At 37.5% G+C, this 72,089-nt stretch overlaps 1 protein-coding gene and 1 pseudogene across 1 annotated transcript; both read left to right on the top strand.

The window, feature by feature from the left end:
• Window positions 1–40,678: 40,678 nt before the first annotated feature.
• Window positions 40,679–53,182, top strand: ZNF484 (zinc finger protein 484). Its single transcript, XM_069474038.1, has 4 exons — window positions 40,679–40,699; window positions 47,057–47,183; window positions 47,474–47,569; window positions 50,847–53,182. Exons 1-4 carry the CDS (start codon window positions 40,685–40,687, stop codon window positions 53,180–53,182), a joined length of 2,574 nt encoding a protein of 857 aa, XP_069330139.1. The 5' UTR covers window positions 40,679–40,684.
• LOC138387868 (large ribosomal subunit protein eL32-like) lies at window positions 47,590–49,435 on the top strand (annotated as a pseudogene).
• Window positions 53,183–72,089: the final 18,907 nt, after the last annotated feature.

Below are 72,089 nucleotides of genomic sequence, written 5' to 3'. Positions count from 1 at the left end.
CCGAGGAAGGATACAGAGCCCAGTTTTCTCAAAATGTCTCCCATTCAAGTCTATCTGGTTCCCACACCCCTAAGGTTTGAGATCCAGGGGAGAGAGTGTGCTTTGGGGATGTTGGGGTCATGGTGTTAGTAGACACGAGTTTGTTTCTTGGGAACCTGTCCAGCATTCCTCTCTACTGCCAGCTAAGCATTCCTCTCTACTGGTTCCTGGGCTTCCTGGCAGCCCACTACCTCTCATCTCATGCATGCATAGTAGATACCCTGACCAAGGCCTGAGAAAGCCCTGTACCTCCCAGTGTGGCACCCAGTAAAGACTACTGGGACCCTCTTCCTCTGTCTCCTGGACCAGCTCTGACATTTCTGATGTTTCATAAAGCCAGGAGCACAGCCTAGAGATTCAAAGAGACCAGATTCCAGTCCTAACCTTGTCACTTCCTGCCTGTAGACTTAGTCAAGGAAAATTAACCCATCTCTGCCTCACCTTTCTCCCCAAGAAACAGAGGTAAGCACTGTGCCCAACTCTGAGGACTGCTGTGCAGGTTGGGAAGATTTATTGGTGTTCAGAGCCCCTCTCTGGGCCTGGCACACACTAGATATTCGGGGAATGCCGGTTCCCTCCCTATTCCTTCTGGGCCACCAGGCCTGTTTCCTGCCATGACAGGCCCCCTCAGCTTCCAGGCAGCTTGGTATATAAGCCAAATAGTAACTGAAATTCAAGGTGCCAAGGCATGTTGGAATCAGATTGTTATGGATTTTCCTTCAATTCAGCGTGTGACACTTAGTAAAAATGGTGAGGAAATAAACCACAGCATAGCACAGTGCCCAGCAGATCCTGGGGAGAAGGGAAGCCTGTCGGGCGGATTGCTCTTATTCAGGCAGGACAGTGAGCTCATTTGTAAATCACAGACTGAAGTGAGAGGAGTATTGAAAGGATCTCAAGCCAGGCCTGCTGACACTGCTTGGGTTGGGCCTGTGGTCTTTAGCCTGCTGCTTCATTTCCGTGGGCACCTGGTACTGACAGTGAATGTTGTGTTAGATTCTTTGTTTCCATGTATCAGGTCTGATGAATGAACCTTGATGACATGTTTGTTTTCCAGAATTCTCACTTCTGAAGACCTGCAGACAGATCTCCTTCCCACACGTCAGAGATGGAGAAGCAGCCAAGCAAAGAGACACCATCATGGTGTCTGGGACAAAGCCTGGGAGCTCCAGGCTCAGGGCTGGCATCCAGGAGGCTGCCTGTGAGATGGTCCCTGGGCCACAGGGAGGTGCTGGGCTTCCTGGGTGGAATCAGGTTGACTGTCCTGCTCACACCCACAGACACATTCAGTAGCGGAAGTGAGATGCTCTGCAATGACTTTAAGGTGTGATTCCACATTTATGTTTGTTTGGTTTGATTTGTTTGAGCCAGGACTTGGAGACGTGGTTGAGGCAGCAGAGCACACCGTCTCTGGAGTCACAATGCATTTGCTCATTCTCAGTTTCAAGGGAAGTCCATGGGCAGCAGGATTCTCTGTAACTGACTTTTTTTCCCATAGGTGTCCTCCTGTCCCAGGATAGGAACACACCCAAGCACTTGGAACTCTGAAACAACCTGAGGGCTGCCCAGCAGCCTGGCTTCTGCAAGGCATACATTCTTGGCATAAAGAGGGTAGAAAAGGTTAAGTAGGTCAGGGTGGGGGAGGGGAAGGAGACCTGGCCCTCCACAAACACGACACTAAGCAACCAGTCTCAGGGCTCCCTCAGGGCAGAAGGGGAGATGGCATGAAAGACACCTCATGTCATCCCAGCCTCACCAGCACCTGCTTCCCCATCAACATTCCATTTCAGAGTGGAAGAACAGAGGAGAGGAGAGAGAAGATGGGTTTAGCCAAGGTCCTGGTTCCTGCCCAGTCCCTGTGGGTGAATGTCCGCCCTTCTCATGCTTCATTTTGAGCTGCAACCCTGAGATCTTTTTGTTTGCCTCATTCCTAGAGCATAGGCTGGAAGGTTATGATACTTCATCCACCATTTGATTTTGTAAAGTGGCATACAAGGAGACATCCTCTTCTAATTCACTCTCTTTAGTGGTTTAGCCAGTAGTTTAGGTGTCCTGGAGGGTTTGGAAACAGGAATTCAAGATGGTTTGCCCTGCGTGGTGCTCAGCTTTGATGGAGGCCAGCCCCACTGCTGAGCTGGGAAGTCAAACTCATTGTCCTGCTTGTGGTCGGCATGTCCTCCTGGCCTGCCATGCTGGAAAGCACCTGCCATATGGCCAGGCCCAGGTGCTCGGTGTTGTTTTCCTTTTTTAACATATCGAAGATATTATTTAACTTATTTTTAAGTAGGGAAACCTGTGAGATGTTACAACAGGCTCAAAGGAGAATCCAAAGAGCAGACACATGCACAGGCCATCAGAAGTGCTGAAATGGATTTGCAAATAGAAGTAAAACTGGCCAATAATTAGTTACACCTAGTAGAGAAAATGTATTTGCATTTCTGTGGACAAGAACCATTGCTTTGCCATTAGTTCTCTATAATTTACAGGGCTGTCAAACAGGCCTAAGACAATGAAGGGTATAGGCCCCTGTAGAATCTGATAATCCAGGGATGTGCACTAAACAGGACACCTAGTGGACTTTGTCCCATTGCAAAGTCTCACAAGTTTTCCTGAGGAGGAGATCCCAGGTGTGGAATGAGGAGTGGGCATCAGAGACACATATCTCTCTCCCTTTTACAAGTTGGCCTGGGGCTTCTCCATCTCCCTGGACTTCAGGGACTTTGTGGGAGAGAACTCGAGCTCCTGGTGGCTATAGCATTTGTAAAGATCACTCCTTCCTGGCTCCTCTCTTTTCTTTCTATTTAGTTATTATTTTAAATCAGGATATAATATACATAATATAAAGTGAGGTGCTTGGTATGTTTTAGTAATGACCTTGGAATGCATGCCTGCCAAACCCCTCAGAGTTACCCTGAGATTTCTAGGGTCTGAAGGTGTGGGGCTATCTTATTTCTCCACCCTTAATTTCCCTATTCCCATATGAACATATGGAAAAGTTTTTAAAAACTCTTTCTTTTGTCCACACTGTGATCTCTCTCCCTAAATTCCCTGACCCTACTTCACCTTTTCAACCCTCTTGTTCATGCCAAGGATGTAAGCCCTGCAGAAGCCAGGCTGCTGAATTTGGGGAGCACCCATCCTTCTGAATCCAGCTTACCTGCTGATGGTGGAGATAGCCCTTTGCTACACAGGGCAGGTGATCGGGCAAGGGCAAATTATACCAGTGACTCAGCTGGGTAATTATGGCAAATGCTGATTTTTTTAATGACAGTGAAATATATATAACATAAAATTTACCATCTTAACCATTTCTAAGATTTTTAACCATTTCTAAAACTGTGGGTTTGTCACTGATCTGCCATAGAAGTCAAGGAATTGGAGCAAATGAAAGAAACTCAAGACAGGTGCCCATGTGGAACCCACAGCACCCCATCACCCTCTGTGCCAGTGTCTTGATGTTTCCATGGCAACCAAAGACAGGTGCCTTTGGTACCCAATAAAGGTATGTGAAACCCCACCTGTGGGTGCATTCCTTTGGGTGTTTCCATGGGATCATGGTTTTTGTTTATTCTATTAATTTTAATAGTACACTCCAATGATAGAGAGAATTTTAAATCAGAGTCTTTATGATTTCTGTATTTCCCAAGATTTCCATCACAGCAATGTATTTTGATAATCAGGAAAAAAAAACCAACAAAACCCAACTAAAAAAAATAGAGAAAAGAAAATATAATAAAGAAATTCTAGAATACAGATGTGAGTTCCACTTAACATTTATGTTTCAAAAAATTATTTTTTGAAAGCAATATAAATACACTTAGAGAAAAATTTCAAATTTAAGGGAAAAATATCTCCAACCTTGACCTTCACATTCCCACATGGCATTAGCCAGCAGGGACTCATCTCAGAAGGGGCCTGAGTCCTGTGGTCAGCATAGGGCCCATCAGTCCTGCTGTGCCCCTCGAGTAATGACAGGTGTCCTGGCTGTGCACTGGCCCCTGCTCCCTAGCCCACTCAGGTGTGTCAGCTTCCTGGCCTCTCAGGTTTGGGACCTCTAATCTGGGAAGAAGGGGGACTGTCGTTTACCTCCCAGCAAACAAACAGGAGTGGGCAAGGGTACGTGCAGTGGGGGAGCTTGTGTCTGGTCATGGAAGCAGCATCCTGCAGCTGGCCCATGCCTAGGGGTTCTTCCCACTTCAACCTGAGGTCTGGGAGGTGCCACTGAGTTCTGGGACCACAGGCATAGGCATATAATTTTGTGTGTGTCAGTCACAAGGTCCCAGAATACGAGAACCAGAAACAAGATGGCGGAGAGGGCAAGGGCAGACAGAGTGCCCCATTGCAGACATGATCCCAGCACAAGTCTGGCTCTATGGGAAGCCTCATCCATGTGGCAGGACCCCTGAGAATTGCTTTTGCCCCAGAATTTTCCATGGAGTCACCCTGACCATTGGATTCTGAGCTTCCACTTCATCTTGAGCTTGCGCCAAAGATCATTGCCACCCCAAATGGAAATCAGGTCTTGGTGCTTTCTACCTCTTCCATAACCTGCAGGAGGAATTTTCCATGGAGTACTGATGATCTGTGACAGGTCCTAGCAGCTTCTTTCAGATGGTAGTTTCTGAAGGACGTTTACACATCCTTTGGGGGCATTTTCCAGCTGCTAATTAGCAGTATTATCATTTCTCTGACTCACAGAAACAAGAAGCCCACAATAGCTCTTCAATTAACTCATAGAAAATGTTTCTTTCTTTCCTAAAGATGCACATTCAGGATGCAGGAACGGTTCATGGGTGTGTCTCTGGAAGATGACTCTGGAGCTCACACAACAGGGCTCTTACGGAGATTTTTATGCTCACACAATGCACCCCGGGCTGTGCAGGGCTGTGATTAATTCTGCTCACACAGCCCCCAACACTCTTTGTAAGGAGGCTTTATTTCATTCTGGGCTGGCTTGTTCATAGGGTTGTTTACCTGATTTAAACTTGAGGTTTATTTCTTCTCAACAATTCTTTACATTTCAAAATAAGTCCTCCAAGCAGAACCTATGTAATTATAAGAGCAGGGGAAGGAGCCCACTGTGCACAGAGCACTGCACACTCCTCGTTAATGCATTCATCCAGATTTTAGGTTCCTCATGTAAGTGGTGTCATGTAATATTTGTCCTTCTGTGTCAAGCTATTTCATTTAACCCAATGTCCTCCAGGTCCATGAATGTTGTCACAAATGGCAGAATTTCTTTTTTTAAGGTTGAATAATATTCCATTGTATATATAAACCACATTTTATTTATCCAATTGCCAGTCAATGGACATTCAGGTTGCTTCCATGTCTTGGTTATTGTGAATAATAGCCAATAGCAATAATTATGGGAGTGCAGATAGCTCTTCAACATACTGACTTAAATTCCTTTGGACATATATATACCCAGAAGTGGGATTGCTGGATTAAGTGGTAGTTCTATTTCTATATTTTGATAAACTTCTATACTGTTTTCCATAGTGGCTGTACCAATCTACATTCCCACCAACAGTGTACAACGTTGTCTTTTCTCCACATACTTGCCAACACTTTTTGTCTTTTATTTATTTTTTTATATCAGTCTTTCTAACAGGTGTGAGATGATATCTCATTGTGGTTCTGATTTGCCTTTCACAGATGGTTAGTGATGTTGAGCACTTTCACATATACTTATTGGCCACTGCTATGGTTTGGAAGTGGTTGGGCCTTTCTAACACTCATGTTGAAATTTGCTCCCTGGTGTGACAGTGTTGAGAGATGGTGGCACCTTCAAGAGCTGTTTGGGTCAAGGGGGCTCTGCCCTCAGGAGAGAAGTAATGCCTGTCTCTTGGGACTAGGCTAGCTATCAGGGCAGTGCACAGGTGCCCTGTCTCGCCTTCCACTTCTCTGCCTGCCATGAGGTAGCACAAGGCCCTCACCGGATGCAGCCACTGGTCTCAAACTTCCCAGCCTCCAGAACTGTGAGCCAAAATAAACCTCTTTTCTTTATAAATTACCCAGTCTCAGGTATTCTGTTGTAGCAAAGGAAAACAAACTAAGATAGCCACTTCTATATCTTCTTTGAAGAAATGTCTACTCCATTTCTTTGCCCATTTTTAAATTGGGTTATTTGTTGGTTTGGTTTGGTTTTGTTGCTATTGAGTTGTAGAAGTTCCCTATATATTTTGGATATTAATCGTTTACCAGATATATGGTTTGCAAATATTTTCTCCCATTCTGCTGTTTGTCTTTTCATTGTGTTGGTTGTTTCCTATGCTGTGAAGGAACTTTATAGTTTGATATAGACCTACTTGTCTATTGCTTTTATAACCTGTGCTTTTGGTATGATAACCCCAGAATCACACCAACTAATGTTTCGAAGATTTTCCCCTATGTTTTCTTCTAGTAGTTTTATGCTCTCAGCTTACATTTAAGTCCTTAACCTATTTTGTGTCAATTTTTGTATATGGTGTAAGATAAACATACAATTTTACTTTTTAGCTTGTGGATATCCAGTTTTCTCAACACCATTTATTGAAGAGACTATCCTTTCCCTCTTGTGTATTTTTGGCATCCTTGTTGAAGATCAGTTGACCATATATGTGTGGGGTTTTTTTCTGGGCTCTTCATTTTGATCCATTGGTCTTTATGTCTGTTTATATGTCTATTGACTTTTCTAATCTCTATTTCATTTATTTCTGCTCTAATATTTATTTGATTTTTTTTTCTGCTAACTCCTCCATGTGTTTTACTGCAAAAATTAGATATGAATAATATTGTTTCATATAGTCAATATTTGTTTGGAATTACCACATGCTTGTTAATGTATCTGCTCATTGTTCTTTCTTGCTATCCATGAACTTTTAAATTAATGTTTTTCTTTCTTGAAATTTATCCACTGGAAGTTCATTTAGTAAGTTTCTGTTTGTCTGAATTATCTTCATTTTACTCTTTTTGATTTATATTTTAGCTGCATATACAATTCTAACTTAGCAAATATTTTCCTTCAGCAATATCAAAATATTTTTTCACTGTCTCCTTAATTCCAAAATTATTGTTTGGAATTGAGCTATAAGGGTAATTGTCTTTCTTCTGCAAAGTAATCTTCTTTTCTATCTCTTAGATTCTCTCCTTATTTATTTGATAATTGTATCTTGATTTGTTTAGGTGTGAATGTCTGTTATTTGTGGTATCTGTGATCCATTGGGCTTCCTAAATCTCAAGATTCATATATGTCATTGGGTCCAGAAAATTCTTGTTGCTGTATTTTCAAAATTATCTCTCCACAATTTTTTTTAATTTCTTGTGGATCTGCAATTAGGTGCATAATAGGCCATCTCATTCTGAACTGCTCATATTTTCTATCTTAACTGCTGTTCTTTTTATTTCTTTTTCTGTTTGTGAATTAGTTTGTATAAAGGACCACTTGAAATTATTTCCCTGGCCTGGGGTTTCCCAGAATGACCAGCAAGATTACAGTGTCTCCAAGTGAGGGAAGACCTGTGCATTCAAAAGCTCATGGGTCCTCAACCTGATCTTGTTCTGAAAAACATAAATTTTCATCCTCTTATGCTAAAAGGGGAATTATTTTATTCTAGGCCTCCCATTATCTAAATTTAAGATCCTAGGGTTTATCAGGCATCTCAGATTTATAAAAGTTACAACTAAGTTCAGTGATATATAACAGAAAAAAAAATGGCAGTAGCTCACACAAAAAATAGATTAATTTTCTCCCAGGTAAAAAAATTTGAAAGTAAGTAGTCCAGGACCAACATGATGATTCCTTAGTCATTATGAACCCAATTTCCTTCTGTATTGACTCTCTGCCAGCTTTAAGATAAGGCATTCATAGCTAAGTTACCTAATTGCAAGGGACTGGTACACCCATGTGTTCCCTGTTCCTGGCAAAGAGAGGGGAAAGCAAGGGAATGAGCTCCCAACAGTGACTCTTATAAAGAGACTTAGGATACCTCCCAATAACTACCACTGAACCACACTGGCCAGAGTCTGTTTCTATTGTTACTTCTCTCTGGAAGGACAGCTGGAAATTTAGTCTTTAGGTGGGCACATTGCCACCTGACTAAAACTGGGGTTCAGTAATTGCATTTAATGGGGAAAGTATATTGGGTAGGCAACAAGCATGCTCTGCCATGCTGAGCCAAACTCTTTCCTCCTGTTCCCTGCAGCCCTTAACAGATCAAGGGTACTTCCAAAGCAAACAAAGACAACACTCGGGGCCATAATAGCTTCAACTTTACTTTAAAACTAAGGATAAAAGTTTCCATTATATTTTTAAACCTTATTTACTTGTAAGTTCAGCTGTTTACTTAAAAGTTTGTTTGTAATATTTTGTCAAATACTTCAGACAACTGTGGTAACATTTGTACATTATAATATCTAGAACAGCCACTGAGAAAACTATTCAAAATGACAGACTAAAAAATACTATAAAATCAAGATGCAACCCTTAACAATGTTATAAATACACCACACCCGTAATTTAAAAAGAACAATTAACATATACAAGCACATGAATGAATCTGACAACTTTTATGTTGAGTAAAAATAAATGCCAGACACGAAAGAGTACCTAGTGTATGACTGCATTTATTTGAAGTTCAAGAACCAGCAAAATTAATTAATGGTGACAGAAATCAGAATAATGGCTACCTCTAGGGGCTTTATGCATTTATTGGGAAGGGCCATGAGATGACCTTCTGGGAAGATGGAAATGTTCTATGTCTTGAACTGGGAGGTTTTCACAGGTGCATATGTGTATATATTTATATATGTGTGTGTATATATGTATACATAAAAGGGAGACAGATGTAAAATATTTGAGTTATACAATTAAGATTTTATAACTCCAGTACGTAATTTGTAGCTCAATACAAAATATAATTTTTTAAAATACAAAAAGAACATGGTATAAATTCAAAATAATTGAATGTTTTGTATAATGAAGTCACCAATAGACCAAAGTAATGGAATATAAAATCCAGAATAAAAAAAAAAGACAGAGAGAGAACTCTCTCTCTCCACATATATATATGTTTATATAAAAATTGATATTTTACACAAATGGTGAAAGTATCAGATGAATATTTTAGCAAATCATGGTCAAAACATTGGTTATATATTTGAGCATTTAAGAAAGTTGAATTATGTACTCATTCTCTATTTTACGTCAATACTAATGTCTTCTGGTAAGAATGAGTTTGGAATGATCTAGGATTAGGCCAGTATGCCTAAACCAGAGCAAGTGAGGGGCAGAAGAATGAGTCAGTTTGGAAAGATAGAAACCGGACACGGTGCCTCACACCTGTAATCCCAGCTACTTGGGAGGCTGAGGCAGGAGGATCACTTTAACTAAGGAGTTCTAGGCAGTGGTGAGCTATGATCGTGCCACTGTACTCCAGCCTGGGCTACAAGTGAAACCCTGTTGAAAGAGAGAGAGAAAGAGAGAGAGAGAGAGAGAGAAAAGAAGGAAGAAAAGAAGAAAGGAAGGAAGGGAGGGAGGGAGGGAAGGGAAGGGAAAGAAAAAGAGTCTGATGATACGTTTTCTTGGAGACCAGAGGAAGGAGATTTTATCTGATTACAAGTGAACTGGTAAAGTCTTTGACAGATTCCCCTAGAAAGCGACAAAGTCTCTGAGTTGATGGTAGTGTGGTGCATCTAAGGAAAATCAACTTTTGCCATTGAGAGTCTTCAATAGTGGTATTTAAAGTGCAGAGCCACCACCAGAGCTGAAAGTATTGACTGAAATAGGAAAATACAAGTTTCACTGGGGACCAGGAAAGGATTATGAGTAACAGTTGAAGGGACCTCTCCGATGAATTGGCACTACGTAAGTATCTGAGGATTTTCACAACCCCAGGGGTAGAGACTTCCTTCTCTTTTGTCCCTGACTATTAATTGGGATGAAATTTTTCACCAATCCAGACAGGAAGTTTCATAGTCACAGTAAAATTTCTCTAATAAAGTTTGCTCTCTAATATGTTCAGGAGAAGTTATAGTTTTGTGAACTATTCAGCTGTTTTTCATGTTAGAGTGTGGATGTCATTGTTTACGACTTTCTGTATTCTATGTGGTAACAGAAGTATACTCTGTTAATTTCAATCAATACTGCGAATAGTTTTCCAAAATCATCACACAAATTTAAACTCCCACCAGCATTGTATAAGAAATCAAGTTTCTCCACTGTTAATTTATTCTTTGTGATTTCAGTCCTCTAAATATTAACTATTCTGGTGAAAATGAAGTGATTAATTGTGATTTTAATTTGCATTTCCTTAATGAGTATTGATGATTACCACCTTTTTAATGTGCTTCATAGTCACTTAGATATCTTTTTCTGTACTGCACCTTTGCAAGAAATTTATCCAGTTATTTTATGAATTGGTATCCAGAATAGCTTTGACCAGAAGGAGTCCTCATTGTTTCATCCCTTCCACCAGGGCTACTTAGCATGTGACCCCAGGATGGCTGAGAAAAGTGGATAATACATCCCCCAAAATGGGTCAGCTTTTCCTCTTGATTATGGAGAGCTTCCTCTTCAATGTTCCCTTTGGTGACCATTCAATTGTATACAAATACTACATGCATTGTCCCCATTCTTAGAAATCCATTGTATAATTCCTTCCTATGTGTCCTTATCCCCAGTACTCAAATCATGTTCTTTTTAAGTCTTTTTTATCTGGTAAATCCATGAGCCACTGCTCAAAAATTAATATACATCCATATCTTTGGCCATTTTTTCATCTAGGCAAAATAAAACCTTGACCCACTAGTAGGATTTCCTTCCATAAATTCCAAAAAGTAGAGATTTAAAAAAAAAAAGAAAATGCACCATTATTAGAGATTTTAACACACCTCTAAATATTTTATAGAAGAAGCAGACCACAAAAGTTCAGTAATGTACAGAGGATTTCAGCATCACAGTTATCCAAATGACCTAGTTGGTATTCAAAGAATATTACTTTCAAAAGCTGGATAATATTCATTCTTAACAGGTGAACATGGAACATTCACCAAAATAAACAATATCTTGCCATAAAGCAAATCCTCAAAAATTTCAATTGATTAAAATCATGCAATCTATCAAAAACTAACAGAATTAACTGTTATCTTCTTAACTATAAGCCAATAACAGAGCAATAACTAGCAAACCTCAATGTTTAGAAATTAAACAACATATTCCATAATAAATATGTTTAAATAATAAAATACAAAATGACTCAGAAAATAATTTGAACTTGATAATAATTAAAATGCACCTTATCAAAATTGTGCAATGCAGCTAAAGCAGTACTTAGAAATTTACAGTTTTGTATACACATAATAGAAAAAAATAAAAACAGTGGTATAAACTACCAGTTCAAAAAGTTAGAAAAAAGGAAAGAAAATAAACTCAAAATAAAAATAAAGAAATAATAGAGATAAAATCAGAAATCAGTTCTATAAAATGCACATGTAGGAACCAGGAGACATGAAAAGTGAATGAATGTGGTATTCTGGATGGGAGTCTGGAACAGAAAAAGAATATTAGGTAACCACCAAGAAAATCTGAATAAACTATAGATTTTAGTTAATAATAATGTATCACTGTTGGCTCATTAATTGTAACAAATTTTGCATTCTGCTCCATGATGCAGTTGCATTTATTTTAATATAAAACATTTTAAATTGCTTGCTGTAGTGTAAAATGAGCTCCCAGGCATTTATGCCACATTGTTCTGTAACTCTGTGTATTCCTAGGAACATAGCCATTCATCACACTGGTACTTTTTAATAATTTTATCATTGTGGCAAAGTAATAGCCCACTTTTTGCTCATGATAAAGAGCAAGGAAGCACAGTGTCCTCATGAATGCATTGCAGCTAAGATACCAACGTGCTATCATTTTTATGCATTGGTTTGGGTGTCACACATGTAACACATTTAATACTAAAGGGAGAAGTTTCCTCTAGCATAGTGCAGTAAAATCTATAGTCACTGTAATGATACTATCACAATTTATATTGCTGAGTAGATCATGCATTCTAAACAATTGCTGAAACTTAAAAATGTGTATTGAAGTTAAGATTCTGTTCCAGGGAATCAGCTCTCTGTCTGCAGTTGAGCCATGTCTTAATTATTACAGTTCCTCAAATGTGCTTCATTCATATGCTTCTTCCTTAACTTGATCTCCTCCCTCTGCTGGTGACGTTGACTCATATCCCTGAGCGAGGCCTTTCCTGCCCCTTTCCATTCACCCCCTTGATTGACACCCTGCATCACCCATGTGTAGTCTTTCGGTTTTCCCTCTCAGATGGTAAACTCTGTGGGGATGGAACTATTTCTGCTTTGTTACTACTGTGTCTTCATTATCTAGGACAGCACTTGTCACTTGTTTGGTGCTCAATAAATATTTTAAATGAATGATCATTAAACATTGAAGCACAATTTGAATCATGGTAATACCAAAAATAAGAGTATTGCAATAATACAATGAAAATAGAAATGAAAATTTAGAATTCTGCCTTGGATATCATCTTTTTTTTAGTTGAAATCTTAAAATGAAATGAGGGCTGTGTAACAGATCACCCATCAGTCATTCTATACTGTATGTGGACACATAAAAATGAGAGCCTCTATATTGTCCATAGCAGTTACAAGGAAATTTACAGAAATGTATTCAAATATATTTGAAAGCTGAATCACAAAATTTACAAAAATATATTCAAAAGCTGGATCACAAAGAGCAAGTAATTATGTAGATTTGGCTGCAATTTACAAACTATATTTATTTTGGTATGCTTTGCTCAAAATGAGACAATTAGTCTCTGATTTTTTTTCTTGTTTAACATGTCTCTGGTAGCCAATTATAGTGCACTATGTTAAGTAGAATTTTACCTATGCATACAGCATTGTTTGTTTCTGGCCTACTAAAAATTGTCCTCATTGTTTTGTTCTTCCTTCTGGTGATAAGATAGTGAAGTTTCAATGCTAGAATTCTTAGTTTAGTCATTCCAAACTATTTAGTGAATATTTACCATGTGCTAGGATATATTAATAACTTCTTCTTAGGAATTTAATGATGGCCCACTTCTCTTGCTATTTTATTTACACTGGGCTCCTATGTAATGCTGATATAATTGGTTGGAATGTGAATATAACGAAGTTGATGTTAAGCCTCACAGCAGATAGAGGCAAGACCTCAGGTCTGCTTCATAGCTGTTGGACATGGTCTGTAGCATAAATCTTTGCCAGAGTCACAGGAGGACATGCTGGCCCTCTTAAGTTCTTACTACAGTTAACCCTTGAACTGTAGTGTGCGTTTGAACTGCACAGGCCCACTTATACATGGATTTTTTTCCATAAATATATTGGAAATTTTTTTGAGATGTGACAATTTGAGAAAACTCACAAACCACACAGCCCCAAAATATTGAAAAAAAATTAAGGAAAAGGTATGTCATGAATGCAATGTAAACAAAAATTAATATAAAGATGCAATATTAAATCATAACTACCTAAAATTAAACGTAGTACATACTGTACTACTGTAATAATTTCATAGCCACCACCTGTTGCTATTGCCGTGAGCTCAAGTGTTGTGAGTTATCCACTTAACACTATGTGACACTAATCGTGTCTGCTTAAGCAGTTCATCTCCTCGGTAAGTTGCCTATCACAGTAAAAAGTGATCTCTTGGTCTTCTTGCGTATTTTTCACCATGTTGGGTGCAATGCCATAATCCCTAAATAACACCACGGGACCCACACGAAGTGCTACAGGGGGTCCTGGTAGTGCTCCCAAGAAGCAGAGAAAAATCATGACAGTACAAGAAAAAGTTGAATTACTTGATATGTACTGTGGATTGAGGTCTGCAACTACCATTGCCTGCCAGTTCACACAAAAGATTCATCTTGTGGACAGATGACTTAAACATATGCTATCAATAAATACACTACAGTACTGTAAATGTATTTTCTCTTCCTTATGATTTTCTTAATAAAATTTTTTCTCTAGTTTACTATGCAGTATATAATACAGAAACAAAATATGTGTTAATCAACTGTTTATGTTATCAGTGAGGCTTTCAGTCAAAGTAGGTTATTAGCAGTTAAGTTTTAGCAGACGCAAAAGTTTTTTGCAGATTTTCAGTGCCCCTACCCCTCGTGTTGTTCAAGGATCAACTGTTGTTTGATGATTTTTTTTCCCAGATGTTAGAATCAACACAGAATATTGCACTTAGTATAATAGTTTCAGTTTCTTATTAATAAGAGACATTATACGCAGAGAAAATATGCCAATTTTTTTATTGTGGTATAATTGATACATAATCAACTGTACACATTAAAATGTACAATTTGATAAGTTTGACACAATTTGATATGTAGACACCTCTGAAACCAACCATCATAACAATCGAGATAGTGACTATATCCACTGCCTCCAAAAGTTTTCAATGCCCTTCATAATCCCCACCTCCCAGCCCTCCCCTCACTGCCCTGCCCAGGCAATCACAGATCTGCTTTCTAGATCAGTTTGTTTTTTAAAGAATTTTATACAATGGAATTACACAGTATGTACTGTTTTTTGTCTTGCTGCTTTCATTCATCAATAGTATTTTGAGATTAATCTATGTTTTTCCATTTATTAATAGTTCATTTCTTTTTATTTTTATTAGTTACATTACATTGTACATATATAAAACACTTTATCCATTTACCTGTTAATGGACATTTGGGTTGTATATCTAGTTTGTATGTACACACATGTAGGAAATGCTTGTTTATTTTTTAATTGGGGGCAATCAGACACCCACAAGCGGGCATAAACAGGTAATGAAATTAAACCATCCCTTGCTGCAGCTGAGGGCGCTGGATGGGGAACCTGTGGCTCTTCCTCTTTCCAGGCCTAAAAGCCACAAGCTGGGTTCCTGGCTGTGGCCTCGATTCCCATAAGCGGGGCCTGGGTGCTGCACACACAGCGGTGCCAGCTGGCCAGGACTCGCCTGCGCCCTCTTCTGGACAGAGGCCGGCACGCGTGAGGAGGAAGTCGTCCTGGACAGAACCCCCACGGAGAAGCAGGGAACTTAGGCCCGGCGAGCTGGAGGGGCTTCTGTCCTGCCACCCCTCTGCAGGACCCCACCCGGCTGCTTAGGGAAATGGGAACGCTAGAAAGAACGCGTGGGGATAGTTTCCCAAATCCACCTGACTTAGAAACTGCAGAAACCACCACCAAGACAATACACAACAATGAGCGAATGGTGTGCGGAAGGAAGCGCAGCATTTATGACCCCGCTGAGCTATTACTGAGTCCTCAGTGATGATCTGATTCCAGCATCCTACAGTAGGACCATGAAATGTTGGAGAAATGGAAAGAATTTCAGAGAACCAAACATGACCTTTCCTTGGAGCTGTGGTGCTGTCTCTCCCTGCATGTCTGTTTATGATAAAACATTTCTTTCATCAAAAGCTACTTGTGTGACTTTTTAAAAATAACTCACATTCTAGAAGAAATTTTTAGAATACTTACAAGTACAAATAAGTAAAGTAAAAATCACTCAATCCTATTAATCAGCAATACACATTCCTAAAATATTGGTTTTATATATATGTGTGTGTGTGTGTGTGTGTGTGTGTATGTGTATATATGTACATATGGGCAGATATACATATGAGTTTTATTACTGAATATTTCAAACAAACTAAAAAGTTTTTAAAAAATAAGGAACACCAACTGACCTCCTACCTTGAACATTCAATCACAACCCCTTGAGTAGCCCTCTCGAATTTATCCTGTAATCTTCCCCAAAGGTGCTAACCTTTAGTCATCATTATTCCTGAATTTCCCTTCCAGCTTTATTACATATGTATGTATTCCTAAACAATGCAGAGATTTATTTTATATATTTTAAACAATTTACAAATGCTGTACATTGTGGATCCTTCCACAAGTCGCTTTTCCCACATTCAATAAAATTTGGGGTGAGATTTTTCCATGTTGATACAATGTCATTTATTCATTTTAACTACTGTATTCTATTGCATGAATATACCAACATGTTCTTATCTATTCTCATGTTGTTTCTGAGTTTTTGCTATTGCAAATAGCAAGTAGTGATGCTGTAAATACATTTTTCATGTCTCTTTGTGTACATGGGCACCAGGGTAGATGCCTTCTTGGGTCACAGTGTGAGCAATCTTGTCCAGTCACCTCCTCCCTTCCCAAGTGGTTGTAAGAAGTTTTTTAAATTTTTTTTTTTTTTGACAGGGTTTTTATCCCCCAAGGCTGGAGTGCAGTGGTGCAATCAACTAACTCACTGTACCCTCAAACTCCTGGGCCTAAGTGATCCTCCTGCCTCGGAGTCCTGAGTAGCTAGGACTACAAGCATGTACCACCATACCCAGCTAATTTTTTAAAATTTTTCATAGAGACAGGGTCTTGTTACATGGCTCAGGCTGGTCTCAAACTCCTGGCCTCAAATAATCCTCCCACTTTAGTTTCACAAAGCTTTGGGATTACAAGCATGAGCCACTGTGCCCAGGCTCGTTGTAAAAATTTACACTCCCACCAGTAGGGCATAAGATTCCTCGTTGCTCAGGTATTCACCTATAATTGCTGTGACAGTCTCAGTACCCTCCTCAGTCTTAAAAATATGAATTTCCCTAAACACTTAGAAATAAGCCAGTTCACTTCTAAATAGTGCATGGGTCAAGGAGAAAATCTCTTGGGAAATTGGAAAATGTATCGAGCTAAACAAAATATCAAAATTTATGGAATGCAGGTAAGGCAGTGCTTAAAGGGAAATGTATAGCACTAATGCCCACATTACAAAAAAGAGCTAGATCCCAAATCAATTACCTAAGCAGACACCTTAAGAAAATAGATAATGAAGACCAAAAAGTATACTCAAAGCAAGCAGAATTAAGGAAACAATAAAGATAAGAATTGATACCAATTTATCTTTTTGTAGATATAGACAAGCTGATTCTAAAATATATATGCAAAGTTGGAAAAACTAGAACAGTATAAGCAATTCTGAAAAAAGAATAAAGAAGATTCACAAACTGGGATTTTGGTTGGAACTGCAATTAATCTATAGATCAATTTAAGGATAACTGATATCTTTACTATGCCTAGTCTTCTAATCCAAAACTGTGGTATGTCTCTCCATTTATTTATATCTTTTAAAATTTCTTTCCTCACATTTTGTAGTTTTCAAAATACAGATCCAGTGCATATTTTATGTTAGATATTTTTTAACCTTAAAACTTACTCTGAAGTTACAATATCAAGCCAGCATAGTACTGGTGAAGGGACAAATGGATCAATGGAAGAGAAAGGAGAACCCAGAAGTAGACCCACACAAATATGTCAAACTGATTTTTGACAAATACACAAAAGCAACTCAATGGAGAAAGGATGACTTTTTTATCAAATGGTGCAGTAAGAGGTTAACTTAGCAGGTTTTTGGTGTTCAAACTGCACATTCCAAGGAAACAACTGACCCTTGACTGGGTTTTAGAGACAACAGTCCTCTAAACTCTTGGATTATCCTGCTTGACAAGAGTATCTGTGTATACCTGTGGCTATGGGCCATGCTGGAACTTTTATGCTACTATGTGATTTACCATGGTGGCCTTGAGCACACTGTAGCGGCTTGACCTCTGGAGGGGTTGGAGACTGAGTAACTGAGGAAAGCCACATAGTGACAGACCCCCATCAAAAATCCTGCACCCAAACCTTGGTTGAGCTCCTCTGTTTGGCAGTATTCTGTACAAGTTGTCACATGCTGTTGCTGGGAGGTTGCTTTCCATACAACCCACTAGGAGAGGACAATTGGACTCTGCTCTACGTGCCTTTTGCCTTTGCTGATTTTAATCTGTAGCCTTTCACTATTATAAACTATAACCATTAAACAGCTTTTCTGAGTTCTGTGAGTTCTTCCAGTGGATTACTCAACCTGAAGGCAGTCTTGGGAAAGCTGAACACAATTGGCATCAGAAGTGGGATTTGCTGGAATGATCCTGACTCACTGAAACATGGCAAAAGCATAGTTTGGAGAAGAGAAGAATGACAGGGTTGGGGGTTGATAAATCTTTAAATCCTGGATGACCACCAGGTCACCCATCATGTAAAGCAACAGCTGTGCTGCAATCAGTTAACAGAGGTAAAAGTTACCAACGGAATTTAGAAATGATAGAACCAACTCTTGAGGAGTTGGCTCACTAGTTACATAATAAAATGTAAAATATTTTATTACAAGAAGCAAGCTAAATATACAATCCCTTGGTTATTGTCTGTAATAGCTAAAACAAAATAAGGAGCATATTAGGTCAGATCCTGAGGCTGTGCCAAGCTCAGGTTTTAGACAATCTGAGCTAGAGCCACTGGCCCCACGGCTTCTACCAAAGGGGAAAAAATGATGCTGAAACAACAGAAAATTAGAGTGATTCACAAGAGATGGGGGAAAAACAAGGAATCAAGGGACTCATCCCAGAAAGGTGGAAATCTTTACACAGTTGATAAGAAATGGGGTGAATAAAGAACATATTGATGGGAATAAAACAAAGATCTTAATGCAACACTATTGGCGGTTGGGTGGACAGTCCCCCAAAATTCAAGGGCCCTAAATCAAGATGCTCTACTTACTCTAATTTGGAAGAATTTTAAAAGCTGGAAGGCAAAGATGACAGTGAGAAACTTAACTTCAAATTTCTCAGGACAATGGTCCAGCAAATTAATCAGAATAAGCATTAATGAAAGCGTGGGGTTTTTTTGACCCAAGCACCAGCATTGCACCCCAGGCCATTGGCACATGTGTGGCTAAAGAACTTTTCTAGGACTCCTTGACATGGGACTCCAGTGTAGTGTGATTCTAAAACCTGGTGGTGATGTCCTAACAGGGGCTATAGTTAGATTGGGGTATACAATGGTTGATGAGATCAAAATGAAAGCTTGGATAAGAATTGGGATGTTTGAACAGACTTTATGCAAAGTGGTTATGTCTCATTTACTTGAATGTATTAATGGGATGTTGTGACATTGTGATATAATTAAGAAATACATATTTGGTCCATGATCCTGGTTCCTGACACAGAGCTCCTATATCCCGTGGAATTTCCTGGGTTATAGAACATCTTTTGTTCTACTAAAGTTACCACTGATGGGCTCCTGGATAGCTTCAGGATGGGGCCTCAGGGACCAGGGTGCCCTCCAGTCAACAGAAATACCAAGTCACGATTAGAAGTTTGAAATTTTCAGCCGTAACCCCCATCCTCCAGGAAGGGGTGAGTTAATAATTTATCATACCTATATGATGAAGCCTTCACAAAAATCTCTGAAAGACAGAGTCTGGAGAACTTCCAGGAGCGGGGCACACCCCAACTTCATGAGGACAGAAGCTCCCATGCTCAGGATCCTTCCAGACCTCATCCTATGTGCCTCTCATCTGGCTGTTCATCTGTATCCTTTATAATAAACTGGTAAACATAAGTGTCCTCTGAGTTCTGTGAGCTGTCAAAGCAAGTTATTGAACCTGAGTAGGGAGTCGTGGGAACCCCCAACTTGTAGCCAAGTCAGACACAGTGAAGGGTAACCTAGGGACCCACTGCTTATGACTGGCATCTAAATAGTAGGAGGCAGTCTCATGGGACTGAGCCCTTACTTCCTCTGTGGAATCTACACTAACTCCAGGCAGTCTGTGTCCTCACTGAATTGTAACACCCAGTTGGTGTCCGCAGAGTTGGAGAACTGGTGTGGGAAAAAGCCCCCACACATTTGGTGTCAGAAGTGTTCTACATGTGAGTATTTAAAGGAAAACAGCTTGTTCTCCTTTGTAGCTTTTTTTAGATGAATACTGTGTCTAACTAAGGAAAACTTCTCCTACCTAGTATTACAAAACATAAGATATCTAAGTTCCTACCTTCTGACCAGTATTAGACGGACATGCAAAATGGGAAACAACAGCATTGGCCAAGCCCAGCCAGGTTGTTAATTTGAAACACTATAAAATACCTGGTGGTCAAAGAGAGTTTTACTTTAATTAACGACATGTGAGAAGCTGGAATCCTGGTACCAACAAGTTCTCTGTACAATAGCACTGTGTGGCCCATGAAAAAGACGAAAGGCTGATGGAGCACTTAACGCAGATCGGGCTTACGGTAAAAGCTCCTGAGTGCCACCCAGTGGTGACCACTGGGATTTTGGACCAGAAAATTTCCAGTAGCAGCGGTAACAATATATACTCTTTGGTAGACAATTACTAGATTGTCATTAAGCATTAATTGAAACTGCCCCAAAGACTGCATGATATAAAGTAATCTTGAAATCTGACACACCCATAATGACTTGGGTAATGTCATAGAAAAACTGCAATAAGGAAGGCAGCGCCCAGGAGAGTTCCATAATAAAATGGAAATGGTTTATACAGAAGCATGATCTGGAGGAATGCAAGGGGATACTCATTGTACTCACATGCAGGTAGCCTCCTCTCTCGTAGGGCCAGCTTTGGCACCCCTGAGGATCTGCCAGATCTATGGCCACATGGACAGTGCGCTATTAACAGCTTTCAATTGAACAACAAAGAGCTGCTTGGCTTACCTATGGCAACTCCAAGGTGGATGGACATCAGGTCCGAAGGCCACCACACTCTGACCAACGAATGGGAAAACTAATTGGAAAAGGTAAGAACAAATCAGCCCAGTGAGATGAACTGCATGCTGCATTCGTTGCTGTGATGGAAAAATTGAATAATGACAGGAGCCTCTATGCTTGGGTTTTTACTGACTCATGGGTGGTAGCCAATGGCCTGGCCATGTGATCAGGCAGAGGGGCAATGGCAAACTGAGCTATTAAAGGGTTGTCCATATGTGACACAGCCCTACAGGAACTTAAGGGGCACATTAAAGTATGACATGTCAATGCTGACCTGAAGAGCCCTTTCCAGGACCAGTGATTGGATCCGGTAGGTGGATATCCTGGTGCACCACTCGAGGTGGTGCGAGGTGTTCACTCACAAAGGAGTGAACAGAGGAGCTGCAGCCATGCAGGGATGGACTGCTCATGGACATATTCCTTTTGCACCCTCTGAGGCACAAAAGGCCAAGAAGAACTGTCCTGTCTGAGAGCAGAAAGAAACTTCAGGTGGCTATGGGGCAGATTCCCCCGAGGGAAGGTACCACCACAGCTGACAAGTGGACCACACCAGACTGACGCCAGTGTACCTGGGAAGCTATAAATGAGTCCTGACTAGGCTTTGCAAACTCCTATATGGAAATACTGAAAGTGCTATAAAAGAACTGGAACAGAAGATACTATACCAATTTGGACCACCAAGTTATATTTCTTCAGACCAAGGAACACACTTTCCAGCCCATAGTGTCCAATAATGCACACAGCATGCTGTATATTGTATTCATCTACTAGGCTGCCACAACAAAGTCCCACAAACTGAGTGGCTTATACAATAGAAATACATTGTCTCAAAGTTCTGCAAACTAGATGTCCACAATCAAGGTATTGGCAGGGTTGGTGCCTTTGAGAGCTATGAGAGAGAATCTAATCCATGCCTCTCTCCTAGCTTCTGGTGGTTTGTTGGAAATCTTTGGTAATCCTTGGCTTGGAGAACTCTGCCTCCATCACATGGTGTGTTCCCTGTGTTATATCTATGTACAAATTTCCCCTTTTATAAGGACACCAATCATACCGGATTAGGGGTTCACCCTAATCTAACATGACCTCATCTTAACCAATTACATTTACAATGACCCTATTTCCAAATAAGGTCACAGTCACATTCTGAAGTACTAGGGGTTAGGACTTCAACATACGAATTTTTTTTAATTTAGAGTAAACACATATCCTTTTTCCTCTCAATTTTTATTCTGTTAAAATACACATACAATTTAGCATCTTAACCATTTTAAACAGAGTTCAGTGATATTAAATATTTTCATAATGTGCAACCATCCTGACCACCCACCTCCATACTCTCTTCATCTTGTAAAACTGAAACTCTGTACCTATTAAACACTAACTTTCCCCTGCCTCTAGTCCCTGACGAGCACACTTTTACTTTCTGTCTCTATGAACTTGACTATTCTAGGTACCTCATATAAGTATTTCTTTTTTTGTGACTGACTTATTTTACTTTGTATAATGTCCTCAAGGTTCATCCATCTTATAACATATGTCATAATTTTCTTCCTTTTTAAGGTTGAATAATATTCTATTGTATGTATTAATACATACCAATTTTGCTTATCTATCCATCCCTCAGTGGACATTTTTGCTATTGTGAATAATGCTGCCATAAACATGGGTATACAAATATCTCTTTGAGACTCCACTTCCAATTCTTTGGGCTATTCTACCCAGAAATGGAATTGCTGGATCATAGGATAATTCTAATTTTAATTTTTTAAGGAAGCACTATACTGTTTTCTATAGTGGTTGTACCATTTTATATTCCCACCAACTGTGCACAAGGGTGCCAAACACATGAATTGTGAGGGGACACAATTCAAACCACAGCAGTCACCAAAAGCTCAAGCAACAAAACAAAAAATGGATAAGTTGGATTTCATTAAAATTAAAAACTTTTGTGCTTTAGAGAATAAATAACAAAATAAAAAGATAATCACAGAATAGGAGAAAATTTTTGCAAGTCATATATCTGATAAGGAATTTGTTTTCAGACCATACATAAAGCACTCTCAAAATTCCACAGAAAAAAAGACAACCCAATTTAAAAATGGCCAAAGGATGAATAGACATTTCTTCAAAAAAGATAAAAAATGGCCAATAAGCACGTGAAAAGGTGCACATCATCATTAGTTATTAGGGAAATGCAAATCAAAACAACGAGATACCACTTTATCCCTCTAGGATGGCTGAATTCCAAAGACAAACAATAAGGAGTACTGGCATGGACATGGAGAAACTGGAACCTTCATTCAATGCTGAGGGAATGTAAAATGGTGTGTATGCTTTGGAAAACATTTTGGTAGTTTCTCACAAAGCGACTGTATGCTCCAGTAATTCCATTCCTAGGCATATCCCTAAAAGAAATGAAACTATATGTCCACACTAAAACTCATACATGATGTTCATAGCAGCATTATTCATAATAGCCAAAACATGGGAACAAGACCACCAGAACCACTCCTGCTTTGGAACCAGACAAGGTTAAATGGAAGTCCGCAAAGCTGAACAGCATTGCTCTCGGAGACACATTGGTCATTCCAGGTGATAATGAATTGTACCATTTGTTAATGACTAAGCAGAACTCTAGCAATGTAGCAGTATCTTTTGATTCTTATTTCACAGGATATATCTACTACCATGATACATGATATGGTGTAACACTGACATTGTTGGTTAGATTTAACTATCTAATGTAAATAAGTCATATGATAATACTTATATTGACGACCAAATGTCTTGGGAGATTGAGTTAAAGCCTCCTCAGGATTCAATGCCAATGGGAAATGACTGGCTCGAGGAAGAACTGGATTTAATTAACCATCAGCTAATTTCTAGCTAAATAGTCCTGCATAAGTATATCATAAAGTACAAATAGCAGTAGATCAAGAGAAAGGATGGTCTTGGGGACTCCTGAAATACACTGGAAACAACCCAGATATCCTTCAATGAATGAATGGATAAACAAAATTTGGTATACACACATATGCACATATGATGGAACATTATTTGGCCATAAACAGGAATAAAGTACTGATACATGCTACACAGTGAATGAACCTCAAAACCATTCTGCTAAGTGAAAGAAGCCAGTCATGAAAGACCAGATATTGTGTGATGTATTTATATGAAATATCCAGAATAGGCAAATCTAGAGACAAAAAGCACATTAGTGGTTGTTAGGGATTGGGAGAAGGGGGAAATGGAGAGTGATTAAGTGAATTAATGCATGTAACACCTTAAACTTGGGGCAATCAGTGCACATACAAATAGTGCAGTCCCACTCACACGTTACATGACAAAAGAAAGAGAAAGGCCTGGGTGGAAATATACCAACATGTATGCTATGGAAAATATAAAAACTAGGTAAATGGAGAAATAGACAATGTTCTTAGATGAGAAGATTCAATATTATGAGGATGCCAATTCTCCCTCCAACATAATACATATATTTAATACAATTCTAATCCAAATCCAAATTGGCATGGTCATCTAGATAAGGAAAAAAACTGATTCTAAAATTTATAGGTAAGAATAAAGGTGTGAAGATTGCAAGGAAGTTTTTTAAAGGGAAGATTATTAAGGGAGAGAGGAGTGGAGACACTTTGCTCTATGTGGTAGATAATCAAAGATATAGCTGCCATCAGTTCCTTCCCTCTCTCAACACACATTGCTTCTCACATCAAGAGGTGGAGAATAACTCTCCTCCTATTGAATCTGGTTGTCTTGTGACTTGATCAATAGAATGTGACATAAATTCCATTCTGCAGATGCTAAGATTAGATCAAAAGCCTGAAGCTTCTTGGAAAGCTTGTTCCCGGGAAGATCCTTCTTGGAACCCAGTCACCATGCCACATGGAAAGGCCACATATACCTTCTCCAGTCAACAGCCAGCATCAATGGCTAGCCATGTAAGTGAGCTTTTAGATGACTGCAGCCCCAGCTGGCATCTGACTACAGCACATGTGAGAAGCCACACTGAGAACCACCTAGCTAAGGGCAATCACTCCACAAAACCATGAGCAATGATAAGATATTAGTTTACACTGCTAACTCTAGGGGTGGTTAATCATGGAGAAATAAACAGAGTACTCCACCAGGTAACACATAAAGATAGAGTACTAGATCCATGGGATAGAATAAAGTTACACACCCAATGTCCCCAGGTGAGCACAGGGATTTATAAGGGATCTCATCGCTTAAGAAACACTACAGTGGCTTCCCCAGTCACCTACACCATGGCTTCTTTAGTGCTCTTCCCTAACTTATCAAGATATGAAATTATTTTATCTCTTTATATCATCTGTCACCTGCCACCCTAAGGTGAATTCCTAGATCTCCACACTATCCAAAGCTCTACCATAGTTCTTAGACCATAGAGACACTTGATAAATATTTTCTGAAAGAAAAGATACTTCTGTTTACTAAAGGAAGCAGAGCCAGCAAATGGCCTCCAGAGCAAATATAGCAAATCATTCACTCATCGGCCTGTGATTTAAGCATATTAACCCATGTAACCACACAACTACCCTATGGGGCAGTTACCCTTATTTCCTCATTTAGCAGATGAGGAAAGCGCAGAGAAGCCAAGTATCCTGGCCAAGGTTACACACATTTAAGTGCCAGAGCCAGGACTCAGACCTAAACAAATGTGGCTACAGAGCCCCCAGTCCAACCTCTTAACCCCTCTGCTAACTGTGCTAAACCCTTACAACATACCATATGGGAAAGGAAATCCCATAGAGACTTATATAGAAAAAATACAACTCTGTGTTAATATTAGAAAATCCACACGATAAGGAGGACTCCTCAAACCCAACTATACAGGTCATACTCCTCAAAAAAGAAAAAATAAAAACTTTTATATAGTCAAAATATGCAAGATTTGAAAATCAAAGGGCAAATATCTCTGAAGAGGTCTATTAAAACTGTAACAGTCAAACAGGAAGTGAGGAAATGGGCAACTAACACGAATGGATAATTAACTGTTACGACATGGGTGGTAGAATCTCTTATAATCCTCTAGGATTGCGGTCCCCAATCCCCAGGCCTCAGACCAGTACCGGTCCACAGCATGTTAGGGATCGGGCTGCAGAGCTCCGCGGCCCCCTTTTCCCTCCCATCCCCTCCCCCACCCCCGGTCCGTGGAAAAACTGTCTTCCATGAAATTGGGGGGGTGGGATCGCACAGCTGGAGGTGAGCGGCGGGCGAGCGATGGAACCTTCGTCTGTATTTATAGCCGCGATGGGGAGCACTCCCACCCCATGGAAAAATCGTCTTCCATGAAACCAGTCCTTGGTGCCAAAAAACGTTGGGGACCACTGCTCTAGGATACTCTGGATGCCTGCCATTCTCCTACGGGGAGAGAACAGAAAAGCTCATGGAAAACAACTTAATCTAAAAACGGCCACACTGAGGGCACAGGCCTGTCTGAGGACAGTCTTCAGAGTTCTTCAACCCCAAAGAAATGCCAAGAACTCTCCAGGTGCTAGCAAATGACTCCTGCCCAACTCTCATCACAAAGTCGGAAGACCTGTCATTTTCTGCAAATTGCATTGCTTATGAGACGCTTGTAACTGGGAAACACTTCAATTTATTTAAACATATCATTTAAATAACATCGCTAAACTCATGAATGCTCGGATTAAAAACCTCCACTGGCGATCAGGGCACGAACAGTCTCTACTACTGATCCTTGACGCTGACCACCTCCCGAACCCTCGGCCCACGGACCCCACTCCTGACCCTATCCCTGACCCCACCTCCTCCCCACGTCCGACCCCAGACACCTCACCACAGTCTCCAGAGATTCGCCCGCCGATGGCCCCTCTCTCACCCTACGTAGCTCCGGTCCCTGACCCAGAGACACATTACTGACCACACATACAGTCTCTCTATTAGCAGATCAGATTCTTTCATCTCAGCGGTCTTGTACAAAATAACTAGCTCTTATAATTAGGTCCGCTTCCGGAACCTCTTGGTGATGTCAGAACAGCGGAGCCGCCTGGCCCGGGCTGCGCATGCTCGGTGCGGTCCTGAGGCCGCGCCCGCCCGTAACAAACATGGCGAACTCCGGCTGCGCAGCTTATAACTCTGCTCCGGAGGCGGCCATAGTGAGGAGGTGTCTCTTCCGTACAGGCGTACTGTCCTAGGGACCTCAGAGATTATCTCCTGCGGGAGTGAAGAATGGGGAGAGGGTGGATCCGGGTCCAGATTCCGGCTAGAGGAAGTTTGGATTGAGATCTGGAGAAAAGCACTGGAATGGAAGACAGCGAGATTGAGTTAGAGTGCCTGGCTGGGACAAAGACCAAGGGCTGGGGAGGGCGCCGGTGGGAGCCGAAGGCCGCGAGCAGTAGGAGGACCCGCCGAGTTGAGACAGCTGGCTAGCCGGGGCAGGACTGGGCGGTGTGAGTCAGGGATCTGGACGGGGGCGAGGCCCGGACGTCGATGGACACGCCCAGCGCGGGAGTCGCAGTCTTCCTCACGCGCAGTGGAGGCCGCCGTGGCAGCTGCCCCAAGCGTGAGCGCCCGGGCACCGCTGGGCCCAGGGCCGTCGCTCTGAGTCTTGTTTTCCTCATCTGTAGGCTGGAGACAAGAACGGTGCCCTTTACCAGGGCTTGTGCGAGAGTCGAAACCGGCCGGGACTGTCGTGAGGGGGTACACGCTTAGAGCAGAGGGGCCGCGGAGTGGGGCTGCTTCCCCCATCACCGTCCAGTTAGGCTGTAGGGACGAGTTCGTGTGACCCAGAGTGACCAGGGGACGGGTCCAGGTGGGAGGGCGCGGGTAACAGGCTGTGTATGCAGCATGTTACATGACCCATTCGTCAGATGAGTTAAAGCAAGTCTCAGAAAGCCTTGCACCTAGCATTTGTGCGGGGGCCTGAGGTGGGGCCTGATTTTGTTCCTGGGCGGCTTCCCCGGGACCTATTCAGTGCCCATCACTTAAAGACTACCAGGAACACGCTGGTAATTAAATATAAATTACATTGCAGGGACGAAGAATATACAACATGGGGTACTGTGGGTATTCTTGGTAGGAGGAGTTATAAAGAAACTGTTATAGGATGGGGCTTTGACTGGATTATTTGGGGTAGGGTCTCTGAAAGTAGAGGTTTACTCTAGATTGGTGGTTGTCAGAAAGTAGGGGCAATATGAAGATTAAGTATCTTGTGGGTGGCACAGTGACCCTGTTTTTTGTCTACACTTAGACAGCATTATAAAGTGCCCTTGTTTTTGTTTCGATTTATCATGGTCTCAGAATAACCTGAAGTTTCTGTGAGATTGTTTATGTACAACAGGAAAATAAAATGGCCCACCTTTGAGCATTAGATTACCTTGTAATAACATTGAGGTGTAGTGGTGAAGCCAACATTGACTGAATTGAAGTTAAAAATAGTTCTACAGTAATATAATAGTTGGAGACTTCAATACTCCATTCAAAATAATGAATAGAAAAAAACAGAATATCAATAAGGAAACAGAGAACTTCAACAACACTATAAACCAACTGGACCTAATAAACATATACAGAACAGTCCATCATAATAGAGGCTATATGTGATAATCCCACAGCTAACATTACACTCAAATGGGAAAAGACTGAAAGCTTTTCCACTAAGATCAGAAACAAGACTTTCACCACTTCCACTCAACATATTAATGGAAATTGTAGACAGAGCATTTTTATATCCTAACAATGAATAGTCCAAGAAGGAAATTATGAAAATAATTCCACTTTCAGTAGCATCAAAAATAATGTAATACATAGTAATCAACTTAACCAAGGAGGTAAAAGACTTGTAAAATAAAAACCATAAGACATTGCTGAAAGAAATTAAAGACGCATAAATAGAAAGAAATCCTGTGTTCATGGATTGAAAGTCTTAATATTGTTAAGATGTCAATACTACCCAAAGCAATCTGCAGGTTCAGTGGAATCTCTATCAAAATCCTAATGATATTTTTTTTGCAGAAATAGAAAAATCCATCCTAAAATTCATATAGAATCTTAAGGAACTCCAAACAGTCAAAACAATCTGGAAAACGAAGAATAAAGTTGGACTCACACTTTCCTAATTTCAAAATTTACTTTAAAAATGTAGCAATCAAAAAGTATGGTCCTGACACAAAGAGGGACATATATACCAAAGGAATAGAATAGATACCCCAGAAATAAACCCTTGCAAATATGGTCACATGATTTCCAATTAGTGTGCCAAGACCATTGAATGCAGAAAGTAGAGTCTTTTCAACAAAATGTTGGGAAAACTGGATACACTGTATCCACATGTAAAGAATGAAGTTGGGCTCTTGCCTTATGCTACTAATATATATATAAATTAACACAAAATGGATCAAAGGCCTAAATATAAGACTAAAAACTATAAAAGTCTTAGAAGAAAACATACAGAAAAAGTTTTATGACATTGCCTTTGGCAATGATTTCTTGGATATGACCAAAAGCACAGGACACAAAAGAAAAGAATAGATAAATTAGACTTTATCAAAATGAAAAACTCTGTGCATCAAAGAACACTATCAGCAAAGTAAAAAGGCAACTCATGGTTTGTGTGAGGATATATTTGCAAATCATATATCTGAAAAGGGATTAATATGCAGAATACATAAAGAACTGCTACAACTGAACAACAACAAAACATCTGATTCAAAAATGGGCAGAAGATTTGAATAGGTATTTCTCCAAAGAAGATACATAAATCATCAATGAGCACAAAAAAAAGTTCTCAACATCACTAATTATTAGGGAAATGCAATTCAAAATCACAATGAGATATAATGTCATATCCATTAGAATGTGTATTATCAAAAAAATTAAAGAAAATAAGTATTGATGAAGATGTGGAAATATTGGAACCCTTGTGCATTGCAGGCAGGAATGTAAAATTCTGCAGCCACTGTGTAAAACAGTCAGCCCTTCCTCAAGAAGTTAAACATAGAATTATCATATGATCCAGCAATTACACTTCTAGGATATACCCACAAACAACTGAAAGCAGGGACTCAAACAGATACTAGTGCTCCAATGTTTATAGCAGCATTTCACAATAGCCAGAAGGTGGAAACAACCCAAATGCCCACCCAAAGGAATGGGTAAACAAAAGGTGATATATACATCCTATGGAATATTATTCAGCTTTAGAAAGGAATGAAATTGTGATACAGGCTACAACAGGGATGAACCTTGAGGAAGTTATGCTAAGTGAAATAAGCCAGACACAAAAGGACAAAGATTGTATGATTCTATTTATATGAGGTACCTAGAGTAGTAAAACCATAGAAACATACAGTTTAATGCTGGTTGCCAGGCTTGGGGTGGAAGGAACAGGGAGTTATTGTTTAACAGGTACAGATTCAGTTGGGAAGACAAAAAAAATCTGGAGATGGATAGTGGTGATGGTTTCACAGCAGTGTTAATGTACTTAATGCCACTGAACTGTATGCTTTAAAATGGTAAATTTTGTTATGTATATTTTACCACAATAAAAAAAAGCAGCATTTAGTGATCCCCAAAGTAGAGAAATTAAGTAAAGGATGCCTCCCATGTTAAACAAAATGACCTCTCTTTTAGACAAAGAAAACATTTTCCTATGAGGGTTCTTTTACATTTTGGTATGTCAAGTCTCTTTAAAACGTTTGGCAAAATGTTAAAGTTCATACAAGGGGATGATTTTTCCAGTCAGTTTTTTGTTTACATACCATATGTGCAATTTCTGGCTTTAAGCCATCAAGAAAAATGTCAATAGGGCACTGGAAATGTCAATATCAGGAGCTAATTATGAATATTGTCTAAAGATATTGTTTAGGGAGATACTTTCTCATATTTTACATTACTTTTAGCTAAATAATATTTTAGGGCCAGCACGGTGGCTCATGCTGGTAATCCTAGACCAAAGCAGGAGGATCACTTAAGGCCAGGAGTTCTAGACTAGCCTGAGCAACATAGCAAGACCCTATCTCTAGGAAAAAAAAAAATTAAAAATTGGCCAGTTCCTTGTGTTATTGTCCTTCTAGGGGGAAAAAAAAAAGGAAATAAAAGAAAAAAATTAGCCAGGCATGGTGACGCACACCTGTAGTCCCAGGTACTCTGGAGGCTGAGGTAGGGGAATTGCTTGATCCCAGGAGTTTGAGGTTATAGTGAGCTGTGATCATGCCGCTGCACTCCAGCCTAGGCATAAGAGTGAGAACCTATCTCTAAAGTAATAACAATATTACTTTATTATTATTTAATAATTTAATAATTTAATTTTAGGGATGTAATTTTTAAATCCAAATTGTGTTTGAGGCCTCCTCATACCAGTTAAACAGACCATTGAATAGTAGGAATGTTTTGTTGCTGCTGTTGTTTTAATGTGCATCTCAGATGAACAATTTGTACATATTAAAGTTCTGCAAATGTAGCCACTGTGATTCCAAAACATATTCGGTGAAATAAGGTATAGTCAGGAGTTAGCATTATAATACGAAAAAATAAAGGAAGTAGGTTTTTGGTCTGGAGAAGGCACAATTTCAGGTTGAACAAACCGCATAAGAACCACGTCTGTAAGAATGGTGCCGTGTGACCTGTGCTCTGCACCCTGTAGGGTAGAGATGAAATGCAGGGCTTCACCCCACAATCTCTGCAGGTGTAGCACCAAGTGATGAGGCAGGAAAGTGCCCCTTTATTATTATAGGCCATATTCTCTGAGTCTCAGCACCTAAGAGGAAAGGGGCACAGATTTTTTGTGATGTTTACCTGGAATTCTATGGATGTGGTCAAAATATTTCTGTCCTCCTCTGCTGCCTTTTTCTTGTCTTTTGGCTAGAGAGAGATGGCTTTTGGGGGGACCTTTCTGTCTACATCCATTGGTGTTTGCCTTTAGCCTGATAATTTCCCTTGCTCTGAGGTTTGCTTTGTCTCAAGTTAATATAGCTACTCTAGCTTTCTTTTGATTATTGTTAGCATGGTGTATCTCTTTCTATCACTTTCCTTTTAATCTGTGTCTTTATATTTAAAGCAGGTTTTTTGTAGACAACATATAGTTGAGTCTTAGTTTTTTAAATCCACTAGGACAGTCTCTGTCTTTTAATTGGTAGCTTTAAACCATTAATGTTTTAAATGATCATTGATATACTTGGGTTAATATCTACCATGTTTGCTCCATATTCATTGCCCTTGTTTGTTTCCTTTTTTGTCTGCGCGCTCTTTTTCTGCCTTCTCTGGTTTAATTGAGCATTTTATGTAGTTCCATTTTTCTCTCCTCTCTTAGTGTATCAATTATATTTATTTTTTAAAACTTTTTTTAGTGGTTGCCTCGAGTTTGCAATATATATTCATGACCAATCCAAGCCCTCTTTCAAGCAACACTGTAACACACCCTGGGTAATGCAAATACTCTTTGCAAAGAGTATTCCCAATTCCTCCCTCCCATCTCTTATAACATTGCTGTCATTAATTTCACTTATCCACAAACTATAATAATGAATACTTTGTTGCTATTATTATTTGAATAAACTGTTACCTATTACATCAATTAAGAATAAGAAAAAGTGAGCAAGCCAGGCGTGGTGGCGCACGCCTGCAGTCCCAGGTACTTGTGAAGCTGAGGCAGGAGGTTCTCTTGCCCCCAGGAGTTCAAGGCTGCATGAGCATGATTGCGCCTGTGAACAGCCACTGCACTCCAGCCAGAGCAACACAGGAAGACCCTGTCTCTAAAAAAGGAAAAGAAAAAGGAGAATTTTTATCTTCATTTGTTTCTTCACTACTGTTCTTTCTTTATGAGTTCCACATTTCTGACCTATTTCAGTTTTCTTCTTCTCAAAGAATTTCTTTTAACATTTATTCGAAGGCATGTCTACTGACGACAAATTCCCTCAATTTTTGTTTGTCTGGGAAAATATGTCTCCTTCAGTTTGGGAGGGTAATTTCTCTGGATACTATTTCTTCTGCTCCTTTCTTTTTTCCCCTTCTGATACTCCCGTTGCGCACAATTACACTTCTTATAATTGTCCCACTGTTCTTGGATGTTCTGTTCTTTTTTCAGTCATTTTTTTTTTATCTTTGCCCTTAATTTTGGGAACTTTCTGTTGACGTATCTTCAAGCTCACTGATTATTTCCTTGGCTGAGTCCAGTCTATTGATGAGGTCATGAAAAACATTCCTTATTTTTGTTACAGCGCTTATTTCTGGCATTTCATTTTTATTCCTTCTTAGCATTTCCATCTCTCTGTTTACATTACCCATCTATTCTTGCAGTTGTCCATTTTTTCCATCAAACCCCTGAACATATTGATTATAGTTATTTTAAATTGCTGATCAGATGAATCCCAAATCCCTGCCATATCTGAGTCTGGATCTGATGCTTTTTTATTTCATTTCTTCAGGCTATTTTTTATTAATTTTTTTTGCATGCTTTGTAATTTTTTTGTCACAAGCCAGACTTGATATGTCCAATAATAGGAGCTGAGCTAAATAAGACTTTAGTTGGAAGTTTGATGTTTATATGGCTAGCAGTTGGGCTGTGTTTAAAATCTGCTGTACCTATAGTTGTCAGAGTCTTGTGTTTCCTCTAGTATTCTTTTTCGCTCTGCCATCTTATTTGGCTTTTCCTAAAACTACTTAAAATCATGTCTGTCAATTGTTGCTGTCTCATTTGTAACCCATGGTTGTTATACTGGAGCCCTGTTGATGTGGGGGTAAGGTATTGTAGCTGGGAAGCAGTGTACAATCTTATGATTATGTATCCACTTTTAGTGGGCCTGAGTCCCTGGCCTCCGACCCTTGGAAGAATTCTTTAGCCCCCTTTTTAACTCCTTGTATGAAATACTAATAGAAGTCTGGTGGGGGCTAAGTTGTGTAATTGCCTTTCCCCTAGGTCAGTCAAGGCTCTGATGAAGTATTTCCCTTTGAGGACAGGTCTCTGTTAAAGAGAAACAAATGTTCTGGGTGTATCTCAGGTGGTTACTTTCCACTCCCTCTGCCAGAAGCATGAAGGGATTTGCCTCCTACTAAACAGTGAGAATGTGGTGGGGGCTCCAGGAGGTGAAACACAAAGTGTTGGATAGCCCTTTAGAATGTGCCCCCAGGAGTTATCAACTCTCACATTAGTTTATGCTCAGTCTCCAGCAATTAAACAATTGCCATTTACCTGTTCCTACCAGTTCCTTGGTCCAGTAGCATCTGCTCCCAGTAAGGTGTGATTGTCCATATTTCTCTCGCTTTCCAGTTTTGGGTAGCAGTTTGCCCTGTGACTCAGTTCTGTGACGGATCTAATAAACACTGATTTTCAGTCTTTTAGCTTTTTCCTTTGTATGAGGACGAGAGTGAGGACTTCCAAGCTCTTCACTTGTGGGAGTGGAACTGGAAGTCTTTAACATCTTTTAATGTGCTTACTTCCCATCAATATATCCTGTTTAGTGAAATGTCTATCCATGTCTTTAGCCTATCTTCTAATTAGATTGTTTTTTATTAACTTTTTAAATATTTTCAAAAGAATAGTCTAGATATGAGCTCCTTCTCAGGTATGTGTTATCAGATGTGGTTTACAAAAGTTTTCTTCCAGTTTTTAGTTTGTCTTACTGTGTTAACAGGATGTTATGCAGGGCAAAATTTTACATTTGAATAAAGTCCAATTAATCATTTCTTAAAATTGATTGTGCTTTTGGTGACATGCCTTTATGTCTAAGAATTAGGCTGAGCATGGTGGCTCACGCCTGTAATCCCAGCATTCTGGGAGGCTGAGACATGAGAATCACTTGAGTCCAGAAGTTTGAGACCAGCCTGGACAATATAGTAAGACCGCATTGCTACAAAAAATTTTTAAATTAGTGAGGCATAGTGGTGCATACCTGTGGCCCCAACTACTCAGGAGATTGAGGCAGAAGGATTGCTTGAGCCCAGGAGTTCGAGGTTATAATGAGCTATGAGCAAGCTCCTGCACTTCAAGCTGTGAGACAGAGCAAAATCCTGTTTCAAACAAAAAGAAAAAAAAAAAAGGAAAGAATAGAATTGTTCACCAAGTCCTAGGTCCTGAAAAATTTCTCATGAAATGTCACATCTTGGACCAGGCACAGTGGCATATGCCTATGGTCCCAGCTACTTGGGAGGCTGAGGTGGGAGGATTGCTTGAGCCCAGGAATTTGAGAGCAGCCTGGACAACATACCAAGACCATCATCTCTAAAAAATAAAAAGTTAAATTTCATATTTTTACATTTACATTGAAATCTTTGATCTATTTTTTTTCTTTGTATAAGGTGTGAGGTTAGATTGAGTTTCATTATTTTGTCTATGGATATCTAATTGCTGTAGATCCACTTGTTGGAAAACACCATCCCTCTGCTATTCAATTGACTTTGAACCTTTGTTAAATATCGGTTGGTTGTACTTTGTACTTGTGTGGATCTATTTCTGAGTTCTCAATTCTGTTCCTTTGAACTGTCTATCACCAATACCACACTGTCTTGATTTCTGCAGCTATACAGTAAGTCTAAAAATTGGGTAGAATAATTTCTGCCAATTTATCCTTCTATTTCAAACTTACTTCATTGAGCTGTGTTAAAGAAAAAATGATTCATGACACTTGTTAAAGAATAGTAAGACAGACTTTGTTCAGAGGGACTACTGCAATGAGGTTTTGCATTACAGGAGAGAGACTGGGCTCAACTATGAATATAAGGAAAGAGAAGATTTTATACCCACAGAGCAGGATGGAGGGGTGGTCAGTGAATGGAAAATTACTAAGCATGAACATCAGGGGTAAGAGGGATTCTGGCTAAACCAGCATAACAGGATTGTTGCCAAAAACATGCCAGGATGATCAGACATCACCTGGGGATGGTGGAGGATGAGGAATCCAAACAGATATCGTCAGTGATCAGATACCAAGATAAAGGATTCTGGCTAAATTGACTTAGCAGAACTCTTGCTAAAGTTAGACAATGCATATTTGAACATAGAAGCCTAAAAGTCAGGGTTTAGTTGAAAACAGAGTTCAAAAGAGACTGATTAGGGTTTGGTTAAGAAGAGAATTTTTGTCAGCTGTCTGGATCTTCCAGAACTACAAAGGATAAGAGTGGTGGGGGTAGATGTATTTTCCTGTTCCAAACTTAGGAGGAAAGCATTCAGTCTTTCATCATTTAGTTTAATGTTACCTGTCGGGTTTTTTAAAAAACTTATGAAGTTAGGAAGTTTACCTCTATTCCTAATTCCTGGCAGTTTAAAAAAAAAATTGTAAGTGGGTATTGAATTTTGTCAAATGCTTTCCCTGCATCAATTGATATGATCATGTAATATGGTGGATTACTCTGAAACAGCATATATTATATAACAGATTATATATATAACATATATAATAGTTTACATTGAAACAGCTTTTTATTCCTGGAGTAAACATCACTTGTTCATAGTTTGTAATTACTTTTATATACTGTTCAATTCTTTTTGCTAATATTTTGCTAAGGATTTTTTTCCACATATATTCATAAGGGATATTTGTCTCTAGTTGTCTTCTTCTTGTTTTTCTTGTACTGTCTTTAGTTTTGTTATTAGAGTAACACTGGCCTCATAACATGAGTTGGAATGTGTTCCTTCCTATCCTTTATTCTGTAAGAGATTGTGTAGAATTGGTGTTAATCTTTAAATGTTTGTTAGAATTCTCCAATGAAGCCATCTGGGCCTGAGGATTTCTTTTTCAGGTATTTTAAATTATAACTTCAATTATAGGCCTATCGACATATCTATACCATGTTGTAAGAGAATTTATGCTTTTTGAGAAATTGATACACTTTATCTAAGTTGTCAAATTTATATTTGTAGAGTTGTTTGTAGTATTCTCTTTTTATTCTTTTGATGTCTTCAGAGTCCATAGTGGTATCTCCTGTTTCATTCTTCATATTGGCAATTTGCCTCTCTTCTATGGGCTTATCAACTTTATTGATCTTTTTGTAGAACCAGCTTTCATTTACTCGATTTTTCTTTATTGTTTTTCTTTTTCACTTTCCTTGATTTCTGCTTTTATCCTTATTATTTTCTTTCTTTTGCATGCTTTGGACTTCTTTTGCTTTTTCTTTTCTAGTTTATTGAGGTAGGAACTTGGTTATTGATTTGGGAATTTCTTCTTTTCTAATGTAAACCTTTGGTGGTATAAATTTTCCTCCATTGTTTTAGTTGCATCCCACGAATTTTGGTATGTTGTGTTTTCATTTTCATTCATTTCAATGTATTTTTGAAATATCTTTGAGACTACCACTCTGAACCATGAATAATTTAGCATTGTGTTTTCAAGTGTGGAGATTTTCCTGTTATCTTTCGGTTGTTGATTTCTAGTTTGATACTATTGTATTCCGAGTACACACTGTGTATGATTTTGATTGTTTTAAATTTGTTGAGATTTGCCTTGTAGCTCAGGTTTATGGCATATCTTGATAAATGCTCCATGAACAATTGAATAGAATCTATATTCTGCTGTTTTGGGGTGGAGTGTTCTATAAATAGTGATTAGTTCCTGTCGATTGATCGTGTTGTTCCCCGTCCCACAAAGGCACGGGGAAAACACTGTGGGTGACTTGGTGTGACAGGCTTTGGTTAAATGCTAGGTTAGTCCAAGGCAACAAACCACCGCTCGCTTCCTTAGTTTCTCACAACCCCCAGCCCCACAATCTCTACATCACTTCAACATGGCCGCCCACAGGCCAGAGTGTCTGCACGGGCGCCGCCATAGTGGCGTCAAGCCTAAGCCACTGAACCGGTAGCGAGTTTGGCCGAGCGCCATGTTGACTACTGGCAACCTTCGTCCACAAAGACTCTGCTGAGCATGCGCACATCAAGGCAGCGCCGTACTGAGCCCTGCTGGTCCTGGGATGCAAAAGGAAGTAGGTCGGTTTCTAGTTCTTGCGACTGTTACCACCGCCGGAGGCAAATGACCACTATCCTAAGAGAGCGTGGGTGAGGGGCAGGGAGCGCAGGAATGGGAGCATCTATGGGCTGAGTGAGAACGGTCTCCGGTGTCCGTGACGAGCCGTCGGGTCAGTGATGGGGGCGGTCATTGGATGGAATAGTGGGGGTTGGAGTGATCTCTGATTGCGGATCCGCGGGCGGAGCGAGGGCGGGCTGTGTGGTCACAGTGGGGTCTCCGGTAGAGGATCTGTGGGTGGAGCGAGGCGGACTGTGGAATCTGTTGGGGAGGATAATTGTGGAGACTGAGTGAGGAGGGATCTGAGAGGTGAGTAATGTAGATCTTAATAGATTTCTTCTTTGCTCTATGCTTACCGGTCTGTTTACATTTTCGTTTCTGACTCATCGTGGTATATTTTGTTAGGAATTTTAAAAATATATTGCCATGGGGCTGCATGCAAGTTTCCATTTCCATTTTGTTCTCTTTCATATCCAGATTAGTAGCTCCTTTATCATTCCTATTATTATATTTATATATCATTCATTCTTTCTCTTTTAAAAATCGGACCCTGCTAGCCGTGCGCAGTGGCGCACACCTGTAGTCCCAGCTACTGGAGAGGCTGAGGCAGGAGGATCTCTTGAGCCCAAAGTTCGAATCCAGCCTGGGTAACATAGCGAAACCTCCTATCTAAAACATAAAATTAAAAAAAAATAATAAAAATCAGGCGTCTCAAGGGTTTGTCTATTTTACTGGACATTTTGAAATACTGGCTCTTAGTTTCATTTATACTCCCTACTCCTTTTATATTAATTTTTTCTTTTTAGGTACTTTCTTTTTTCCCCCTCACTTTTTGATGTAATTTGTTGTTCTTTCTCTATTTTCATAAGTGTTATGCTGGATACATTTATAGTCGTAAAGCTTCTCTAACTACATCTTTGTCTACGAAATGTATAAATTCAATTCGACATTCCACTTTGATCCTGCATTATTTAGGAGAGTTTCTTCATTCCCAAATTAGTAAGATACATTTAAATTGGCCTTTTTAACAACTTTATTGTATTGTCAGAAAATGTAGACTGTCAATTCTCAACTTGTAAAAATGTGTCACGATTTCTTTGAAACCATGTTACCCAATGAACTTTGTTCTATTGATATAAGAGAAAAAGTATATTTTGTTTGTATGGTGCAAAGTTCTCTTTATGTATATTAAATCTAGCTTGGTTGTATTTTTTGAATCTTCTTTGTCTTTCCCGATTTTTGGTCTTTTGATTTAACATATTCTGGAAGAGATACAATAAAAATCTCTCACTTTAACAATTCACTTTGTATTTCTATGTGTTTTTTTGCTAGTTTTATGTGTGTGTGTCTGGGGGAGGGAATACATACACCTAATAGTTAATACATTTTATACCATTTTTTATTTATTGGATACCATTATTATAGGATCTTTTTTTTCCAACAAAAAAAGCACTTTTAACTTTGAATTCCACTTTGATATTACATTGCCATCCCTGCTTTCCATTCAGTTGCATTTGGATGCTGTATCTTTGCCCAAAGCTTCATTTTGTAATTTTATATTAATATTTGTCTTTTTGTTTTAGATGACCTACTTGTAAACAATAGATACCTTTTGTTCTTTCCAAATCTAATCTATAGTCTCTATTTATAGGAGAATTTTACCTCTTCAGCTTAGTGTAGTAATAATTTACCTGATTTTATGCCTTCCATTTTATATTTACTATTTAACTCTTTTTATTTTCTACTTTTTCTTTTTATACTTGTATTGGATTGATGAAGTTTCTGTTCATTGTTTCTGTTCTACACACCACATAAATTCTGTTTTTTTCCTGAGATAATTAGGAAGTTTTGTTATAGGATATTATTAATTTTCTCTATAATGGCCTGTTTATCATACCATCACATTGTCCTCTTTAATAATGATATATCTTTTGCAAGAATTATTGCCAAATAGTATTTTCCTATTTAAGATTTCTCTTCTAATTCATTGTACATTTATTTGGAATGCTCCTTGTAGTATTTTCCTCAGATAAAGATGGAGATACTCTGCAAATGTTTTCACTATTGAAAATGTCTCCCTGGTGCTAACAGAGGAGTGGTCTTTTAGATGCTATTTCTGTTATTTAGCTTTTATCACTGCAGATGAGGAGTGTTTTGATTTTCTTCATTCTTTCTCTGTAAATAATCTGTTCTTTCACATGTGCTCTAGATTTAGAAGTGTTTTCAATTTTTAATTTATCCTTAACATTCAAGAATTTTCTCAGATTTGTTCATTGATTGGGTTCCTATTTGTGCATGTGGAGAAGTTTGTGTGAAAGGCTAATGGTACAGGCCTAGTTGTATCAGTAGTGGGAGGTGTGTCTGGGTGCTTTCTAAGGCCCCATGCAGGTACAGGTGTGCCTAGATTGGGACTCTTGGAATGGCTGATGGAAATGCATGGTAAGTAGTAATACAGACATGGAGGCCAGTAACGGGGACGTAGAATTGATTGATGAAGAGCTGGGACCATCAGAGTAGAGGCGTTGGAGGCTCTGTGATCAGAGCCTAGAGGATGAGTGACTTGGGGCCCATGAGCAGCATGGAATGGGAATCAGTGATTATTCTGAAGCCCGAGTAATGGCTTCTAGGAGTGGGGTCTGTGCAGCAATTGACATTTGGAGCAGGTTGATGAGAGGAGTAAGATGCCAGAGTTGGCGATAACTTTAAGGGCCTGTGAGGTCAGGTAGCATAATAATGTTATATAACATTATGTCATTTGGACAGTCAATAAAGTATTTAAGCAATCCATAGTTATTAGATATCAAAATGTTTCTAGCCTTTCTTTGTTATTAGCCATATTATAGTAAAACTCCTATATTTAAATATTTGTGCACTATGGTATGGGATGGTTTTTAATGATGTAGTTCTAGAAATGAATTTTTGGGTAAGGGGTGCATGGGCACACATGTATCATGTGTGACATTGTCACACTTCCTTCTCTCATCTGTACCTATAATCATCTGTTTTCTCAGATCTCTGCTGCTTTCCCAAAAGAGCCAAAAATGACCAAGTCCCTGGTGAGTTCTTGTTTGTTCATCAATTTATTTGTTGCTTTCTTTTATGTTTTTAGTGGATTTTAGGAGGTATCTAAATCCATGTGGTAAGGTGACATGCATAGATAAATAAAAACTAAGATCAGAGAAAATGAAGAAGAGACTTTTAATTCCAAGCCAAGTTTGGAATATAGATATATTTGAGTTATGTGGTCTTACATAGTCATGGACTTTGAACTGTAAAATTGTCTCTGAACTTCCTGACAGACATAGCAATAATGGAAATTGGATACGTGGTTTACATTATTAACAAGTAGTTTATTTCATCTGTGGTAAAGATTTCCTGGTTTTTGATATTTGAGAAAATCTTCAGTTGGATGGTGACAGACAGTGTTTTCAACAGCAACCCTGTTCAAAGTGCGCTAACAGGTTTTCTAGTGTTGTCTTATAGATGTGCTTCTCACACTTTACTTGCATGTGAATTCAGATTCTAATTTAGTAGGTATGGGATGGGATACAAGAGTTTGCATTCCTTTCAAATTCCCACAGAATGTCAATGCTACTTGACATTATTTTTTTGTTCTTTTAGTATCAGCCTATCTATGTCACTATATTTGCAGTGAGTTTCCTGTAGACAGAATATAGTTAGGTGAAGTGTGTTTATCCATTCTGCTAATCTGTCCTTTAATTGGTGTATTTTCATTTGACCACTTCATTTGATGTAATTATTGATATAATATGGCTTAAATCTGTCATTTTATTTCTTGTTTTCTGTTTTTTCCTCAGACATTTGTTTATTTTTTTTTCTTTTTTTTCCTGTGTTTTCCTGTGGATTATTTGAACATATTTTGGAATTCCATTTTGATTTATCTACAGTGTTTTAAGTGTATTTCTTTGTATAGTTTGTTTAATGTTTGCTCTAAATATTACATTGCACATAACTTATCAAAGTCTACTGGTATCTATATTTTATGAGTTTGAGTGAAGTATAGAAATCTTACTTCCGCTTAAGGCCCTTTATGCTTTCTCATTTATAATATAGATGTCTTTAATATTTTCTCTGCATATATTCAGAACCACATCAAGCAATGTTATAATTTTTGCTTCAATTGTTAATGTAGTTTAGGAAACTCAAAAGAAAAAGGAAATCTTTTGTATTTACCAATATTTGTACTCTTTCCCTTGTTCTTTCTCCCTGATGTTCCAAGATTCTTTGTTTCATCATTTCTGTTTTGTTTCAAGACCTTCCTTTAGCCATTCTTACAGGGTAGGTCTGCTAGTGACAAATACTAGTTTTTCTTCATCTGAGAATGTCTTGATTTTGCTATCATCCTGAAGAATGTTTTTGCCTGAAAGAAAATTCCAAGTTCACAATTCTTTTCTTTTAGCACTTCAAAAATGTGCCACTTCCTTCTGGCCTCCAGAGCTTCTGATTTTGATTAAAATTGTGTGTTGGTTTTCTATTGCTGCTGTAACAAATTATCACAAATTTAGTGGCTTAAAATAACACAATTTTTTTTTTACAGTTCTATAATTCAGAAGTCCAACATGAATCTCACTGAGTGGAAATCAAGGTGTTGGCAGGGCTGCATTCCTTACCATAGGCTGTAGGAAAGAATCTGTTTCTATTTTCTATGACTTTTTTAGCTTCTAGTGGCTGCCTGCCTGCATTTCTTAGCTTTTTGCCCCTTCCCCCATCTTCAAGGCCATTACATTAATATTATCTCTCTGACCACTCCTCCGTAGTCACATCTGTTTCTCTGACTCTCTTTTACTGCCTCCTTTTTAACTTATAAGGACACTTGTGATTATTTGGTCCTACTCAGACAATCCAAGATAATTAATTTCCCTATTTGAAGGACACAGTTTATTATCAACTTCTGTTTCATCTAAAACCTCAATTCCCTTTTGCCATGTAACCTGACATATTCACAGTCTCTTGGAATTAGGATGTGAACGTCTTTGGGGAGTCATTGTTCTTTGTATCACACACTGTCATTCAAATATTTTTTCTCCTGTAGGTAATATGTAATTTCTCTGACTGCTTTCAACATTCTTTCTTTGTCTTTAGTTTTCAGAAATTTGAACATGATTCTTTATTGGTATGGATTTCTTTGGTTTTATCCTATTTGGGATCTGCTCAGTTTCTTGTAAGTGTATGTCTTTTGCTAAATTTCTGAAATTTTCATTCATTATTTCTTCAAACACTTTTTCAGCCCCATTCCTTTCTCCTCTTTTTCTGGAACTCCGATGACACAAGTGTTAGATCTTTTGTTGTCCCACATGTTCCTGAGGCTCTGTTCATTTTTTTTTTCTCTGTCTGTTTTCTCTCCATTCTTTAGATTGGATTATTTCTATTTTATTTCCGGGTTCTCTGAATATTTCTTCTATTGTCTCCATTCTTTTGCTGAACCCATTCATTGAGTTTTTAATATTGGTTATTTTGCTTTTTAGTTCTAAAATTTTTCTTTGGTTCTCCTTTATCTCTTATTTGTTTGCTGGGACTTTTTATTTATTTGTTGAGACTTTTTTTCATTTGTTTCAAGTGTGTTTATAATTACTTGTTGAAACATTTTTATGAGGGCTTCTTTAAAATCCTTATCCGATGATTCCAATACATGTGTCACCTCAGTTGTAGTATCTGTTGATTGGTTGTTTCCTCATTCAAGTTGAGGTTTTCCTGGTTCTTGATTATACAGATGATTTTTTAATGTATTATAGACATATTGGGCATTATGTTATGAGACTCTAGATCTTATTTAAGTCTTCTCTTTTAGCAGGTGTCCTCTGGGCCAGTGTGGGAAGGGTGACCTTGCTGTGCTACTGCCAGGTGGGGGTGAATTCCCAGGTTCCCTACTTGAACTCCATTAATACTCTGTCAGGAGAGGAAGACCTCATTACTGCAGGGTGGGGTTGGCAGTTCAGGTTCCCCAGTAGACCTCTGGTGATACCGCCTTGTCTAGAAGAGGGAGGGAGTGCTTCATTTCTGTTCTCCATATTGTCTTCGCTGACACTGCCAGAGTGGGTGGGGCCTCATTACCTCTCAGAGGGATGAAAGTCTTGGACTCCCACTTGGGGGCCTCTGACACCATAACTGTGGGAATGAGAGGAGTGTCTCATTACTGCAAGAAATGGAAATCCATCCTCCCCACTGGTTTTCCCACACTATTCTATTGCAATGTAGAGGGTACCTTCATATGGCCAGGCAAGAGTAGGAGTCCAGGCTACCCACTGAGTCTTTGCTGATGAGCCTTAGTTTGTTGTTTTTTTTAATCTGTGGTGTTTGACTGGAGTAGGTTTTGTCTAAAAGTTTGTCTTTCTAGATCGCCCCTTTCCTGGTCTTCTAGCTAGAGAAAGCAGACTTCTCTTTGGACTTTTTTGTGCATATTTGTTGATGTTTCTGGGTTGTAGGCTTTTAGAGCACTTGGTCTAGGATAGGCAAAAAAATGACTTAGAGAACTCACTGCTCTTTAGTTTCTTGGTTCCTGAGGTCGCTAGCCAGTTTGCCTCTTTTTCTTCACCTTTCAGAATCTCCTTATGTTTGTTTTATGAATAATGTCTATGGTTTGTAGATGTACTTAGCAGGATGACTCAGGACAAGTGCATTACTCCATCTTTCCAAGAGTGGAAGTCAGTTCATTGATTTTTGTATAGAGGACTTTATATATTAAGCATAGTCTTTTGTGTCTTTTTTTCAATTATAATTACCTCATTGTCCTTTGTATTTTAACTTTTAAAGGTAAATATTTCATTTCGAATGTTGTAAAAGGTACACCTGTATTTACTCAAATTGTTCTTTGAGTCTTCTTAGAAAAAACAGCTGTCATCTGTTCTCTTTACCCTTAAATTCCAACTTCTCAAAGATAATCACTGTGAACTCAGTTTAACTAATTCTTTTTATATTTACTTTCATATGTCTAAATAACATGCCTATATAGGTACTTTTTGGCTTTTAGTTTTAAGCAGTATCTACTGACTTAACACAATGAAAAATAAGGAGTTAGCTCTCTTTCAGATACTTAGATCCTCAACATTCACATGCACATTTCTTTTTTATCCTCCTTCTAATATAGGTATATCATAATTTCGGGTAAATCAATAGGCTGTATTATTATGATTATTTTAGCTATCTTCACAGCTGAGCCATTTACTTACCTTTTATGCACTGCTTTTTGTTTTACCTAGAATTAATAGTTGTCTGGCTTAATCATTTGTTTCATTTTCCATATATATATATATATATATATATATCTCACTAATTCAACTCCATTCTTCCCAGGCATGTAAATAAATATCTTCTTAATATATTAAAATATATTAAATAACAGTAACAGTAATCACAAATATTGATGTGGTGCTTACTATATGCCATGCACCATAAGCACTCTCTCTATTAACTGATCACAACCCTTATGAGCTATCTACAGTCATTATCCTTATTTTACAAAGGAGAAAACAGATGCACAGAGAGGTTAAGTAACTTGCCCAAGATCACACAGCTAGTAAATAGTAAACCCAGGGAGTTTGGCTCAAGGATATATGCTGTTCAAAGAAACTTCTCTTGGAGTCTTTGACCTGCTCATAGTTGCTTTCTATTTGATACTCAGCTACTGATGTGGGCTCTCCCTTCTACATGATACTAGAAATTCCCTTCATGTTTCTCAAAAGTTATATCTCTTGTTTTCTAGCTCCTTCTTGATTATGTTTTCATTTTTAGAACATATTGTCCAGTAGCTTTCTAGAAAGCATGTGTGGGAAGTAAATTTTTTGAGACATTGCATGTCTGGAAATATTGTTATTTTACCCTTACTAACTTTGTAGCTTGGTTGGGTGTATAATTCTGGATTGTAAATCATTTTGACTCAGAATTTTTAAGTCTTTTTTTTTTTTTTCACTTTTAGCATCCTATATGCACATTTCTCTGCTTTCTCTTACTGGATGTGGTAGGAAGAGTAATAGCCCAAAGTTATCTCGTCCTAATCCCTGGGAACTTGTGAATGTGTTACCTCACATGGCAAAAAGGTTTTGTAGATGTGATTAAGTTAAGGAGCTGGGGAGATTAGCCTGTATTATCTGGGTGGATCTAATGTAATCACAAGGGTCCTTATAAGTGAAAGAAGGAGGCCAGAGAATTAGAGTCCTCTAGGAAGATATTCGAAGATGCTACTCTACTGGCTTTGAAGATAGAGGAAGAGGCCATGAGCCTTACAAGGTTGGATAAGGCAAGGAAATGGATTCTTCTGTAGAGCCTCCAGAACGAATGTAGCCCTGCCAGCATCTTGATTTTAGCCCAGTAGGACCCATTTTGGACACGTGACTTCCAGAATTGTGAACATAATAAATTTGAGTAGTTTTAAAGCCAAAAAATACAGGTGTCCTCTAGAAGCTGGAAGAATCAAAGAAATGGATTTTCCCCTACATTTTCCAGAAGGAAGGCAGCCCTACTGAGTCCTAGATTTTAGTTTAAGTACAAAGCATTTAGGAATCTCCAAGACCACCCTGGTTTATGGCACAAATTGCAAGCCCCAAGGAGTCCCCAAGACCACCCTCCGGTTCAATAATTCACTAGAACTCATAGAACTCAGAAAAGCCATTATGTTCATGTTTACAGTTTATTGTAGTGAAAGGATATGGATTAAAATCACCCAAGGAAAGAGGTGCTTAGTGCAGGGTCAGGGAGAGTTCCAGATGCGAGCTTCCAGTGGTCCTCTCCCAGTGGAGTCATGTAGACAGCACTTACTTCTCCCAGCAATGGTGTGTGACTGTATGCATGGAGTATTGCCAACTGGGGGCACTCTACTGAGCCTTGATGTCCAGAGTTTTTGCTGAGGCTTGATCATGTAGACATGATTGACTAAGCAGATGATTTCAGTACTTCTTCTGGGTTTATAGTTATTCTTAAAAGAAGCACTGGACTGCCACAAGCTACTGCATCTCAACTGGAAATGGCAGTGCCTAAGTACTTAGAGCCCTTGCCTTCATATATCAGGCAGTTTATCCATTTAAAGCATACATTTCATTGATTTTTAGTATATTTACCAAGTTGCACAACCGTCATTATAGTCAATTTTAGACATTTTTTTTTTTTACCATCTTTATGGGCTTGAGGTGCTATCTTGTTATTTTGATTTGTATTTCTCTAGTGATTTGTGATGTTGAGCATCATCTCATATGCTTATTGACTGGATATCTTCTTTGGACAAATGTCTATTCAAGCCCTTTGCCCAATTTTTACTGTTATTTGTTTTTTTTAATTGTTGTTGAGTTGTAGAAGTTCTTTATAGTATAATATATTGTATCAGATTAAAAATAAGTCCTAAATATCTTGTTTCAATCCCACAATCTTGATCCTTCACATTGAATAGGAATTTGTTTTTACAGGGATCAGTGTCATTCAAGGATGTAACTGTAGACTTCAGCAGGGAGGAGTGGCAGCAATTGGACCTTGCTCAGAAAAGCCTGTACAGGGATGTGATGCTGGAAAACTATTTCAACTTGATCTCAGTGGGTAAGCACAGCTCTGCTGGGTATCTGACAGTCTGTACCTAATTGAGTGTGTTTTGTTTCTCAGTGGAATTTCTGAAATCTATGGTTTTTCTGAGGTATGTGGAACTGCTAAAGACTGCAGGACATCTGAAGTATGTAATGGTTTTGTCCATATTGTGTCCCATGTTTTTGATAATCTCTTTTGGGTGTTGTGAATATACCTCTGTTTCCAGTGAACTTTTCTAGAAAGCAAATGGGGTGCTTTATTGTATGGCCTGTGAAACCAAGTCCTCTATCATTTCCCATTAATAGGGTGTCAAGTTCCCAAACCAGAAATTATCTTCAACTTGGAGCGAGGAGAGGAGCCATGTGTGTTGGAAGGTGGGCTCTCCTGTCAGAGCTATTCAGGTGAGCAGGGCACCAAGAGCATGCCAGACAGTACGACTCAGCTGCAGCTGCACTGGCAGAGGCTGGCAACTTTGAGGTGCCATTAATATGACTTTACTGGTATATTTCTATACTTTGAGAACTGCTTGCATAGAGTTGATATGGCCCCGGGGATATCTAAGGACTCCTTCCCGTATCAGTGCCTTGTTCTTTGTTTGACTTTTTAGGAGGGAATATGTTACAATTACTGGTACTTTGGATTGTATCTTACCGTACATCATCTAGGATCCTGCTTTCTTGCTTTTTTTTTTTTCTCTTTTCTTAATAAAGAATTTTTATTCTTTTGACCTCCATTGAGTTTTAAGTAGTAGAAACAGAAGAATAGAAAAAGGAAGTTTAAATGGGGAAAATGAAAAGATTATATGTTTAGATTCAGTAATAAAATAGACTTTAGTGACTACTGGAAAGATAGCTTGCATATACATATTTTATTGGCCTGAAGTATGACTCTGTTTTATTGAATGTGCTCATTGAATCAGTGGTGAAAGGGGAATTATATGGAAAAAAAAAAAACTTTTAAAACAGGAGCAAAATGTTTATATTGAACATTATAGCTAGTAATGCAAATGTTTTCAGATGTAGCAATGAGTTTGTAAGCTAAAGAAACTAAAAAGTTGCAGCCGGGCGTGGTGGCTCCTGCCTGTAATCCTAGCACTCTGGGAGGCCAAGGCAGAAGGATTGCTTGAGCTCAGGAGTTCGAGACCAGCCTGAGCAAGAGTGAGACCCCATCTCTACTATAAATAGAAAGATATTAGCCAAACAACTAAAAATAGAAAAAATTAGCCACGCATGGTAGCGCGTTCCTGTAGTCCCACGTACTGTGGAGGCTGAGGCAGGAGGATCACTTGAGCCCAGGAGTTTGAGGTTGCTGTGAGTTAGGCTGACGCTACGGCACTCTAGCCTGGGCAACAGAGTGAGACTCTGTCAAAAAAAAAAAAAAAAAAAAAAAAAGTTGCAAAAAAAGTCCATGTTTAAGAATTCAGTGTTAGATGTCCTCAGGATTAATGAGAGCCATTAATATATGTGAGTAAACGTAATTGTATAGCTAAAGAGCATGTTTGGGGACATGACAAGACCCTAGAGACAGAATTAAATGTATATGAAGTCAGACTGTGTCTATATTCAAGAACTCTATAAGGATAAGATAATAGCATAATTGAATTTTTACACAAATATTCACTGATACCTGCTATGTTTTGTACACTATTCCAGAATTTGGAATATTAGTAACTACCATTCTGGGCAATAATGGTATATTAAAGTAAAACCGAACTCCTGTAACTAAGAGATCCGAATAAACAGTGACTTAAAGAATATAAACATTGACTGCTGAGGTAGCAGCCATCTCTTATTTGGCATCTTGGCTGCCCTCAGACCCCTCGTGAAGCCCAAGATCATCAAAAAGAGGACCAAGAAGTTTATCCGGCACCAGTCAGACCCAGTCAGACCGATATGTCAAAATTAAGCGTAACTGGCGGAAACCCAGAGGTATTGACAACAGGATTCGGAGAAGATTCAAGGGCCAGATCTTGATGCCCAACATTGGTTATGGGAACAACAAGAAAACAAAGCACATGCTGCCCAGTGGTTTCCGCAAGTTCCTGGTCCACAATGTCAAGGAGCTGGAAGTGTTGCTGATGTGCAACAAATCTTACTGTGCGGAGATTGCTCATAATGTTTCCTCTAAGAACTGCAAAGCCATTGTGGAAAGAGCAGCCCAGCTGGCCATCAGAGTCACCAATCCCAATGCCAGGCTGCGCAGTGAAGAAAATGAATAGACAGTGCATGTGCACATTTTATTTGTGTTTGAATAAAACCATAAAAACTGCAAAAAAAAAAAAAAAATTGACTGCTCACATGACAGTTCCAAGATGATTGAATGGTCCAGGTCTGCCAGGAAACTCTGTTTCCAATGGCCCTTCAGGGACAAAGTTTCTAGAAAGTCATTGCATCACCATCCTCTAGGTCGAGGTTGGCAAATATTTTCTGTAAAGGCCTAAAAGTAAATATTTTAGACTTTGTGGGCCATATAGTTGCTGTCATAACTACTCATTTTTGCTGTTGTAGCCCCAAAGCAGCTATAGACAATATATCAATGAATGGGTGTGGCTGTGTTCCAATAAAAAACGTAAGGGACACTGAAATTTGAATTTCATCTAATTTTTACATATCGTAAAGGATTATTATTATGTTGATTTTTTTGACCATTTAAAAATGTAAAATCCATTCTTAGCTTTTGGGTAGAGGCCTGGATTTGACCTGAGGGCTATAATTTTCTGACCCCTGCCCTAGGGCTTTGCCAGCTACATAAGAGCTGAGTGCTACCCAGTTGGAAAGTACTGAAGGAAAGAGAAGAGGCTTGTGAGAGATACATCCACTTCCTTAAGACATTTGTCTTGTCACAACAAATGTGATTTTTACTTTCATTTAATTTGTGAGAACTGAGTTACTTGGTCCCAGTGATAAATGAGGCAGCACAAACCTAATGTCCTCAGGCAGCCATGTGCTTGGCTACAAGCTTAATATTGTGAAAGAAGGCCACAGATTTTGATGGACAACTTTGAATCTCTGCCTCCTATGACTGGTCCTTTCTCCTGTTATGTTTTCTGTTAAATGTATGTATCCCTGTACCCCAAACCAAGAAAAAATTGAATCAAAGAAATCCATTTTACTATTTAGCCAAGTCAAGATGACTGAGGCTATAATAGTTTTACTATAAACATAAATAAATTGGTATTTAGGGCACAGTGGATAATAGGGAAAAAAGAAAGCAGAGAGATTAGTAAGGTTTTACAGATGAAGGATACATTTGCTTGGGTTGGAATCTCTTCTTCCGTAATTACTAAACATTTGATTTAGGCAAATTGCTAAACTCTTCTGCAGCTCAGTTTCCTCATCTGTAAGATAGGGACAATAATAATATCAACAGAAAGGGTTGTGATAAAGTTTACATGAATTAATATAGAACTTACAACAGCACATCAAAATGCTAATGTTTATCACATGATAAATGTAATATAAGTATTGTATTACTATATATTATTGATTGCATATTATATATTAATAGATTATTAAACCTATATATTTATGTATGTTTTACATGTTTATGTATATTTGTTATATTTATATATTGCCTCTCCCATTTCTTTGTGTTTGCCCTGAATCAACTCTATTATCAATCCGTCTATTTCTTGTTAATTGATCTTCATGTCAGTTTTCTCTTTTCTTTCCTGTTTAGATGGGGATATTAGTTTTGAACTTTCACAACAAGTAATGTCTGAAGAAGTTTCTTTCCATTCTGAGAGAAGTAATCTCTTCACAAGAGAAGACCCATATTCCATTTTAGAAGAATTGTTGAAAGATGATAAACAGACAAGAAGATATGAGGAATACCAGAACAAACCTTTAAGTCATGTTACCTTCATCAACAAGGAAACAGTAGCTAATGAGAAGGGCTGTAAATATAAGGACATTGGAAAAACAGTTCGTGTAAACCCACACCTTGTTCCTTCGAGAAAAAGACTCTGTAATCATGACTCATTTGGAAAGAACTTGGAGCCTATTGTAAGCTTATATAATTATAATGAGAACAATGCAACAGAAAATCTTGATGAGATTGTCAGATATGGTGATATGTTTACTCATATGAATTCTCATACAGAAGTGAACAGTTGTGAAGATAATCAATGTAGGAAATTTCTGAGTCATAAGCAAGCTCTCATTCAACATCAGAAAGTTCATACTGAGGAGAATCTCTGTTTGTTTTCTGACAGTGTAAAAGCTTTCTCCAAGAAGTCACACCTCTTTGCACAGCAGAGTATTTGCACTAAAGAAAAACAGTGTGAATGCAGCAAATGTGAGGCAGTCTTCACTCAGAAGCCCCAACTTGCTGCACATCAGAGGGTTTATGCAAGGGGGAAACCCTGTATATTCACTGAATATGGGAAGAATTTTCCCCTCAAGTCAAACCATCAGAAAACTCACAATGAGGAGAATTACTATAAATGCAGTGAATATGAAAGAGCCTTTATCCAGAAGTCAGATCTGTTCAGATGCCAGAGAATTCGTACTGGAGGAAAACCCTATGAATATAGTGAATGTGGGAAAAACTTCTCTCAAATTTCAGACCTCAGTATACATAAAAAACATCATACTGGAGGGAAACACTTTGAATGTACTGAATGTGGAAAAGCCTTCACAAGAAAATCAACACTAAGTATGCATCAGAAAATTCATACAGGAGAAAAACCCTATGTATGTACCGAATGTGGGAAGGCCTTTATCCGGAAGTCACATTTTATTACACATGAAAGAATTCATACTGGAGAGAAACCGTATGAATGCAGTGACTGTGGGAAATCCTTTATTAAAAAGTCACAACTCCATGTGCATCAGCGAATTCACACAGGAGAGAATCCCTTTATATGTTCAGAATGTGGGAAAGTCTTCACTCACAAGACAAATCTCATTATACACCAGAAAATTCATACTGGAGAAAGACCCTATGTGTGTACTGAATGTGGGAAAGCCTTTACTGACAGGTCAAATCTCATTAAGCACCAAAAAATTCATACTGGAGAGAAACCCTATAAATGCAATGACTGTGGAAAATCATTCATCTGGAAGTCACGGCTCAGGATACATCAGAAGTGTCATACTGGAGAGAGACATTATGAATGCAGTGAATGTGGGAAAGCGTTCATTCAGAAGTCAACACTAAGTATGCACCAGAGAATTCATAGAGGAGAAAAGCCCTATGTTTGCACTGAATGTGGGAAGGCCTTCTTCCACAAATCACATTTTATTACACATGAGAGAATTCATACTGGAGAGAAACCCTATGAATGCAGTGATTGTGGGAAATCCTTCACTAAGAAATCACAACTCCATGTTCATAAGCAAATTCACACAGGAGAGAAACCCTATAGGTGTGCTGAATGTGGAAAGGCTTTCACTGACAGATCAAATCTCTTTACACACCAGAAAATTCACACTGGAGAGAAACCCTATAAATGTAGTGACTGTGGAAAAGCCTTCACTCGGAAGTCAGGCCTCCATATACATCAGCAATCGCATACTGGAGAAAGGCATTATGAGTGCAGTGAATGTGGGAAAGCCTTTGCAAGGAAATCAACACTAATTATGCATCAGAGAATTCATACAGGAGAGAAGCCCTATATCTGTACTGAATGTGGGAAGTCCTTCATCCAAAAGTCACACTTAAACAGACACAGAAGAATTCATACTGGAGAAAAACCCTATGAATGCAGTGACTGTGGGAAGTCTTTCATTAAGAAGTCACAACTCCATGAGCATCATCGAATTCACACAGGAGAGAAACCATATATATGTGTTGAGTGTGGAAGGGCCTTCACCATCAGATCAAATCTTATTAAACACCAGAAAGTTCACACTAAACAGAAACCCTTTAAATGCAGTGACTTTGGGAAAACCTTAAACTGGAAGCCACAACTCAGTATACATCAGAAATCGGACACTGAAGAAGTAGCGTGCCCAATGCCACAGTTATGGTGTGGGGAAGGAGGTGACCAAGGCCAATTTTCTTCTATCTAGTCAGAACTATGCATATCTGGATCACATAGTTAATGTCCGGTTTCATATATATATGTATACATATGTGTGTGTGTGTGTGTGTGTGTGTGTGTATGAGAGAGACTTTGTTGAACATGTTTTAAGCAATGTGTAGGGGTCATGCTTGGTTACTTGGCAGATACTGGGGTAGTTAAGCCCCTGCAAATAATAGTAATTGTGCAAGGAGATGACTTGCAGTCCTTGTTTCACTTTTTGGGTAAGCAGCTATATAAATTTAGGGCTGTCAGATTTTTCATGCTCTGGGTAGCGAAACTGTTTAATGTTGACCAAAATAATTTAATAATGAGTAGAATGCTGAGAAAATTGTACATTGTCTAAGCACTCTGAGGACACTGAAAGCAAGGGAAAAAGTAGGAAAATCCGATGGATAATGTAAAGAAACCAGAAGTTTTTGTGAAAATTAACACTAAAGACACAAAGAAAGGACTCTTTTTTTTTTTATTTTCATTGGGAAGTCACCTTATTTATTGTTTATAGTATTTATTGGTTATCAATAAATGTATTGGTTATATGCTGTTGCAGCAGGTACCTAAGAGGTGTGAAATTGCTCCCAGCTTGTATCCCAAAAGTGATTAATGATGTATGCGACAGTCCCATAACTACTCATCACCTAAGAACTGGCCCTAAGATCGTGGAACTTAGCCACAGGAGCCCAGATCTAAATAACAGCATTTTGGGTCCTCAGCTTCATCCACAGAAATCTGAACTTTTTTTCCTTTTTTACTGATTCCTGTTTGAAAAGGGGAAAAAATGTAAGAAAATAGGTTTCAAAGCCTATAATTCATTCCTTCCCATTTCATTAGTACATTCTCTACATATTCATTACATGCTAGATTACCGTAAGACACAATTGTCTTGCATTTTAGTTTGAATTCTTAGAAGATAAACATAGGTAAACATTTGGAAGAGTACTCCTATCCCCTCTTAATCTCTACAAATTAATTTTTTTTAATTATGTTTCTCAAATCCTCTATATTCTAGTAGACTTTTTTGACTTTTATTCTATCAAGTACTAAAAGAAGTGTTATAATTTTACAGAATAATTGTGAATTTGTCTCCTTTAGAGCTAGTGATTTTTGCTTTACATATTTTGAGTCTTTGATTTTTACATACATTCACATTTAGAATTGTGATATTTTCCTGGTTAATTGAAACTTTATCATTATGAAATGCCTCTTTTTATCCCTAGTAATGCTTTTTGCCTTAAAACTTACTATATCAGATATTAATACAGTATGCAAACTTTACTTAGTAAAGCATAATATAAATTAGTACACCACTTGTGGACAAAGGGGGGAGTTTTAACATTAATTCCATTTATTCTCTTGACTTGCATGGCATTGATGTCATGCATTTTAATTCTGTATATAGTTGACAAAGCCAATCATTGTTTCAGGGTCAATATTCATTTAAATTAACTCACATATTTATCCTTTTCATTACTTTTTGATTCCATCCTGTCATTTGTTTCCCTGCAGAATCATTGTTCTTCTAACTGAAGAACACCCTTGAGTATTTCTTTAAGTGTGAGTTTGCTGGTAACAAATTCTGTTTTTGTTCATTGGAAATGTCTTTAATTTACCTTTATTTTTGAAGGATACTTTTACTGAGTATAGAATTCTAAGTTGGCAGTTATTTTCTATCAGTATTTTGAAGATATTTTATTATGGTCTATATTTCATTATTTTGTTGAAAAGTAAGCTGTCAAAATAATTACCTTTGAAGCTAATCTGCTTCTATTTTTTTTCTCTTTCTCACCTTTAAAATTTATCTCCTTGTTTATTCTTTTCAACAGTTGCACAATGATATACCTAGGTGTGACTTTTCTATGTATTTATTCTGCTTAGGGTGTACAGTGTTTTTGTAATCTATGGCTTAGTGGTTGGTTTGTGTATGTGCATGCACATGTGTGTTTGCACCCACACCTTGGGAAATTCTTAGCTATTATCTATTCAAATTATGCATCTGCTTCATTCTCTTTTTCTCTTTCTTTTAGGGATATCTCTATTACCTAGATCCCCTATTGGCCTGTGTCTACTGGGTATTGTTTTTCTTGGGTTTTGGTGATATTTTCTCATATATCTGGTGATTTTTAAATCAACTACCAAACACTATATATTAAAATTGTAGAGATAAGATGGTCTGGATAATTTCTTCCAGAGAAGATTTGCCTTTGCTTCTAATAGGTGACTAGGCTTGGAACACTAGCAATTCCTGATTTCCTTTATCCAATCATATATTGAGCTTATTTGAAGCTGGGCTTTAGTCTCTGTGAAAGCTTGTCTATTTTTATTTTCATCCTTATTCCTAGGGGATACTTTTAGGACTTAGGACTTTGGGAGGACCTGAATTCTAGTATTTGTCCCTTCAGTCACATGAATTTGTGAAAAATTTTCTGCAGCCTCTCTTGCCCAGTATTTGCCTTAAAAATTAGGAAACACCTCTTAGTAATAAACAGTCACAAATTCCAGAGATTTTGTCTTGTCTGTAACCTTATTTCTGCAATTTCTCACTGTCTTGGTGGTTCTGTGCCTTCAAAAAATTAAATGTGTTTAATATTTTCTTTCACTAATTTCTTTTTTTTAGTTCTCAAAAGGAGTACTAGTGTGTATCACCTACTCTGCCATTAGCAGAAGTTTTTAATTCATTGAGATGACTACCCCTATTTAAGGAGTCTGCTGTACAGTAATGTATTTTTTAAATAACCAAAATTACTGACTTAAAAATGAAAATTATTTCATTTGCAACTTTATCCTCTTTTGTTGCTAAAAGTCTTAAGGCATTGCTCTTTTGTTAAAGACTTTACAAATTTTGATACATAAGAGAAAATTAGCTCTGGTATTGTCAAATTTTATTATGACAGCTGCCAAACTTTAGCAAAAGGAGAGATTGACTAAATGCTTCTCAGATGTCTTCTTTAACACTGTGGTTTTTCCTTTGGATAATTAATAGAAAATGAGGTTAATGAAGAGTGGTCTAGGCTGGGCATGGCGGCTCACACCTATAATCATAGCACTCTGGGAGGCCGAGGCCTTGGGAGGATCACTTGAGGTTAGGAGTTGGAGACCAGTCTGAGGAAGAGCGAGACCCCCGTCTCTACAAAAAAAATAGACAAAATTACCTGGGTGTGATGGCGTGCACCTGTAGTCCCAGCCACTTGGGAGGCTGAGGCAGGAGGACCACTTGAGACCAGGAGTTTGAGGTTGCAGTGAGCTAGGCTGATGCCACGGCATTCTAGCCTAGGCAACAGAGAAAGACTATCTCAAAAAAGAAAAAGACTGTTCTAGGAGCCCTGGGGTTTGAAAAATTAATTTAGTAGGATTACTAAACCTTTTTATTCTCAGATACACTTTTTAAAAATAGAATTCTACACTCCCAAGACCAAAAAAAAAAAAAAAAGGACAAAAGAGCAACTTTACCTTTTGTCAATATAGTATTAATCTCTAGGAGAAAGGAAGACTTTCTTTTGAGGATTTCCTTGCATCTCAAGAGGCACTTGGAATTGATCGAGGAATGAATGATGGCAAACTATGAGTGGAATAGGAGAGATAAATCTTAAGTAGAACTCTAAGGTCAGTATAGATTGAAGGTATGTGGGGTATAGACTTTACTGGGGAAAGTAGTGTGGGATACCCACATCTTTTTATGCCAGAATTCTATTATAGTTCATCTATATTTACAGCAAAACTATTATAAAACAGTTTTAAAATTTAAATTTTTTTAAAAAAATGCATTCTAAATAAATTTTTCGTGAGGAAATCACTGTGAATTCAGAAAATCTAAGAAAATGTTCTTTCAAACCAACGTTCAATTATACATCAGATAATTTATAGAGGAGAGTAATGTTCTGTACTGAATATGGGTAGAGTTTTCTTCATAACTCATACTTTATTACATATTAGGGAAATCATGATGGAGAGAAACATTTTATGATTACAGTAACTACAGGAAATCTTCCACTGAAAAGTCAATGACCTGAACATTAGCAAATTTACACATAAAGAAAAAATAACAGTTCAAATCTCATTACACATCAGAAAATCAATTTGGAGAAAAAACCTACAAAAGCAGTGACTGGAAAGCCCTTAACATGAATTTATTAGAAAATTTCTACTAGAAGCACTTAATATGGGAATGGCTTCACACAGAAATCAGTTTTCAGTATTCATCAATATTTACACATGAGTGAAATTATGTATTTCCTGAAAGTGAAAAAGTCCTTTTTTTTTTGGCTTAAAGAATAGAAATTTATTTTTTCACCATTCTGGAGGTTAGAAGTCCAAGACCAAGGTGTCAGCCAGGTTGGTTTCTTTGGAGGCCTGTCTTCTTGGCTTGTAGATTGCCATCTGCTCCTTGTGACTTTGGTGGTCTTCCCTCTGTCATGAGAAAGTCTTTGCACAGAAATCAGAACCTATTGTAAATTACTAATACTACAGAGAAGCCCTATGCTTATTGTACATTATATATTATATATGGAAAAATCTTTGTCCATGAGCCACACCTTACTGTATATCAGATAAATAATTAAGAAGAGTAAGTATTCTAAGGATACATCGTTTTCTTAAATGCCATAATATTCATGTAGTATAGAAACTATAGGTTTGATACATTGGAAAAAGTCTTCCCATAAAATCAGATTCCATAAGAAATAAAATTTTTTTTATTGATTTAATTTCAGGCCCATGTCTAGAACTAGTGGGGACAAATAGACTAGTCCAATACTTGCCTTTCTTTTAATTAAAAATATATGTATTTAAGCACACACATAAAACTTTATATAAACATGACTTTTATAATGTGTTTTATGTCTTCTTGATTTTTGTACTTTCACTCATAGGAACTTCAGCCACACCAACAGTCTGTCAAGAGATAATGCTAATCAACTTTATATTTTTTCTATAATCACATCACATACAGACACATATGTTATCTGTACACACATATATTAGTGTGTGTTTTCATTGTCTTATATAAGTGGGGTCACATACACATTTTTGCATCTTTTACACTCAACAGTAACTTAATTAGCTGAAAAGAGTCATAATTTTTTCAATAGTTTTGCCACTGGTTATTCACATTTTTGTCACTAGGTGAAATAATTTTATAACCATCCCCAAGAGGTAGCATAAAAGAGTGGATTATTGGATAGGCACAATCATACCCTTAACTGCTGGAGAGTGTTTTTTTCTGTAGATTATGCTTTTAGGAGTGGGATTTATGGATCAAATTATATGTGTTATTTTAATAGATGTTACCAGATTTCTTTATAATAAGACTAGTTTTTCATATTTCCAAAATTAGTATACATTTACTATAAATTAGTATAAATTTACCTCTTTCCCTTTACAAAAGTAGCTGATACTCTTTAACCTTGAGAAGTTTTATGAGTTCAAAGTGATAACTGATATTAATTTGCATATTAATGTGCCTCTGAATGTCTTGGCCATTTGAATTTCCCATTCTGTAAATTGCCCTTATAGGCCATTTAATCATAAATTTTTCTTTTTGAGTTGTCTTATCAACTTGTTGTGTCAGCTTTTTATATGTTAAAGATAGTAATTTCTTTTTAAAGGACATTTATTACTTGTCACAATTTCACATATATTTTCCCATTCAGATAATTTTAATTTTCACATGTTTAAATATGCCTGTCTTTTACAGTTTCTGAATTTCTAGTCTTAAGTTTCACATATTGTAAGATTTTTAAAGTGTTCTTATGCATAATTTGTGTATCTTATGGGAAAATGATTAATTTCTTTTCCTGGACACGGATAGCCACTTTCACAGTGGCAGGCACTATTGGTTTGCTGAACCAACATGCAATCCCAATACTCCTCTCTCACTACTTACTTCATTACCATCATTTGAAACTCGTAGTGGCCAAGTGACCTGCCTCAGGCCTAGGGAAGCAAAACACTGGTAGATATGTCCTGGGAAAACCTTTGCTTTCCTAAGAAAAAGGACAGACAGACTTAGCTGCTGCCATCAGTTCTACAATTCTTCCTGCCTTGTGCATGTTTCCCACAGCTGTGGTGACCTTCTTACAACCATCAGGGAAAGGCCAAAAGAATCAGAGAAGGTGGTTCTGACATTATTGAGTCAACACTAGCAGCAACCTGTCTACAGACTTTAGCAACGTGGTAAAAATAAACATATTTGGCATAAACCATTCTATTTTAGGTTTCTCTTGCTGCAACTGAAAGCATTCCTAAACTTACTTAGCCATTGAAATTTATAAAGTAATCCATCCTTTTCCTATTAAAATGAATATAAATTTAAAAAAACTTTAGTAAACTAGATACCTCACACAGACCCAAGTAAGTTGAAGAGATAGCAAAATTTTACAAGATTTGTAATAAATAAAAAGAACCATAGATATTAATATCAATTAATGGGATCAGAAGAGAATGCTACCTACAGTAAAGGAATGATTTCCTAGCAAGACAATTGATCAAAATTGAAGAAGAAATAAAAAACTGAAAAAACAACCCCAATAACTATGAAAGAAATTATAAATATCATTACAGGACTACCATTTAAAATATAACTAGGACTATAGGAAAATGTTTCTTAGATAAGACATATGAGTAATAAACTATAAAAGAAAGAAAAAATAAATTGGACTTTTCGAAATTAAAACTCTTATCCTTTGAAAGACACTTAAGAAAGTGAGAAGAAAAGACACAGAATGGAAGGAAATATTTGCAATGTATTTCTGACAAAATACTTGTTTCCTGAAAATATAAAGATATTTACAACCCAATTATAAGAAGACAGCCCAATAAAAATGACAAAATACTTGAACAGAGATAATTCATAAAATGAGATATGAGAAGATATGAAATGATGTCCCTATTGGCCATATCTTAAGATATGAAATGGCCAATAGGTATAAGAGGATTTCAGCATTAGCCATTGGAGAAATATAAATTAAAACCACAACGTTGGTCAGGCATGGTGGCTCACGTCTGTAATCGCAGCACTTCGGAAGGCCAAGGTGGGAAGATCACTTAAGGCAAGGAATTCAAGAACAGCCTGGGCAAGAAAGCAAGACACTGTCTCTACAGAAAATTAAAAATGAATAAAACCACAATGAAATCTACACATTCATTAAAATGACTAAAACTAAAATGATTGACAGCACCAACTGCTGGGAGATGTTGAGCAACTGGAACTCATACATGGCAGATAAAGATATAAATGGAACAGAGACTTTAGAAAATAGTTTGGCAAATTCTTAAAAAGTTAAACACATAGCTATCATACAATCCAATCATTCCACTTTATTATTTAACCCAAGAGAAACGAAAACTTATGTCTATACAAAGGCTTGTACATGAATGTTGATAGCATATTTACTCACAATAGTCTCAAACAGAAACAACCTACATGTCCATCAAGTGAATGGATAAAATGTATATGCATAAATAGAAAACTACAATACAACTCAGCATTAAAAACCAGTGGACTACTGACAGATGTAACAACATGGATGAATGTCAAAGTCATTTTGATAAAAGACACCAGACATAAAAAAGTACTACATACTGTATAATTGCATTTATATGAAATTCTAGAAGGGCAAACTAATGCTGAAGTGACAAAAATCAGATCAGCAGTTGCCTGGGAATAGGGGCAGAGAGAGGTATGGCCACCAAAGGGGCACATGAATCTTTTGGGGATGATAAAAATGTTCTGTATTTTAATTGTGTTGGTGATTTAACAAGTGTACACAACTGTCAAAATACATTGACATCTTGAATGTCACAAAATGGATGCAGTTTATTGTTTCTTAATTATATCTCAATAAAGTAGATTTTTTAAAAAATACAGAATATGACTTGGGTGGAGCAAGGGCAATATATGTAATCTAAACATTTGTACCCCCGTAATATGCTGGAATAAAAAATTTTTTAAAAATACAGAACATGAACAGATGGATCCATATCTGAATCTACTTCAGATTTAAAGATCAGATAATTTTATTAATTCAAATAACTCCAAGGTATAGAGAAATACAATGTATCTGAATGTATTTTATTATTTTTTTTAATTGCTTCATTGCAAATATGCTGTCACTCTAAGACCATCATAGAAACTATAGTACAAAATAATGAACTATTGACTCAAATTACTTATGACCACAGATGCAAAACTCTAAATAACATTTTAGTAAATAGAATCTTGTAGTATATTTTAAAAATTAGTAAATATTTTATTCTAAAATTTAAGAGTGATAGAATATCAGGAAATTAAATAGTGTACTATTTTAAATTTAAAAATTAATATATTTATATCAATAATTACTGAAAGGTATTAGATTAATTCAGTATTCTTTCCTAATAAAATAGGCATACTAGAAAACTGCTTAAATATGATAGTTATTTCCTTAAATGCAACACCATTTTTTCAACTTTATTTTTTTATATTGATACATGATATTTCTACATATTTATGGGGCACATGTGATTTTTTTTTACATGTATAGAATATAATGATCAAATCAGGGTATGTAAGGTATCCATCACCTTGAATATTATGATTTCTGTGTGTTGGGAAAATTTCAAGTCTTCTTTTCTAGCTATTTAATATCTTGAAATATAAAATACATTGTTGTTAACCATAATCACCCTATCCTGCTATTGAACATTAGGACTTATTCCTTCTGTCTAATTGTATGTTTGTACCCATTAACCAATCTCTCTTGATCCTCTTAACCTATACCATCTGGTGTCTGTCATTCTACTCTCTACCTCCCTGAGATGAACATTTTTAACTCCCATATATAAGTGAGAAAATGTGACATTTATCTTTCTATCCCTGGCTTATTTTACTTAACATAATGACCTGACGTTCTATCTATGTTGCTGCAAATTAAGGGATTTCATTCTTTTTATGGTTGAATAGTATTCCATTGTGTATATATACTACATTTTTTTATTCATTCATCCATTGATGGACACTTGGGTTGATTCTGTATCTTTGCTATTGTGAATATTGCTGCAATAAACATGATGTGCAGGTATCCCTTTGATATACTTATTTCCTTTTCTTGGATAAACACCCAGTAGTGGAATTGCTGGATCATATAGTAGTTATATTTTTAGTTGTTGGAGAAATCTCCATACTGTTTTCCATACTGACTGTACTAATTTTCATTTCCACCAAGAGTGTATAAATTCCCTTTTCTCCGCAACCTCCCCAGCACTTTATTTTTTGTCTTTTCAATAGTAGGCATTCTAACTGAGGTAAGATTTTATCGCATTGTGGTTTTGAGTGGCATTTCCCTGATTATTAATCATGTTAAACATTTTTTTAATATACCCATTGGCCATTTGTGTATCTTCTTTTAAGAAATATTTATGCATGTCCTTTGCCCATTTATTAATGAGATTGTTTGGATTTTTACTATTGAGTTGCTTGAATTTCTTGTATATTCTGGATATTAGTTGCTTGTCAGCTGAATAGTTTGCAAATATTTTCTCCCATTCAACAGGTTGTCTCCTTGTTCTGTTGATTGTTTCCTTTGCTGTGCCAAAGCTTTATATTAGTAGTTTAATATAGTCCCATCTGTGTAATTTTGTTTTTGTTGCTTGTGCTTTTGATATCTAAGCCATAACATCTTTGCCTAGACCAATGTCCTTAAGTGTTTCCCTGAGTTTTCTTCTCATAGTTTTATAGTTTTGGTTTTATGTTGAAGTATTTAATCCATATTGAGTAGTTTTTGTATATGGTGAGAGATAGGGACCCAGTTTCTTTCTTCTGTGTATGGATATCCAATTTTCCCAGCATCATTTATTTAAAAGCGTGTCCTTTCTCCAATGAATGTTCTTGGCACCTTTGTTGAAAATCAGTTGGCTACCAATATGTGGATTTATTTCTGGGTTCTCTGTTCTGGTCCATTGGTCTACATGTCTGTTTTTATTCCGATACCATGCTGTTTTGGTTACTACACTTTGTAATATATTTTAAGCCAGGTAGTATGATACCTCCAGCTTTGTTCTTTTTGTTTAGGATTGCTTTGGTAATTTTGGCTCTTTTGTGGTTGCATCCAAATTTTAGGATTTTTTTTTCTGTGAAAAATGACACTGGTATTTTGATAAGAATTGCATTAAATCTGTCATTTTAACAATATTAATTCTTCCAGTCCATGAACGTGGAATATCTTGATTTCTTTGTGTCCATTTCAATTTCTTTCATGAGTGTTTTATAGTTTTCCTTACAGAGGTCTTTTACCTCCTTGGTTAAATTTATTCCTGCATATTTTTTGCAGCTATTGTAAATGGGATTTCCTTCTTGATTTATTTCTCAGCTATACTTCATTATTGGTGTACAGAAAAACTACTGGTTTTTGTATGCTGGTTTTGTATTCTACAACTTTGCTGAATTTATTTATCAGATCTAAGATATTTGGGGTGGAGTCTTTAGGTTTTTGCAGATATAAGGTCATATCACCTGTAAAGAGGAACAATTTGACTTCTTTTCCAATTTGGGTGCCTTTTATTTCCTTCTCTTTCCCCATTACTCTGATTAGTACTTCCAAGTACTATGTTGAATAGGAGTGGTGAAAGTGGGCATCCTTGTCTTGTTCCAGTTCTTAGAGGAAAAGCCTTCAGCTTTTCTCCCTACAGTCTGATGTTATCTATGGGTTTGTCATATATGGCCTATATTATTTTGAAGTATGTTCCTTTTATGCCTGGTTTGTTGAGAATTTTTAGCATGAAGGGATGTTGAGTTTTATTAAATACTTTTTCTGCATCTGTTGAGATGATCATACAATGTTTGTTCTTGGGTCTGTTAATGTGATATATCACCTTTATTGATTTGCATATGTTGAACCATACTTTCATCCCTGGGATATATCCCACTTGATCATGGTGTATTACCTTTTAGATATGCTGATGGGTTCAATTTTCTGGTATTTTATTAAGGATTTTTATGTCCATGTTCATGAGGGGTATTGGCCTGTAGTTTCCTTTTTTGTTACATCCTTGTCTAGTTTTGGTATCAGAGTAATACTGGATTTGTAGAATGATTTGGGGAGAATTTCCTTTCTCTTCAATTTTTTGGAAAAGTTTGAGGACAATTGGTGTTAGTTCTTCTATCATACTAGTGGTAGAATTTGGCAGTGAAGCCATCTAGTTGTGGGCTTGTCTTTGTTGCGAGACTATTTATTTATTACTGATTTAATCCCATTACTCCTTGCTGATCTGTTTGAGTTTTCTATTTCTTCCTGATTCAAACTTGGCAGGTTATATATGTCCAGGAACTTATCTATTTTCTCTAGGTTTTTTAGTTTGTTGGTGTAGGGATGTTCATAATAGTTTTTGATGATCTCCTGTATTTCTATGATGTCAATTGTAATAACTCCTCTTTCATTTCTTATTTTGTTTATTTGGGTATTCTCTTTTTTTTGTTTATTCTACCTAGCAGTTTATCAATTTTGTTTGTTTTTTTTAAAAAACCAATTTTTCACTTCATTGATTCCCCCTTTTTTGGTCCCTATTTTACTTAGTGCTGCTCTGATCATTAATATCTTTTTCCTTTACTCATTTTGGGTTTGGTTTATTCTTGCTTTTCTAGTTCCTTGAGATATATCATTGGATTGTTTGTTTCAAATCTTTCTACTTTTTTGATGTAAGAATTCATTGCTATAAACTTCCCTATTAGCTCTATTTTTACTGAATCCCATAGGTTTTGGTATGTTGTATTTTTATTTTCATTTGTTTGAAGAAATGTTTGATTCCTTCTTAATCTGTTCCTTGACCCAAATTCAGGAGCATTTTCTTTACTTTCCATGTATTTGTACTGTTTTCAAAGTTCCTCTTGTTATTGATTTCTACTTTTATTGCATTGTTGTCTAAGAAGATACTTCATATGATTTTAATTTTGTAAAATTTGTTGAGACTTGTTTTGTGTCCTAACATATGATCTATCCTCAAGAATGTTCTATGTGTTGATGAGAGGAATGTGTATTCTGAAGCTGTTGGATGAAATGTTCTGTAAATGTCTGTTAGGTCCCTTTAGTCTAGAGTTCAGTTTATATCCAAATTTTCTTTGTTGATTTTCTGTCTAGGTGATCTATCTAATGGTGAGAGTAGGGTGTTCAAATTCCCAACTATTAATATTATTGTATTGAAGTCTATCTCTTCCTTTACATCTAATAGTATTTGCTTTACCTAGGTGCTTCTGTGTTGAGTGCATATATGTTTAGAATTGTTATATCCTCTTGCTGAAATGATCCCTTTATCATTATATAATTACATTTTTTATCTCTTTTTATAGTTTTGACTTTAAGTCTTTTATCTAACTACTTCTGCTCAATTTTGGTTTCCATTTCCCTGGAATATGTTTTTCCATCATTTTAACTTTCTATCTTTATGTGTCTTTACAGGTGAGATAAGTTTCTTTTAGGTAGCACATATTTGGGTCATTTTTCTAAATACATTCAGCAAGTCTATGTTTTTTAAGTGGAAAATTTAATCCATTTACATTCAAGGTTTTATTGATATATGAAGGCTTATTCCTGTCATTTTATTGATTTCTGGTTGTTTTTCTTATGTTTTAATTTGCATATATTTTGTAAATCCTTTGTTACTTTCTTTCTCTCTTATTGTTTAACATTGTGAGTTAGTGGTTTTCTGTAATGGTAACATTTGAATCCTTTCTCTTCCTTATTTGTATGTTTGTTCTAGTAATGGGTATTATACTTTCATGTGTTTTCATGATGATAGATATCATCCTTTTGCTTTCACATGTAGGACTTCCTTAAGGATTTTTTTGTAGGGCCAGTATAGTGGTAATGAATTCCCTGAGCTTTTGGGTGTCTGGGAAAGGTTTTATTTCTCCTTCATTTATGCAAAATAATTTTGCTGGGTGTAGTATCCTTGGTTGGAGGTCTTTTTCTTTCATTATTTTGAATATATCATTCAATTATCTCCTGGCCTGTAAGGTTTCTGCAGAGAAATTCACTATTAGTCTGATGGAGTTTCCCTATAAGTGACTAGATGCTTTTTATCTTGCTGTTTTTAGAATTCTCTCTTTGTGTTTGACTTTTGACAGTTTTACTCTAATATGCTGTGGAGAAGACCTTTTCAAATTGTATCTATTTGGGGATCTCCGAGCTTCCTGTATCTGAATTTCTGTTAATTATCTCTTGCTACACTTGGGAAGTTTTCAGCTATTATTTTATTAAATAGATTTTCTATCCCCTTCTTCATCTTATTTGACCCAGAAAACTCAAATATGTGATTGCTTTATGATGTTCCATACATCATGTAGGCCTTGTCCATTTTTTTTTTTTTTTGAGTGATGATTTTCAGAAAAATGTCCATTCTTTTTTATATTTTTTCTTTATTTTTGTCTGACTGGGTTATTTCTGAAGACCTGTCTTCAAGTTCTGAAATTTTTTTTCTGCATGATCTATTTTATTATTGAAGCTTTGAATGTATTTTTTATTTTATTCAATGACTTTTTCAGTTCCAGGATTTCTATTTGGGTCTTTTTTATGAGATATATTATAAATTTGGTAAATTTATCATTCATGTTCTTAATTGTCTTTTATTTCTTTATATTGTTTATCTGCATTGTTTTGTATGTCACTGAACTTATTTAATGTCATTATATTGAATTATTTTTCATTGGAATCTTGCTGGAGAATTATTGTGTTCCTTTGGAGGTATTTCTTTTCTTTTTTTTTTTTTTTTCATGTTTCTTATGTCCTTACATTGATATCTGCACATGTGATGAACAGTCACTTCCAATTTTTTGGTTATGCTTTCACAGGAGAGGACTTTTTCCTGACTATATATCTATGTGTTGGTTGGGTAAGTCAATTTGGCAAGTCACTTTGGCTTTGATTGTGGGTGTGAGCAGTAGTGTAGTGTTCATATAATTTCTTTGGCTGTAAAAAGTGTCAGTGGTGTCTGTGATTTTCTCATTGGTTTAGTGTGTGGTTGTTAGTGGAGTGGTGAAGTTTTGGGGGGAACAAGGAGGGGTGGGCCAGTCCTTGGGCCTGAGAGGTGGAAGCAGTGGGCTGAACATGACTCTCCTTGGGCCCATTGGTGTTAGCAGGTCCAGGCAGGCCAATTCTTGGGCCTCCAGGTAGCTTGCTTGGGTGTCAGCAGTGGCAGGGGTGGGCTGGGCAGGTAGGTGGGTCCTTGGACAGCTGGACAGTGGATGGCGCTTGGGTCATCACCCAAAGACAACTTTCTGGCTCCCATGTGGTCAGTCCATGCTGGTGTTGGCAGTGGTTGCAATAAGCTGAGTGGGCCAGTCTTTAGGCCCACAGGTAGTGTGTGGGAAGTATTGGCTGTTGTGACAGCAGCAGGTTGGGTGGGCCTGACCTTAGGCCCCCAGGAGGAGTACTCAGGTTTCAAAAGTGGTAAATAGGGCTTGATAATACCCTGGAAGTGGGGTGGAGATGGGCCGGCAGTCCTGCCCTCAGGCCTTCTGACAGTGTGTGCAGGAGCTAGGTATGGCAAACAGGGGTGGGGTGATCCCCAGGCCCCCATGAAATGCTTGAGTAGGGGCAGCAGTGGCTGCACTGTAGCACTGCTGCTGGGTAGGACAGCATTGTCTTCAGTGGCAGCAACCATAGACAGGTGTCTCAGCTTGGGAATGTGCACTTCAGCCCCAGATGGAAGTTGTAGGTGGGATAGCCTATCCTCAGCATGCTTGAAGCCTCTCCTCACAATGGCATGGTGCTGCTGGGGTTGGCAGGGTCACTGCCAATGGCTTGCACTTCAGCCTTGGCAGCAGCAGCCAACAGTAGAAGTGGTTGCAAGTAGGAGGTGTCACTGGGGCTCCAGGGATATGGAGATGCAGGGACTGTTGGGTCCCAGGGCAGGATGTAGTCTGGTGGGGGCTGGGCTCTCCAAATGGCACCATACCATAGCTGCTTAGGACTCAGGGTTGTATGGTACCCAGCATGAGCTCCCTTTCTGGAGCAATGCCATTATGCAGTCTGCAGAGAGCTCCCCATGTTAGTTTCAGTGCCCACAGGGTTGTATTGCAGGAGGCCACAGTGGGAATTTGGACCACTGAAGGTCTCTCACCCTTTGCCCAAATTGGGGAGCCTTTCTGGGGTTCTAGCCAATCCTGACCAAACAAGATTCCTCGCTTCCTTCTCCTTCTTTGCCTTAGGTGTTTTTTGTCAATTCTCTGTTGAATTCCAAAGTTTGCTCTCAGATGATCTATTCCAAGTGTGGTTATCTATTCACTGTGTTGGTTCTTCTTTATGGCCAGGTGAGTACCAGATGCCTCCAGTAAGCCATCTTGAAGCCCCTCCTCACAACAGCAAATATTTTAAATGAAATTAATAAATTGAATTAAAATCAAGAATTAGAGTTTCCACTGCAACCATAACTATGTAACATATTGGAATATCTAGCATATAAAATAAGATGAGACAATGTATGTATTAATATAAACATTAAGAATAAAGAATAAGAATAGGTTATAGTGCCAGAAGGGTTTAAAATAACATACATTTAATTTTGTGAAGTTTGGTTCATCTATTTATTGAAAATATATATGCTTGCTTAAAATATTTAAAGCATTACAAAGGAATATGCATTAAATGCTATCTTCCTACCACCACTATATGAGAGTCCTCATATTCTTCTGCCAATTATAATCTTTGAAAATATTAATACAAGCAGAAAACAGACCTGGGACATTATATGTATATATATTTACACACATACATTTTTGTTTTCAACCCAGCATACTTTGATGATTGCTCTATATTAGTTCATATATATCTATATCACTTATTTTTAAAATGTTATTTTATATGTACTATATATATATAAATAATGGATGTACCATTATTATTTGCTCAAGCCCTTGCTAATATTCATGCATGTCAAAGTGTATAATATCCTCTTTTTATAACTGGGATTTCTGCATTGCAGACATCTTAATTTTATACATCAAAGACATTAAAACATTATCACTTTTTTCTATCAGATATGTGAAAAAACTAATTATATAAATATATTTAGCTATATTTTAATGTAGGTGTGGTAGAGTTTTCTGTGTGTATGTATTAGAAGACATTTGTATCTTACTATGAAATGCCTGCTTGTTTTCTTTTCCCACTGTTTTACTGTTTTATTTTTATTTGTTCATTTCATATATTTAGGATATGATCCCTTTCTCATGTACCTCACTTATATATCTTACTAATCTATCATTTATCTTGAGTTTGTTGGTGATATGTTCAGCTATGCATTTTTTCTTTTAAATTTTTATTTTTTTTTTATTTTTTATTATTATTTTTTTTTTTGAGACAGAGTCTCACTCTGTTGCCCAGGCTAGAGTGAGTGCCGTGGCGTCAGCCTAGCTCACAGCAACCTCAAACTCCTGAGCTCAAGCGATCCTCCTGTCTCAGCCTCCCGAGTAGCTGGGACTACAGGCATGCGCCACCATGCCCGGCTAATTTTTTCTATATATATTTTTAGCTGTCCATATAATTTCTTTCTATTTTTAGTAGAGGTGGGGTCTCGCTCTTGCTCAGGCTGGTCTCGAACTCCTGAGCTCAAACGATCCGCCCACCTCGGCCTCCCAGAGTGCTAGGATTACAGGCGTGAGCCACCGTGCCCGGCCTAAATTTTTATTTTGACATAAATTCAGACTTAAAGAAAAATTACGAGAATATTACAAAACTCCCCAAATGTTAACACTATACTACATTTGCTTTAACTCTCTAGCCATTAATATGTATGCATGTTCACATGCTCACACAGGCATTAATTTTTCTCGAAGCCTTTGAGAGTAAGTTGCAGACATAATTCCCCTTTCCCCCAAATGATATTTGTATTTTCCAATAACTAGGACATTCTCTTATAGAACCATAGTAAAATTACCAAAGCAGGGATTAACGTTGATTCAGTGCTACTATCTAATCCACAGACCTCATTCAAATTTTTTCACTTATTCAAGTAACATCCTTTATTGCTAAAGAAAATTCTAGATCATGTATTACATGCAGTCACTATGCCTCTTTAGTCTCCTTCAATATAAAACAGCTCCTCAGCCTTTTTATCCTTCATGATATTGATGTATTTAATGGCGAGTACAGAGTAGATATCTTGTAGAATGTCTCTCAAATTATTTTTGTCTGATGTTTCCTCATGATTAAATTCAGGTAATTTTTTAATGCCATAGAAATGATTCTATATTCTAACTTCATCATATCCAGAGACATAAGATAGCAATTTATTTTATTACTAGTCATATTAACTTTGATCACTTGTTAAAGGCGGTGTCTGCCAAGTTTTTTCCCTAAAAAAGTTTTCCATTCACATTAATAAATCCCTTGTGGGGGAAGATACATTAAGAATATGTAACTATCATTTTCTTCTCAAAGATTCATCTACTCTGCTAAGCATTTACTGATGCTTCTTGCCTGAATCAACTATTATTCTCATGGTTGCAAAATGATAATTTTATAATTCTATCATTTCTTATATACCTGTTAGATGATTTCCTATTATAAAAAAGATCTTTCCCTTCTATGTCATTTATTTATTTAGTTATCTGTACTCCCATTTATTCATTTATTACATCTATAAGGACTCCTAGAGTCTTATTTTATTCCTTTAATATCATTATATATTTTGATGCTCAAATTGTCCCATATTAGACTACTGGGGGTCCCTGTAGGGTAGATTTTGTGCCCTTTGATGTGTTCCCATTATTTCTTGTATACTTGCTTATTTTCTGCCACAAGGTGTTCCAAGATCATTTTTCTTTTTCCAGCCCTGAAGTTAGCAATTTTATAAACAATTTCTGGTTGCTTTTAGAGGAGGATAATCTTAGAAACCACAATCTGCATGCTAGGTATACCTTGCTATTGGGATATCATAGCTTCTAGTCTCTCCTAATAGAAAGAGCTAGGAAATTGATGAATTTTACATTCACATAAATGCACAATCCTACATTATCATCTATATACTATCTATTTCAGTATCTCTATATATTTAAAACCATGAATTCATTTTGATACCCCCAATTTATATCCAAAATGACAAGGTTCATGCCATTCTCTCTTTCCAAATTTGTAACTCCCTTTTCTGATGAGGAGAAACATGGCCACCATTATTCACACTGTATTTACTTATTTCCTCAGTTCTAAAATACATAGGAAATAGTCACAGAATGGCTAATATGAAGTGGTGCCAAAAAAAAAAAAAGACCTAGAAGCTATAGGTCAGTATTTGTTTAGAGTTCTTTTTGTCTCTAAACAGAGGACATACAGTACAAACTTGATGTTCAAAAATTATAATACTTGAGCACTCAGCAAGGTGATCAAGGTTAACATTTACAGTGATAAGTCATGTTGATAGTATATATTCTTGATACAATGTGGTGAGAGTGTCACTTTACCTCTATGATCTTCCTTCCCCAAACACATAACTGTAGTCTAACTATGAAAAAAAAAATTAGACAAATCCCCATTGAGAGACATTCTACCAAATACTTCACTGTCATCAAAAAACAAAGTATGAGAAAATGTCACAGCCAAGAGAAGCTTAAGGAAACAGGATGACTAAACATATATAATATCCTGGATGAGATCCTGGAACACATAAAAAAGGACATTAGATTTTAAAAGGAAATATGAATAAAGTATGGACTTTAAGTATGTAACAATGCATGCATATTCATTCATTAACTGTGACAAACATACCATACTAATGTAAGCGGTAAATAATACAGGAAATGAGGTGTGGGGTACATAGGAACTCCATGTACTATTTTCACTATTTGTTGGTAAATCTAAAACTATTTTAAAACAGAGTGTGTTTTTAAAATTGCCTGGGAAGATAAACTGTGGGTCTGGAGAGGTCAAAATGGAGTC

This window comes from Eulemur rufifrons, chromosome 7 (genome assembly GCF_041146395.1).
Source record: "Eulemur rufifrons isolate Redbay chromosome 7, OSU_ERuf_1, whole genome shotgun sequence".
NCBI classification, from domain to species: domain Eukaryota; kingdom Metazoa; phylum Chordata; class Mammalia; order Primates; family Lemuridae; genus Eulemur; species Eulemur rufifrons.
This window is presented reverse-complemented; position numbering and strand designations above follow the sequence as displayed.

Bases quoted from the DNA above. Each gene is read 5' to 3' on its own strand.
- ZNF484 (XM_069474038.1), top strand. The intron at 47,184-47,473 runs GTAAGCACAGCT...TCCCATTAATAG, and splicing joins TTTCAACTTGATCTCAGTGG to GGTGTCAAGTTCCCAAACCA. The intron at 47,570-50,846 runs GTGAGCAGGGCA...TTTCCTGTTTAG, and splicing joins CTCCTGTCAGAGCTATTCAG to ATGGGGATATTAGTTTTGAA.